This window comes from Adiantum capillus-veneris, chromosome 17 (genome assembly GCF_014529385.1).
Source record: "Adiantum capillus-veneris isolate H3 chromosome 17, ASM1452938v2, whole genome shotgun sequence".
In the NCBI taxonomy this organism is placed as follows: Eukaryota; Viridiplantae; Streptophyta; class Polypodiopsida; order Polypodiales; family Pteridaceae; genus Adiantum; species Adiantum capillus-veneris.
In genome coordinates, this window is record NC_140947.1 from 48,233,157 (window position 1) to 48,305,245 (window position 72,089).

At 42.2% G+C, this 72,089-nt stretch overlaps 1 protein-coding gene across 1 annotated transcript; it reads left to right on the plus strand.

The window, feature by feature from the left end:
- The first annotated feature begins 14,220 nt into the window (after positions 1 to 14,220).
- On the plus strand, positions 14,221 to 41,457 carry LOC147437208 (putative polygalacturonase). The gene is made up of 5 exons (XM_086486805.1): positions 14,221 to 14,890; positions 17,675 to 17,795; positions 19,479 to 19,653; positions 40,049 to 40,119; positions 40,239 to 41,457. Exons 1-5 carry the CDS (start codon positions 14,435 to 14,437, stop codon positions 40,901 to 40,903), a joined length of 1,488 nt encoding a protein of 495 aa, XP_086342931.1. The 5' UTR covers positions 14,221 to 14,434; the 3' UTR covers positions 40,904 to 41,457.
- The last annotated feature ends 30,632 nt before the right edge of the window (positions 41,458 to 72,089 follow it).

Genomic DNA, 72,089 nt, shown 5'->3' on the forward strand with positions numbered 1-72,089 from the left:
TTTCCCTCTTTAGGAGGTTTTTTCCCACGAGCATTGTATATACGCCCATCATTCTAGGGCTATCTATCTTTCCATTGCACACTAAGTAATACACTCTCTTCTGTGTGCCTCGAGCTTCCTTCGTCTTCTCCAAGCTGTGTGTGTTTCTCTACAACCCTAATTCCAACAATTGGTATCAGAGCAGGTTGCATCCTCCCAGGCTTAGTCGCCAGCTGCTCTAGCACACACCTGCTCACTTTCTCCAATTTCACTGAGGTTTGGCGAGCGTTCGCAAGTCGACAAATATTCGGGGAGAGCTCAAAGAGCACAATCTGCTCAGATTTCTGATTCGGGCTCATTTCGGCCTCCGTTTCCACTACAGGCAGGTCTGCACAGGCAATTTCGTCATTTTGTGTAGAATTTCTGTCAGTGCCGTTCTCTACATAACATGTGCCTTAGAGTCTACTACGGTTTGTGCTATATAGCACGTGTTGTTCCCACTCCGTTTCTCCTATTTTCGAGCAGTTTTCACATCAGGTGCAGCATTTACCATGGTTGACAACAACAACACAGATGTGTTCAAGATGTTTGTTGCTGAAGACAGGTTGGATGGGGACAACTACCCTATGTGGGCTTATATGATGCAACATGTGCTTGTGTCAAAGGGCATTTGGAACATTGTGCAGGGCATTGATGTACGTCCTAGTTCTGAGGATGTAGGCGATATTGAGGATGTTGCAGGTCTTGCTGCAAGGATTGCTGCTGTTAGAGTTGTTTTGCCTACGGCAGAACAAGCTCATTGGGATGTTAAGGATGCGTAGGTTCATGCATTGATTGCGTTGTCTGTGAAGCGCACCATTGTTCCTCACATCCGTTCAGCAAAATCTGCAAAACAGGCTTGGGATGTTTTAGCAGGTCTTTATGCAAGTCGCAATGAGGCTAAAATTGCTTTGCTGCGTAAAGAGCTGGAGTCGAAGATTATGCATGAGGAAGATGATATGGACACTTTCCTTGCTAGTGTCAAGGATATCAATGAGCAACTTATTTCTGCAGGTGAAGTCATTTCAGACAGTTCCCTTATGCAGACTGTTCTTGATGCCTTACCAAATTCCTACCAGACTTTTGCTAGTACTTGGAGACTGATGACCCAAGGAAATCCTGAAGTTGTCAAGTTTGATGCATTATGCACATTGCTGTTGCAAGAGTCACTTTCTAGAAAAAATAGGACTAGGCAGCGTGCAGTTGAACAGGCTTTTATTGCTTCTCAAAGAAAGGGTGGTAACAGTAATGCAGCCACTTCTTATGGTTCTGCTGTGAGTGGCAAAAATTTTGTTCCTAATGCTTCTGCTGGCAGCAATTCATCTGGAAATTTTGGTGATAAGGGCAAAAAGAAGATGCGTTGCCATTTTTGTAAAGCTAATGATCACTTGATCAAGACGTGTCCTAAGTTGAAGGCCAAAGAGGCTAAGAAGAAAGAGGGTGGTTCCACTGCAAATGATGGTTCCACTACAAATGCAACCATTGTTGAGTCTTCTGTGCAAGGAGACTATAATGCTGATGTTGATGCAGAATGGGATTTTAGCGCAGAATGCACTTACAATCCTGCTGTCCATGATGCATGCTTGTCAGTTGCTGCAGATTCACATGTGTGGTATTTCGACAGTGGTGCTACAAACCACATTACCTCACATCGTGAATTGTTTACCTCTCTCGAGTCTGTCCCTCATGGGAATTCAGTCACTTGTGCCAACAATGCCTCTTATCCAATTCAGGGAGTTGGAATATTGTGCTTACTGCTGCAAATGGCAGTTCTTTCACAGTTGTTGATGCACTTTATGTACCTGGGATCAAGAAGAATCTTTTGTCTGTATCTGCACTTGCTAGACTTGGACTTATAGTCAAATTTGTGGATGAAAGATGTACAGTTCATGATCTCAATTTTGGTGATGAAATTGTTGCATCTGACCTTTTGTGCCGTGGGCTGTATAAGCTCACTTTGTATGACAAGTGTGGACAAAATTTTGCAAATGCTATTGCAGATTCAAGTGCTATTTCAAATGCAAAACTTTGGCATGCACGTTTTGGTCATCTGAATTTTGCCAATCTGTTGCGTTTGCACAAATCTGATATGGTTGCTTCTTTGCCGCCTCTTGAAGCACCTGTCAAACATATTTGTGAAGGCTATATTTTGGGTAAGATGCAGCATTCTAAGTTTCCAAAGGATGGTTCAGTTCAGGCAACATGCAGGTTGCAGCTTGTGCATAGTGATGTTTGTGGGCCCATGCAAACTCCGTCCTTGGGCAATTACCTGTACTTCGTGACTTTCATTGATGATTACTCCATGCATGCATGCGTATTTCCGCTTAAAGCGAAGTCCGAAGTTTTTATGTGCTTCAAACAATTTCTGGCTATGGCTGAAAATGCCTCGAAATGTACTATGGGCACCCTCCGTTCCGATCGAGGGGGGTGTATATGTCTCATGAATTTAATGCATTTCTGGCTAGTCGTGGGATAAAACACCAATGTACAGTTGCCTTACACACCTCAGCAAAATGGTGTTGCTGGGAGGAAAAACAGGTCACTGACGGAAATGGCACGATGTATGGTCAAAAGTCAAGCTTTACCGCATTCTTTTTGCCTTGAGGCCATCATGTGTGCCACTTATGTACTTAACAGGTGTCCTACGAAAGCTTTGTAGTCTATTACTCCATATGAAGCATGGCATGATAGAAAGCCTTCTATTGAGCACATGCGTGTTTTTCGCTATTTGGCATATGCTTTGGTGCCACAAGTGCAACGCAGAAAATTGGATGATAAGGTTGTCAAATGTATTTTTGTTGGTTATAGTGCTAAAAGCAAAGGTTACAGGTTGTATCATCCGCAAACAAAACGTATTTTGGTTTCACGGGATGTAGTGTTTGTGGAAGATTCTGTTCAGCCCTTGCTATCATGTACTAGAGACAGTAATGTAAGCTCACAGGACATTTATGACACTCTGTTGCCTCTTTTCAGTGGTGGAAATACGAATGTAAGTTCCAATGAGGCAAATGTACAGCCTATGGGGGTTTCTGAAAATGTTTTAGATCAGCCTATTACTGATGCGGATGTACATGATGTACTTGATGAGGAAAGGGATGAAAATGAGCAGGCTAGAGGTATGCCAAAATGGCTGGTGCATACTTTGCGTGACAGTAAATTGGATGCACCTTTGTCTAGTCGTACTCGTTCAGGCTTTCGCCATGCATCTTATGCATCAGATTGTTATGCTTTGGTTGTGTCTAGTTTACATGATGTTGAGGAGCCTCTGTCTTTTCATGAAGCACAAAATTCAGAAAAGTGGATGGCTGCCATGCAATCAGAATATGATGCACTTATAGAAAATGACACATGGACTTTATGTGATTTGCCTCCTAGCAAAAAGGCCATTGGCACAAAGTGGGTTTACAAGTTGAAACGCAAGCCGGATGGTGAGATTGATCGCCATAAGGCTCGACTTGTTGCAAAGGGTTATGCACATAAAAAAGGCATAGATTATGAAGAGACTTTTTCTCCCACTTGTCGTATGACTACTATGCGTTTTCTATGTGCATTGGCAGCTCATTTTGGTTGGGATGTACATCAATCAGACATTGTTACTGCTTTCTTGAATGGTGACATATTTGAGGAAGTTTATGTAACGCATCCTTGCGGTTTTGTCATAAAAGGATAAGAGGACAAAGTGTGTAGATGTAAGAAGGCTTTGTATGGGTTGAAGCAATCTCCTCGTGCTTGGTATGATAAAGCTGACACTCATTTGGTTAAACGAGTCTTTCGTAACAGTCCAACAGAAAGCACATTGTATGTCAAGTGTGAGGGTGATGTACTTCCCATTGTGGTTCTTTATGTTGATGATTTGTTTATCATTGGACCAAATGAGAGACATATTGCTGAATTTAAGGCTGATTTGAATGCTACTTTCAAGATGAAAGATTTGGGGCCGGCATCATTACTTGGGTATACAGTTTAAGCAGTGTGATGGTGGTATTGCCTTGTGTCAAAAAAGTTACATAGAGACATTGCTATGTAAGTTTGGACTTGAGGATTGCAAACCTATTGCCACTCCCATGGAAACAGGTTTGAAGTTGAGTCTACATCATGCTGGCGATCCTGTTGATGTCACTCTTTACCAAACTGCTGTTGGCTGCCTCATTTATGTATGCAACACAAGGCCAGATATTCAGCTTGCTGTCTCACAGGTCAGCAGATTCATGCATAGCCCAAGGTCTAAGCATTGGCAGGCTGTCAAGAGGATTTTCCGCTACCTTAGTGGCACTTTACATCTTGGCTTGTTTTATCCCAAGGGGGGATCATTGCCGCCAGACTTACATGCTTTTTCGAACTATGATTGGGCTGGTTGTTTTGACACGAGAGTGTCCACAAGTGGTTTTTGTTTCATGCTTGGCAGTTCATGTATATCATGGTTGAGCAAGAAGCAACCTACTGTGGCCACTTCGAGTTGTGAGACTGAGTACAGGGCAGTCTTCACAGCTACGGTTGAGTGTGTATGGCTCAGATGCCTTATGGTTGATTTGGGTGTTGGACAGGACACTGCCAACATTATCTACACTGACAGTCATAGGGCATTGGCAGTTGCGAGGAACCCAGTTTTGCATGCTCGCACAAAGCACATTGATGTGCATTACCACTATGTCAGGGAGAGGCTCTCAACCGGAGAGATCAACTTGGCTTATGTGCCAACACAGGACAACCTTGCAAATCTTTTCACAAAGGCATTGTCTCGTGAGAAGCTTGAAGCTTTCCGCAAAGCTTTGGGCTTACTCCCCTTTGTGGACTGATCATGTCCTCAGGGCATGGCACTTCCCTTTACTCATGTGCCAGCTCTCGTTCACCACAGCACTCCAGGGGGGATTTGTTACCATATACATGTGGTAGTGATGTGTGTGAACACACTAGGACCACCGGGCCATTTTTTCCCTCTTTAGGAGGTTTTTTCCCCCAAGCATTTTATATACACCCATCATTCTAGGGCTATCTATCTTTCCATTGCACACTAAGTAATACACTCTCTACTATGTGCCTCGAGCTTCCTTCGTCTTCTCCAAGATATGTGTGTTTCTCTGCAACCCTAATTCCAACAAAACCCAAAGAGAAGCTTACCTCCCAACTAGTCCTCATGCTTCCGGATCTCTCAAAGCCATTTGAGGTTCAATGTGATGCTTGTGGTGATTGCCTTGGAGCAGTCTTGCTTCAAGAAGGGCATGCCATAACATATGAGAGCCGAAGGCTCAATACGGATGATTGGGTCTTAGGCATTTATGAGAAAGAGCTTTTAGCTATTCTACATGCCCTAGACACATGGAAACACTATTTATTGGGGACTTTATTTATTTTACGAAGCGACCACCAAAGTCTCAAGTACTTCATGACACAAACCACGCTTTCTGACAAACAACTGAGGTGGGAAAATTTTCTTTCGCAATTTAATTTTCATGTTGCTCACATTGTTGCTAAGCACAATCAAGTGGCCGATGCACTTTCACGATGACCAAAAGTTAATGCGGTGTCTATAGCAACTCACAATGATCTATCTTCTATGACAGATGAGTATGTTAGTGACCCTGACTTTAGAGACATAATGTCATTCCTTGCTTTGGGGAAGAAAGAGGAACCATTCACCTTGCAGGATGGTTATCTTCTCCACGACAATAGGCTATGTGTTACCCACTCCCTTCGTGAGAAATTCATGTATGAATTCCATGCTCCTCCCTATGCATGGCATAGAGGCATTCAACCTACTCTCCGAGGACTAGAAACGTACTTCTATTGGCCTACCATGAAAGTGGACATACAAGAGTATGTTTCAAAATGTGTAGTATGCCAAAAGACCAAGTATGATAGAGGGAAGAATTAAACCTGGATTACTTCAGCCATTGCCTATCCCAAATTCACCATGGGAGATTATATCCATGGATTTCATCTTTGGATTACCCAAGTGTATCCATGGGAATATGGACAATAGTCGACAGGTTTAGCAAGCAAGCACACTTTATTCCTATCAAAAAGACTATTAAGGCACACCAAATGGAAACTCTCTTCATATCACAGATTTTCAAACACCATGGATTGCCAACATCCTGTGCTTGCTGACTAGGGAGCTTGAGATGCTTGTGGGAACATTACCCAAGCTTGAGGTGCGTTTTCATGCTTTCTGACTAAGGTGATTGAGGGTAAGGTGTTCCACAAAGTCAACAACTATTCCTACAAGGAGGGGGCGAGCCCTACAAGAGGGGGCTAGAGAGAGAACACACACACCCTCACACAAGAGAAGCTTGGTACAAAGAAAGCATATAGGACACTTGTCAAGTTCCTCCTCATGTTGCCCTCATGGTGTGCCTAAAGCCTATTGGTTAGCCTCCCAAGGGGTCTAATAATAATTTAATAGATTTAATTAATTGTTTTTGCATTTATCAAGTCCTCTCTCTCAAAGAGAAAATGGGGACACTTGTCCCAAGACTACCCTTGTTGCTTGTAATGCATCTTGTATGTGATTGGCTAGTCTTGCAGGGGTCCAATGAGCTTCAAGCTTGAGCTACAAGGGGGGGTCGACCAAAGCAAGAAGGGGGCTAGCTTGGGGGGTATACTCTCCCACACACACTCACACACACTCTCATTGTGTGAAGTGCAAAGTGCAAGAGCTCCATCTCCTTCTCCAAGCTAGTAGAGAGGTTGAGAGCCTACACCAACACTCTTGGCTATTGAATGCAAATCCAACCAAGAGCGATGCTTCAATGCTTAAGCTTGTCATCTTCATTACTATGCTATTATGTATGCTAGCAAGAAGAGTGATGATAAGTGAGAAACTACTTCTTTCTCCTATGAAATGTTTCTTCTTCCTCTTCCCTACCTTCATTCCCCACTAGCTCTCTCCACCTTTGAAGGTGTTTGAGGTCTTGGTACTGAGGCTTGGGATAGTTATTGCTTTCTACAAAGCTTTCCATCTTCATTGCATCACCTAGGTCACAAGGAACACAAAGATTGTATTGTACCAAGTCTCTCTTAATGAGAGAATCTATAATACAAATTCCTATTGGAGGGGGGACCGGCTCCACATAAATCCAGTCCTCAATTGTTGTCATGTTCTCTAAACTCTCTCTCTTGCAAAAGTATTTTTCATGCCAAGTTAACTAAATACTATATTTATGTCGCTACCATCAATTAACTTCACCCTCTATGCTTGCAAAGTATTATCACAAAAGTGCTTTCTTTAATTTCTAATTCCGCTACTCTCAAAGTTCATAGGTCATTTCCATTATAGAGACTACTCAAGCTCTAATGGAGCCGGAGAAACAAAACATCCCTAAACAGGAAGTGTTAATTCATAAAAGGGACGGAAAATTTGAGTACAAAAGAAACAAAACAAATGATCAAATGAAGCATGCGATTGAGACACCATTGGACACAAGGGTAGTGGCGAACACCATTGATGATGCAAGATCACAATTTGTGGCACCGATCCCAGAAGTGGAAGAGCCATGGCAACAAGTCTTATGGGAGGCAATCAAGAGTGCAAAGAATGGTAGTGCAACTTTCAAGTCTTCACCTATTACTGAGATCATTATGGATCACGAGTTTCACGATATACAATCTATGAATGTTGATTAGGAACCAAAGCATATGGGGAGAGTAAACCTAAATTGCTAAAACCTCTGCCATCTTTTATAGGGGAACACAAAATGAAGTCTAAGGTTAGAGTGGTACCATCTTAGTGGAAAGCCACACCAAAAGTGATGGATACTAAAAGCCTACATGAACTCGTGTCTTCTCCTATAAAATGCAATTACTCTCTTAGAGTTTTTGAAAATCAAACTGCATCTATGGGGAGAAGTGGGCAAAAATCTAGAGAAGATGGGATTGAAAATTTGTCTTCAAGACATTCCCTTGAATGAACACATGGATAAATAGACACATGAAAAACCAAAGGCAAAACCAATACCTATAAACAAGGTGGGAGATTATTATGAAGGAGAAGAACGAAATATCACCTTACCACTACAGTACCAGGGAGTGAAAACCATTTCTATACTTGATAGCGGGGCTGGAGTGGCCATTGTGACAAAAGAAATATGGGAAAAATGGGAGGGACCAACTCTAAGAAAAACACGAATGAAATTGCAACTTGCAGATGGATTTGTAGAGAGACTTGGAAAAAGACAAAACTTTTGATATCATTTTGGGGTGACCATTTATGCGTCAACTTTAAGATGGTGCAAGATTGGGGCTATGACCACCTCTACTTGTGGCATAAGGGGGTTATGACAAGGATCAACATAAAAGACCACAGGTACAAAGATGTTAGTTGCACTCCTGTGTGGAGGAATTTGACTCGACAATGGTGAACAAAAAGGAAATACTGCTGCACAGTTGCACAACAAAGAACATATTTGGATGTGTGGAGTGTTCGAATATGGGATCCTGATGAAAGAAGATTGCATCCTAGAAAGATCAGTAGAGGATAAGGACTACGTTCGAGAGCCATTTCCAACATTCGTTTGAACCTTTTGGATGGAATCAGATACTGACTACTCTAGATGTGTGTGTAAATGAAATAATGCTTACAAAGTTTTATGATGAGGATGGCTATGACATAGCTCCCTATTTTATGATAAAGGTGTTGAAGGAAGCTAATAAAAATTGTGAGTATGAAGGGAGAATAGGTGAGACAAACAATGTCATGAACCATGGTGCAAAAGCACAAACAAAGGAAGAAAAGCAACCACGATAATATGTCATCATTGACAGACCTGAAGAGTTGGTAAAAGTTGTTTCAAAGAAGCCGAGTCCAAAAAATGCACCACTAAAACCAGAGGAAGAAGCAGTGTTTCCAAGTTCCACATCAGGCGTTCAACAAACTCAAGACCACAAAAAGAACAAGGATAAAACAGAAGATCGATTGTCTCCTATAATGAACAAATTCAGCGTATGTGGAGAAACAAGACTGAAAATAAAAAAATATGATGTCCGGCTACGGGGGCGTCTCTATGTTGAAATGACTAACTATTCGTCAAACATTCCCCCCTTCCTAGCTCGTGTCATCCCTTGACATGACCACACACAATCTGGTCATTAGTGTGATCTTTAGGTTTGTCTTCAAGACTGGTCTGTAGCTTTGAAATTTCTTTGTAGTTGATGACACTCCCCCCTTCCTTGAGTGACCTATATCTGTTGTGTTTTGGTTGAGATGTGAGTTGGGCTTCAATTGTTGAAGTAATTTTGCATTATGTTACACATTCTCCTTTCTGTTGCCACTTTTGGCAATGAGTTGTTGTTGCCTGATTTTGGGGAAACTGAGCCTCTTTGGGTAGTTGACTCTATGATGGATCTTGCCCTGGGGTTCCACAGCAATGTGAGTCCTTTGGAATATTTCACCAACTTGAAGCATTGTAAGAGCTCCTTATGATTGTCGTAGATAGATTTCTTGCTAAATTTGTCATTTCCTGTCCGTTGTTCTTATATGATGTTCGACGATTTGCCATTGTTTAATGGAGTTGTGTTGTTGTCCTTGAAGATAAGAGTTTTTCTTGAAAAGTATATTAGAGACTTGCAAGTTGTTGCTCTAATTCTTTGATGAATGATATGGATAGCAATTTCCTTATTGCTGATGTAGAAGGAATATATACAAGAAGATAGTGATGAGTGTTATTGGAGTTGAGCAATTGGAATTAAAGTACCTGTTCATGCAAGGTGAATGCTTGGGAGAAACAAAGGAGGAGTGTCTAATGCAAGTGCCAATTATGGGATACTCTATATGCATATGAGAAAGCTCAAACAAAAGCATGCATTGTGAAAGATGGAGTTGATGGGTGCTTTAAGGAACAAATGTAGCACATGTGATATCAAAGGATGTTGTAATAGCTTCCACGTTTCCAAGAAGGGTTTTTTATGTAGAAGTTTCTCCACTCATACCTCACAGTGCTCAGTGCATGAGTGTCTTTTGGGTTGTCTCCTTCACTTCACCAGACTTTAAATACATAGACTTCGACTCTTATGCTCACCTACACCAGCATGAGCGACACTACGTAAATATACTTAACTCTTCCAGGTTGAGAAATACCTAGAATAGCTAAGACTCTCATCACCTCACTCATTTAGTGGCTCAACTGTCCGACTCTAATTCTTATGACATGTATTTTTAATGGCGACTTGGACGTATCTATTCTAGACTAGAAACCCAATTCTATATGTTCTTAAGATTTAGGCCTCTTTCATTATATTTGGTCTGTGGATGCCACCATTTTGTCTAGTAGGTTGGCATACTTATGCTCCTCTTGATTTCATTGTCATGTGTCGGTACTGCTTTGTGAAACAAGCTCTACGGTTGTAGTAGGGCCTGATGGAGCCTTTGCTTTATCTCCCATGAGAAGCGGTTGTAAGTGATTGTGGGTTCTCTGTGATTGAGTTTCCAATAGTTTTGGAACCCACATTGTTTGTGGTCTTTGTGTGGCTGTCTCTTGTATTTTTCCCTTTTGCTCGATGAGCACTAGGCTTCGATATCCATATCTGATTATTTTTGTTGTAGAAGCATTGCTTTTGTAGTTGAAGTCGAGGTATCTATCTAGAGGTTCTATCACGCTAGGTTGTGATTGACGTCTGTCGGCTCTTGGTTGTGATTTCTTGTCTTTGGGTGGAGCCTTGTGCTATGTGACTGATCGTAGTCGTTTCGGTTTGAGCTACTACTTTTGGTAACCATATTTGAGTACTACCTTCATAAAATCCTTGTGCTTTGACTAGAATGATCCGCTACTTCACATGTCTTTGTTGGGTAGCTTGGTTGAAGTTTGAATTTGGTACCCATACTTGTCTATTGCTTGTTTCTTTGAAGGTCTTCTCTTTTGACTTTTGTTGTTGTTCTTTCTCCTGGTTGAAGTCTAAATTTGGTACCCATACTTGTCCTATTGCTTGTTTCTTTGAAGGTCTTCTCTTTTTCCTTTTGTTGTTTCTCTTTCTCGTGGTTGAGGTGTTTGTCTTCCATTGATAGCTCGACTTGCTTTTTGTAGAATTTTTTTTCTTGGGGCGAGTAGGTCCAGACTATTGCCTTAGGCTTTTTGGCCCAAACATTAGTGTTTCCTTGAAAGTAGCCTTAATAGCAATGGGTGACAGTGACGGAGTTGACGACATTGGAATCCCTCTTGAGCAGTGATCGACTCATTTCATGCTACCCACCCTATGATCTTTGGTTGTTGAGGTTGCATGTGTGATTGGTGTATCCAAACTGGGTCTTTGACTTTGATGTGCTCTTTGGATACTAACACTTGGTTGATTCCTTTTGGGTTCTTTCGGAGGCTCTGTTGTGATGGAAACTTTGGTTGATAAACTTTTTGCTTGGGTTGCCATTGCATTGTCGATGGTGTGGCTCTTGATGTAGAGGCTATGTAGGAAGTTTGGCGGAGACTCATTGAAGCTAGTGTAGCTACACTAGCTCCGATTTCAAAGTTTCAGGTCGATTCCCTGAGTTGTAATTCTGTCATGATATGTGTAAAGGCCCATGTGAGCCGGCCACACTGGCCATTTAGAAAGTCCTAGGTATAAAAGGAGTATAAAAGACAATAACTTTATTGTGAAAGAGAGGCTTATCTTTTGGGGAGAAAGAGCTCTAGTGTACATACGCTCAAGCGACTTCTCAGCTCGGATTTGCAAGCAACATATCTTTTGATTGGGTCATCCTTTTTCAATTTCAAAAAGTGCATTGTGTTCCTCTTTCAATCAAGTGTAAGCATTGCAAATTCCCTTGTGTTTGGTGACTACACGTCTACTAGCCTAATCTTCAACTTTGAGTGCTTAAATCACTAATTTTTGATGTTTTGACCATAGGAGAGTGTTATTAGACCTTAGGGTGACCAGTTTAGGCTATTCTATTGCAGTTTTTGTGACTTGGGTCATGATGGATCGTGATCCATGTATCTTGGCAGAATGTAACCAAAATTTGTAAACTTGTCCTTTAGGCCTAGTGAAGCTTCCCTTAAAGTTTGTGACAATCCGAGTCCGTTTAGTCGACGAAATGGCGTGATGACTAAGAGCGGTGAGAAAAGACATATGCAAATTTCTAGATCATTGAGTGGTGATTTGCTTGTTGAGTTTATGTGTTTGCTTGTTCACTTCAAGTTGAGGATTGAAAACCTCAAAGAGTCTCCGTGCCTCATCTGAGGCACTTCCCTGAGTATTGACATTAGGTTAGTGCGAGACAGCTATGCTACAGACGGCTGATGGCGGTGACCTGCTAACACCCACCCCCTACATGTGGCCATTTTGTATCCTTTATTGCATTGTTTATTAATATAAATTCCACTTTCCTAAAAAAAAAAAGACCTGTGGAACCGTGCACTCATGCTCGGGGATTTCACTATATAGAGATCGTGTATAACACGTGCATTCAAGAGGTATTTATAAAATCCCTATGCTAGATCTTTTGAGGTATATAGAGATCCCTTGTGTACCTCTTTTCTCAATAAGACCCTTTATGTACCCAAATTTTCACCTTTTGAATTTAAAACACCCTTTTGTAAAATTATTTTCTGTAAGTTCATGAGAGAAATTAACCCCTTCTATTGAACTCACATGCTATTCTAAATATTTTTGAGTGAAACCCACGAGCACTCGTGTTTCTCTCGCAATGAAAGGGAAACTACCTCTCTCTCTCTCTCTCTCTCTCTCTCTCTCTCTCTCTCTCTCTCTCTCTCTATATATATATATATATATATATATATATATATATATATATATATATATATATATATATATATATATATATATATATATATATATATCGCGTGTCGATGCCATCTATCCCTCTTCTTGCACAAGACATCACAAGCAATTATTTCATTCGTGTCAGTAATGCCACATTGGTCACACTTTGTAAGAGTCATAGATTCCTAATCGTCTTATGCAAGTAGCCTCGTGCCACCGAAGGCCATGGGTAGCTTCTCATTGAGAATCCGTTATGAAATTTCCAAGAATGTGGTAGATTTATACTGTTATATTAGCATGTCTAAGGCTCAGTTCCTTCGAAGTGGAGGCAAACAGTATGTAAGGAGCATAGAGTATTCGTGGCACTTAACCATTGGACTGGATCGACGTTCATAATTCTGAAGCCACCTTGAAGACAAGCGACCCCCCTTGGAAGAAGCAGACTATCGCTTGCGGACAACAATGAGAACTTCATGGATTCATTCTTAGCCTAGGCTATGCAAGTGTGAACCAATCACATAGTGTTCACATCGATCCTATTTTTTCTTGTTGCTGGCCTTTGTGAACAAGCACGAAGGGAACTAACTCTACTCATGTAATTAATATACATACCAAATTGGGTCTATTTTGGTAAAAGCCATTAATTAGCTATGGATAATCTTTTGAAATCTCCAATTAGAAGGAAAAACAAAACCCCCCTAGCGGGTTTGCTCCATGCACTGCCCCGCCATCGCGAGACCCTGCATGCACCCTCGTCATCTGCTTGCTCATCTCCATGACTACTGTGACCAACATCAAGCCGGGCAACTGCCCGAGTGAGGGAACAAGAGAAGTGAGAAAAAGCCCCCTCTCCAAGAAAGCACCACCCCCACTTGTGCTAGAGCCATAAAGAGACAGAGATGAAGGACAACAAGAGCACCTCTCTACATTCCTCCCACCTGCAGACCAAGGCAAAGGTGCTACCCCCCCTGCCCCCGTGCAGGCGTTCATTGGCTCAACACAATCCTACGCAACCTACAACCCCTTTTCGCAGAGGACTGTCGTTCCTACGTCCTATGAGAGAGAGAGAGAGAGAGAGAGAGAGAGAGAGAGAGAGAGAGAGAGAGAGAGAGAGAGAGAGAGTTGAAGGAAGAATTGTATTCTTCCTCTTCGTTTCGCCTTCCACCTGGAGCACTCCTTCCCTCTTACTCAAGCTTCCTCCACTCCTGATGTTCTGCCTCATGGAGACGGAAAGTTCGACACCATCTTTGATTCAATTCAAACGATTTTCTTAAACAGGGAGGATCACCCAAGATTCTTAGTGATTTCAAAATCGAAGGCACATACTAAGAGATGGAGTAGATATAATTAAATAAAAGAAAGTAATGTGGGAACGGCCGCTTGTTAATTAAATATAAGAAAGTCATGTGGGAATGGGAGTGGGCGGGCGAACAACGAGGTTTTTTTTTTTGTGGGATTCATCATCCTTCTCTCTCCCTCTCTCTCTCTCTCTCTGCGGGCGCATATACCACACCACAACAGTCAAAGGCGGTGGGCCTCGGATAAGCACGTTGCACCGAAACTACGGCTACAGGCCGATTCCTCTCCTCTCTCAGACACAATAGCGAACAGCCCGAGCAGTCTCTCTCTCTTCTGCTGCTTCTTCTTCTTCTTCCTCTCTCTCTCTCTCTCTCTGTGCACACACACACGCACAAAACACACACAACAGCAAATGCCTGACCACCCAATTGCTAATGGAAACCTGCACACCATCCGCTTGCAGATACTGGTAGTGGTGGGCGTATTAGGCGTCTTCTACGTTGTTGGCCACAGCCAGCTAGCACAAAATATTGTTTGGGGGTCACAGGCAGCAACGAAGGACAGAAGTCGGGAGAGGATAGAGCCAGAAACGACAGCCAATACAGAAGAATGGAATGGTGCGTGTGGGATTGATAAGCACGGCCCGCCAAAGAGAGCAGTACGGGCTTGTATCACAGAGTACGGGGGCGTGGGCGATGGGCGTACTCTCAATACAGCGGCCTTCCAGAAGGCCATTGCGGCCCTCGCCAACATTGAAGGGGGGGCTCAGCTCCACGTGCCTGCAGGCCATTGGCTCACCGGCTGCTTCAATCTCACCAGTCATTTGACTCTCTACTTGGAGCGAGGGGCTCTCATTCTTGGCTCCCAGGCAAGTTCTTTTTTTAAGTGCCCCATTTCTTACGTTTGATTGGTTCCTTTGCGAAAGAAGAAGAAAAGCCAGCGAGACCTTAAAAGTCTGTCCCTTGACATCAATTAAATAATTATCCCAAGTGTGAAGAAGAAGAAGAGAACGTTCACTCAAAATAGACCTGAAGGAACAGACCTTGAAAGTCTCTCCCTTCATTTTTGAACTCAAGACCCATTATCTTGGGCCCTCCATGCGCGCCTTGCTTATTGCCAGCCTAGACAGTTTGGCAACAACACCGCTTCCGCTCTATTACACACGATATGTGTAAAAGTTTCTCCCTACTACCTTCCCCGCACTGATGGTGAACGCCCCCCCCCCCCCCCCCCCCCCCCCCGCCTCCGCTCTATTACACACGCACCTCTATTGCTCACACGCCCATTGTTTCAGTGCCACTACCTCACTCTTCTCGCACCCTTTTGCATATATCCCTATTAGTCCCATGTTTCCCACACATATTACTCAATGCACAACCATTACTAGCCCTTATATGTTATAGCTTGTTTCGAGGAGAGCAATTTTTTGAGAATTTCCATCATTATAGATATGCTTCTCTGTTGGCAAGATCATTCATCATATGGGCATAGGAGGGCTTCAATCATTCGATAATGTGCCACAACCATGCTCTTGCGCATGTGGTCTCTATCATGAGCTTCAAATCAAGGTCAATGAAACTTAAGAAATCCAATCTTGGGCTAAAATGGATCACCCATTGTGGGGGATGTTGCAATGGTACATTAAGAGAGACACGTTTGCTACAGAAGTAGTGGCTTTTTAAATGTAGGTTTTGTGATCATCGTGTGTTGTGTGGCTAGAGGATCTTGCTTGCATGCATGAGATGACACAAGATAGTAACACTCAACTTTCAACCATGGATTCTTGTGACCTTACCACCTCTCATGTCCAAATTTGGTACAGTACCTTAACTTCAAGGATGGGCGTCTTGTACCACCGGCCCTTACACTAGCTTGGATATATAGGGTCTACATTCCGTGTGTGGTAATCATAGTTGCTTGCACAATGCAAACTCGTCTGGGAGCCGATGAAGGCGTTTGCATCTGTTTGTGCAAACTTGGAGTTTGCCTGCATGTTGCAAAGTGGCCTGTATCTTAGACCAACGTTTTGTGCTTGAACTTTGAGCACATAAGCTATAAACTTTAATTTCAAGTTTCAAGTCTTCAATAGTGTTGTCGTGTATTAACTTTCAAGATTATCAATAACACATCCCCCCTATCTTATTACCTCCTTATTATCAAGACACCTGCCACGAATGCAAGCACACCTGCCCTCGATGCACTGTTTCACAAACTCAACATTGTCGACACAAGATGATCATAAAGAAGCCCAAGGAACATTAACCCCCCTTTAGTCAAGGTGCATTCATGTGTAGTGCCAATTCACGCTTGATGGCCAATGCTAATGACACTAGGCACGCATCTTGATGTCTATGGATATATCACTATGTCCAAGTTTTTGAAATGCATTTGAGCAATCACGAATCATTATTGAACACTCATGGCACCAACGCCAATCAAGCCAATCACACACTTCTTTTCGTTACCCCACTACACCTACTAATACTTTCTGGTGTATCACTTGTGTTTATATATGGAGCTAAACAGTCCTCACATTTAACCAACCCCCCGTCCCTTTTTCCTTTTTTTTTTTAGCCTCCATTTTATATGATCCAAAATTTTCCCTTGTTTTTCTCTTTTAACTACATAAGACACCTTGTGTAGTAAGCACTCTAAACTTCATTTATTAATAAGGGTTGCTTCACATCCACTAAATTGCCTAGGCTAGTTCTAATGCTAAAGTCCTACAATGTGAACACTTGCCAATGCCTACACCTAGTAGACATTAACGGTGTTCTTGTGCAATCAAAGGGTATGCAACTAATGGAAGTGCCTAGACACGCACATCCTATGAACATGCTCACAAAGGTGCCATAATCATTTCTAAGCTGTCCTAAATTCTAGAAATAAGAGTTATAGCTTGTCCAAATGCACATAGGGCTCGATATGTAAGTAACGTCCGTAGTTTGGAAAATCTAACAAATAGATGTGCTGCATGGAAAATCTTAGTTTTAAGCATATCTCTCTCTCTCTCTCTCTCTCTCTCTCTCTCTCACACACACACACACACACACACACACACACACACACACACACACACACACACACACACACATGCATGCGCACGCACACACACAAAACATGTCTAGAATGAATACATTACTTAGGACTTGGTCACATGGGCATCAATTATCATGTAGATATAACCTACAATGCTGACATAGTCATATACAAACAAATAAGTGCTTAGTGGTGCATGTGTGACTGTGCATGAGGCACAATTGTTTGATAACGTAACAGATAACTATACTTTGCATGACCTCTTCTTTATTCAAAGTTCGATCAAAATATGCCATTTTGACCTTAAAATAATTGTTTGGATATGCTTGAATTGGGCCACAATGTCTGGACACAGACGCTCAAAGTCAACTTCTTTATTCACACCCAATTGCTTGACCTTGGAAGGACTGCATATATATTGCCAAACTTTGAGTTGTTTTTGAAACAAGGAGGTGATAATGGATTCACATGTTTGTTTGTGTAGGTGTTTTTCAATGCATGCCCTTTTGCTATTTGTAGGTGTGTCCATTCTAAATTTAAATGCCTCGTCATGTTTTGTCTTATTGTTTTCTCTGTGGTGTATAGAACTTATTGTTTTCTCTGTGGTATATAGAACACTCAAGATTGGCCACTTATAGAGCCATTACCATCGTATGGGAGCGGGAGAGAGCGTCCTGGAAAACGACACACAAGCCTTCTGCATGGGAAAGGTCTAGTAGATATATGGATTACTGGTAATGGTTCATCTTTCTTTTTGCATTATTTTGTTGTTTTACTTGACTATATTGAAAAATTGATTTTTATGAAAGGGAAGTGGCAACATGTGTAGACACCTCTTTCCAGCCTAGATCTCTCACCTTGTTACCTATTCATGTTGGAACAACCGGATTAATGATAATGGGGGTTGAAAGGTGTTGTGATTACCTCATGTCCCGTGCTTTTTAGCCAAAGGGGGTTTGTACCTCTTGCATAGACAACATATATGCATCATATAGGAAGGTTTTCCAGTCACCAAGGATTGTTCATGATTCTCGCTATGGTAAAATGGAAAAACTACACGTGTTGTGTGGCAAGGAAGGTTATGTTTGGAAGCATTATGCAAGTAGTGTGATGCGTGGATGTCTTGACTCTGTGAGCCTCACTACCTTTTACTTCTACACACAAGTACTTTTCCCTTACGGTATTAGATTTCCAAAGGGGGATTCCAAGCTTGCACTGAAAAGATTTGGATGTAGAGAAACACCTTGCATCCCCTTCCTAGCAGGCTCAAGGAGTCAAGCTTCCTTATTATAGTCTAGAGATCTTAAATTGAGCAATAGTCCACATGAAGTACAATATTTGACAGGTGATCCACCAACCATTAGGGGAATTTTAGAGGCTCAAATGGCCCCTATAAGAACTTTTGACTTTCTCTCTCTTATCCAAAACAGGCGCATGGTAAAATTTTTTACAGATGAAATCAAAACTTGTTGGACCTTTTACATTCAGAATGTACTCATCGAGATCTATCCATTGATATATAGCATGCCATTTTATTTATTATATTCTAGAAGATTCCATTTTTTGATGCGACAACTCCGTCTTATAAAAGGAATCTCTCCGCACATTTCAGCTTCAATGGAAACTAATGGGGAAGCCATAACTTCTACAAATCAACTCCAAATTTGTTGGAGTTTGGGGATTTAAAACCTACTTTCTAAGATCTTTCCAATGATATGTTGGTTGATAGGGTTTTGACAAAGCGTTTATGTACTTCACGAGGTCGCCCACTTTGGACAAGAGAGGCAAAGTCAAACCTCCTTACAGGGCCCCTTTGAGAGTCCAAATTTTCCCTAATGCTCCATTGAAAAAAATCTATTGATTCTAATAAGCTATCATAGTTTCTTCTCGAATCACATGGCTAAGAAGGAGTTGCTACGAATTAGTGTAATCTCTTGCAGTAATTAAGTTTTTGAATCTATGGGTGTGCTAGAGTATAAATGACACCTTAAGCCAAGGACTCTCTTCACACATGATGAGAGCAACCAAATGTGCTTTGGTGAGAGGTTAATTGAGAATGCAAAACACCACACAAATAAAGATGAATGGAGCTCAATGAATAATGCTTAAAATACAAAATGTTTTCGGGCAATCCCTAATTGAACATTAGGGATCAAATTGACCAATCCGGTCATCTTCTAGTCCTCAATCTGGTGTTGACTTTGCTCCTCTCTCTATTTTGGCTTTGTCCCCCCTTCTTTTGGTCCCAATCTAGGTAGTGTACTTCTTCTCTCTTTGCTTAGTTTTTGTAATTCAAGATTCGTGTTGAGAAGTTTATATGCCTTGAGATTCCTTAGGCTTTTGATTCTCTCTCTCTCTCTCTCTCTCTCTCTCTCTCTCGTACATTTCTAAAGACACATGTATATGTCTAATGATAGGAGACAATGGGACAATCGATGGGCAGGGAGGCATGTGGTGGGAAATGTGGAAGAATCGCACATTGGTGCATACACGGGGTCATCTTCTAGAGTTCATTAGCTCTCAAAACATCGTCCTCTCCAACGTGGTTCTTCGCAACTCCCCCTTCTGGACGGTGCATCCTGTTTACTGCAAGTAAGTATCCGACTACAATTATCCTGTGCTTATTAAGCCTCCATATTGTGTATGGGTGCACCTGTTCATGCGCATGTGTGTGTTGTATGTGACATTGTGTGTATGAGAGAGAGAGAGAGAGAGAGAGAGAGATTGAGATTTTTAACCTCTACTGAAGGCCGAAATCGAACTAAAATCACATTCTCAAATATCATGAGTCGTTTAGCCAAATCCATTGATCTCTGGAAGATGTCTAGATGCACTAAATTCATCATATCAATCATCAGTATCACCTTTGCTGGTGAGTAAAGACAAAATGCTATATAGCCATTTCACCTCTCGCACTCAAACAAACGTACGTTTGCAAGAATACATCGGTCGATAAGTTCTTCAGGAATTTCCATTTCAACGTACATCTTTTCATGAAGTCATTTTGCATAATATTGTTAGCCTATTAGTACCCCTAAAATCTCATGGAGAAATTAGGGACTTTATTCTATCTAGGTAAGCTGTGACAAAAAGTGGAGTGGCTTTCCTCTGGTGATTGCACTAGATTCAACATGCTCATTCGATGTGCACTTAAGGAAAGCAGATTCCTCCTCCTCCATCCACTTTGATCAAGAGCTGAATAGTTTCCGCTCATAAAAAAAAATCGGTGGACCAGCTTACCCTTCACTTTCTTTTCCTCGTGCCCTAGGACTTGGTGGTAGTTACACTGGCTCTCTGCCCTCTGGCACATGAGTTTTGAGTCTTCAAAACTCTTGATTTATCATGTTAGGTGCAGCGGAATGAATGTTGTTTTTTCTCAAGATTAGTGATCTTTATTGCTCAAGGTTCCTTTTAGTTCTTATGGAAAGAGAGAGCTTTCCGTCTTATGGAGAGTGCTATGATCACGACACAAAGTGAGTGGATATTGTGCGTGCAAGTGAATGAGACTGAGAGAAGGAGAGAGAAGAGATACGACACCGAGAGGTTGTAAAACCCTCCTCCGAAGGCCCTACTCTCGTCGGTGAGAGTGGCCTACTTGATTGCACAAAGGTGTACAATGCGAATGCAATGGACTGATGCAAGGGGACTATGCCGATGACGACGACGGTGATGACGACGACGACTTGATGGCTGAAATCTGAGATCTTCTAATCGCTGAATTTCGGGACTGTTTCGGTGGCTGAAAATGACTGTTTTGGTTGCATTTTTATGGCTGAAAATAGGGGAACATCTGCAACCAATCTGGGGGGAATCTGCTACTTTGCTAACTGCTGGAAACCTGTGGTCTGAAGTGGCTTAGGGCTGGAAACACAAAACGCTGGCTGATCTGGCTTTCACCAAAAACGCTAGGCTGATTTGTATCTGCAAACACAAAACGCTGATGGATCTGGTGCATGCAAGGCTGATCAGACTCTGCAAAGCAAAAACGTTGGAGTCTGCAAAGTGGCTGGCGTTTTTGTGAAGAAAACGCTGGGCTGGTTGTGTGGCGTTTTTGCAAGCAAAAGCGTTGGGCTTTCTACTGCTAGCACGGGGAGGAACTGCAATGCTGGGGGATCTAGGTGATGACGGCGATATTTGCAAATGAGAAAAACGCCAATAGTGGGGATCTGGCCCGGCGAGGATGAACTTCAAAACGCTGGGTGTGCTGGGGGGTACTGGTGAGAAGTTGCTTGTTGAGCGGGAAGCTCCTGCTGCCTCTTCTGCTGTGGAGTGCTAACTTGGGTTTGCTTAAATATTAACTTACCCAATTTGCCCTACTGACTATCCAACAAAAGTCACTTAATAATTAAGTGAAAAATGTCAAAAATAGGGAAAATAGGCTAAAGTCACTTGAAAAATCCCCTAACTGATTCTAATGGATTCTGAAGGGAATACTGATTATCATGCTGTGTGCAACCGGAGGATATGCATCTATTGCTAAGTGATTGGGCATGCACGGTCTATGAATAGACTCACAAAAGTGCCAGATCACTGCTAATCTAAATTGACTTGACTGACGGGAACCTTGCTATGGTGGAGCTTATCCACGGACACATAGGGTTGGGATGTGTCACGTGACATCCCCTCCTTTTCAAAGTGAGGTACTGGTGGCGTCGAGGGAGATCGCCAAGAGCATCCGGAATCCTGGAAGGGACTCTTCGCCGGCCCACTCTGATGTGTGGGTCGCGCGGTACTTGAATTTCATGAATGTCTGCAATGCCTTTTTCTTTGGGCCGCGCCGAAAGCGACACAAAGTCTTCTGAGTTTCCTTTCTTGCTTCAACTTCGTGTAGAGTCCTGCTTCTTTCGTCTTCAAGAATCTCCATGGCTGAAAATTCTCGAAACCATCTCCAACACAAAACCATGAACATACCCATTCCATGTAAAGTGAAGGAAAAAAATATTGTCTTCTCTAAAGACTGTGTATGCAATGTAGATGAACATAGAGACGGAGTGACAACCCGTTCATCAAACACATGCAAACAATGCGCTCGGATTTTTTTTTGTTTGATCGAAATCAATCAACTGTGGCAAATCACCATGGAAATGCCCATGCTTGGTGCTCATGCAATCATGCGCTCGTTCGGAAACTGTGTCATGCCAAGGAAGAGACATGGAATGCGACTTCCTTACATACAAACTTTTCAGCTTTTCATGAAAAATCCGCATACATTCGTGCTCATCCATGAAAGAAACGTGCTCAACATACAATATGTCATGCCTAAGAAAAGGGATCACATAACGATGCTGACTAAAATATAGGAAACCGTCACGAATGAAACACTCGAACAATGCGTGCGTATCAATCATGCGAACACATAATACTTCCTGTGATGGTTCTTGAGACCTAGGCGCAAGAGCCAAGATCTGTACTTCTTGAAGGGGTTCTTCTTGAGGGTTCTTTTGACCTAGGCTCGAGATCCAAGATCGATCCTTCGTGATTGATCGAATCTGCAACGAGGTTAGCTTCGCTAGAGAAAGCATCCACTAACACATCATCCTTTTGAACAATCACATCATCTTCATGCAACTCATCATGCTTGTGAGAAATCACAGCTTGATCCTGCAAATCATCATGCTTGTCATTGGCATCCAAATCATCATGCTTAGCAATATCATTCAAATCATCATGCTTATCTTTGTCATCCAAATCATCATGCTTGTCATTCAAATCATCATGCTTATCATGGTCAATCAAATCATCATTATGCTTCACACAATCATGCAAATCCTGTGTATCATGCTTTGGAGAAGAAGAGACTGGAAGAGTCTCTTTTTCCCGAATCTCTTGTATCTGTGCCTGCACTTGAGAAAAGAATCGGAACCAGGTGGCTTTCCTTTCTTTGTACTCATGCTTTATGGCTGCCATTCTTTCTTCGTGTTCACGCTCTCTTTCTGCTTTTCTTTCTGCATTTCTGGCTTCTCGTTCTAACTTCCTTTCCAGAAACATCTGCTCCAACTCCTCCATAGGAGTTAGTGCAATCCTTGTTGTAGATAAAAAAGGGGGAGGGTCGGAAAAACCTCCTGGTGGGGAAAATTCTTCTTCGCCTCTCTCATGCTCATCACTTCCAAGCGAAGTATCCATTCCGCTTCGAGTGATGATCATTCTGAAGTCGTGGGTTCTGAAGTTCACGAGTAACTTGGGTTCTTGGGGGTCTTGGGTTCTTAAGTTCACGAGGAACTTGGGTTCTTGGGGGTCTTGATTCTTGGGTTTCTTGAGGTTTTCTTTCGCTTGCAAATCGTGTTGAGAAGGATCTTCTCTTCACCCGAGTTCTACTCCTTTCTGCGGGCGCACCCCTTGGCGGCCTTGCGCTCACACCAAGGTTGCTTTTTCCCACCTCACGTCGATTGGCCGGCCGCTAAGTGCACGGTCCGCTCTTAATGAGTGAAAAGAGACACAAGGGGAGGCTGGACAAGCCCTTCTTTCTTGGGATTCCTGTCACTCTTCAACAAAACACGATTAGGAATCGCCACGCCCAAGTAAACTTGGGTTCGTACGACCGCAACAAGCAAAAAAAAAAATTCTTGTGGTTCTTTCCTTGAGTAATGCAGAACACTTCCAAAGCTCTGATACCAATGTTAGGTGCAGCGGAATGAATGTTGTTTTTTCTCAAGATTAGTGATCTTTATTGCTCAAGGTTCCTTTTAGTTCTTATGGAAATAGAGTGCTATGATCACGACACAAAGTGAGTGGATATTGTGCGTGCAAGTGAATGAGACTGAGAGAAGGAGAGAGAAGAGATACGACACCGAGAGGTTGTAAAACCCTCCTCCGAAGGCCCCACTCTCGTCCGCGAGAGTGGTCTACTTGATTGCACAAAGGTGTGCAATGCGAATGCAATGGACTGATGCAATGGGACTATGCCGATGACGACGACGGTGATGGCTGAAATTTGAGATCTCTAATCGCTGAATTTCGGGACTGTTTCAGTGGCTGAAAATGACTGTTTTGGCTGCGTTTTTATGGCTGAAAATGGGGGAACATCTGCAACCAATCTAGGGGGAATCTGCTACTTTGCTAATTGCTGGAAACGTGTGGTCTGAAGTGGCTTAGGGCTGAAAACACAAAACGCTGGCTGATTTGGCTTTCACCAAAAACGCTAGGCTGATTTGTATCTGCAAACACAAAACGCTGATGGATCTGGTGCATGCGAGGCTGATCCGACTCTGCAAAGCAAAAACGCTAGAGTCTGCAAAGTGGCTGGCGTTTTTGTAAAAAAAACGTTGGGCTGGTTGTGTGGCGTTTTTGCAAGCAAAAGCGTTGGGCTTTCTACTGCTAGCACGGGGAGGAACTGCAATGCTGGGGGATCTAGGTGATGGCGATATTTGCAAATGAGGAAAACGCCAATGGTGGGGATCTGGCCCGGCGAGGATGAACTCCAAAACGCTGGGTGTGCTGGGGGGTACTGGTGAGAAGTTGCTTGTTGAGCGGGAAGCTCCTGCTGCCTCTTCTGCTGTGGAGTGCCAACTTGGGTTTGCTTATATATTAACTTACCCAATTTGCCCTATTGGCTACCCAACAAAAGTCACTTAATAAATAAGTGAAAAATGTCAAAAATAGGGAAAATAGGCTAAAGTCACTTGAAAAATCCCCTAACTGATTCTAATGGATTCTGAAGGGAATACTGATGATCATGCTGTGTGCAACCGGAGGATATGCATCTATTGCTAAGTGATTGGGCATGCACGGTCTATGAATAGACTCACAAAAGTGCCAGATCACTGCTAATCTAAATTGACTTGACTGACGGGAACCTTGCTATGGTGGAGCTTATCCACGGACACATAGGGTTGGGATGTGTCATGTGACATATCATTAGCTGTTTCTTGTGATTCTTTCTTTGGACACTTAGCTAGAGTGTGCCAACCTCTCCACAACGATAGCATTTACCCTCTTTGAAGTAGTCTGCATGCTACTTTACTCTCAATCTTGTGTTGGAAATAGGATTGCATGGAGACGCACACAGCTTGGAGAAGAGGAAGGAAGCTCAAGGCACACAATAGAGAGTCTATTACTCCGTGTGCACTGGAAAGATAAGATAGCCCTAGAGTAATGGGCGTATATACAATGCACGGGGGAAAAACCTCTTGGTGAGGGAAAAAATGCCCGAGCGGTCCTAAGTGTGTTCACACACATCACTACCACATGTATATGGTAACAAATCCCCCCTAGGAGTGATGCGATGAACGAGAGCTCCATATACAAATCCCCCCTGGGAGTGATGCGATGAACGAGAGCTGGCACATAGAGTATAGGGAACTGCCTTGCCCTGAGGACATGATCAGTCCACAAAGGGGAGTAAACCCAAAGCTTTGCAGAAAGCTTCAAACTTCTCACGAGATAATGCCTTTGTGAGAAGATTTGCAACTTGTCTTGTGTTGGCACAAAAGCCAAGCTGATCTCTCTTGCTGAGAGCCTCTCCTTGACATAGTGGTAATGCACCTCAATGTGCTTTGTACAAGCATGAAAAACTGGGCTCCTCGCAATTGCTAATGCGCTTTGACTGTTAGTGTAGATAATGTTGGCAGTGTTCGGTTCAACACCCAAATCAACCATAAGGCGTCTGAGCCACACACACTTAACTGTAGCTGTGAAGACTACCTTGTACTCAGCTTCACAACTGGAAGTGGCTACAGTAGGTTGCTTCTTGCTCAACCATGATATGCATGAACTACCGAGTATGAAACAAAAACCACTCGTTGACACTTGTGTGTCAAAACAACCAGCCTAATATGAGTCCGAAAAAGCATGTAAATTTGACGGCGGCAATGATCCCCCTTGGGATAAAACAAGCCAAGATGTAAAGTGCCACTCAAGTAGCGAAAAATTCTTGCCTGCCAATGCTTAGACCTTGGGTTATGCATAAATTTGTTGACCTGTGAGATTGCAGACTGAATATCCGGCCTCGTGTTGCATACATAAATAAGACAACCAACAACTGTTTGGTAAAGAGTGACATTAGCAGGCTCACCAGCATCATGAAGACTCAATTGTAAACGTGTTTTTCATGGGAGTGGCAATAGGTTTGCAATCCTCAAGTCCAAACTTACATAGCAATGTCTCTATGAAACTTGTTTAACATAAAGCAATACCACCATCACACTGCTTAAACTGTATACACAAGTAATGATGCAACATCCCCAAATCTTTCATCTTGAAAGTAACATTCAAATCAGCCTTGAATTCAGCAATATGTCTCTCATTTGGTTCAATGATCAGCAAATCATCCACATAGAGAACGACAATGAGAAGTACATCACCCTCACGCTTTACATACAATGTGCTTTCTGTTGGACTGTTATGAAAGCCTCGTTTGACCAAATGAGTATCATCTTTCTCATACCAAGTAGGAGGAGATTGCTTCAACCATACAAAGCTTTCTTACATCTGCACACTTTATCCTCTTGTCCTTTCTTGACAAAACTGTGAGGTTGCGTTACATAAACTTCCTCAAACATGTCACCATTCAAGAAAGTAGTAACAATGTCTGACTGATGTACATCCCAACTTAAATGAGCTACCAATGCACAGTAGTTGTACGACAAGTGGGAACCAAAGTCTCTTCATAATCTATGATTTTTTGTTGTGCATAACCCTTTGCAACAAGTCGAGCCTTATAGCGATCAATCTCACCATTCGGTTTGCGTTTCAACTTGTAAACACACTTTGTACCAATCGCCTTGGCCTTTTTGTCAGATTGCAAATCACAAAGTCCATGTGTCATTTTCCATATTCAGATTGCATGGCAGCCATCCAATTTTCTGGATTCTGTGCTTCGTCAAAAGACAAAGGTTCCTCCACATCACAAAAGCTAGACATAGCCAAAAAATAACAATATGATGCATAAGATGCACGGCAAGAACGTGAATGAGTACGACAAGACAAATGTGTATCCAATTTACTGTCACGCAAAGTATGCACCAACCTTTTTGGCATACCTCTAGCCTGCTCATTCTCAGTTCTTTTCTCATCAAGTACATCTGCATCACTAATAGGCTGACTTGTAACATTTTCAAAAACCCCCATAGGCTGAACATTTGCCTCATTTGAATTTACATTGGAACTTCCACCATTGAAAAGAGGTAACAAACTATCAAGACTTCTCAGTCTGGCTTCACGGCTAGTGTTTCTCCGGGCTGGCACCCATGCTTGCATATGCATATAGGCTGACCGTCCGCTTCTGGGCCGCCCGCCCGCCTTGTATGGGCGCCCTACATTTATATTCCTCTTGCTGGGTTGTGGGGTTTTTTATGCATTGCTGTACCTCCCCCTTGGGCACCTATATAGGGAGCCAAGGGGGGTACCCACTTACATAGTCTGATACATCATGTGATCATTGTATGGGTCTTCTGCTCTGGTAGTCATTGGGGGGCTGATCGTTCCCTCTTCCCCACGTCTCTCTCTCTCTCTCTCTCTCTCTCTCTCTCTCTCTCTCTCTCTCTCTCTCTCTCTTCCGCGCACACGCACTCACAAGTGAGTGCGCATGTGCGGAAGAGACCTTTCCTCTCCGCTTCCGCACACGCGCACTCACAAGTGAGTGCGTGTGTGTGTGTGTGTGAGAGAGAGAGAGAGAGAGAGAGAGAGAGAGAGAGAGAGAGAGAGAGAGAGAGAGAGAGAGAGAGAGAGAGAGAGAGAGCGCACAAACACAAAACGCTGGTGTAGGGTAGAGAAGGCGATCAGTCCCCCCTAGATGATGCAAGTGGGTATTCCCTTTGCCCCATAAATAGGTGCCCAAGGGGAGGTAGGGCAATGCTTGGAAAAATCCCCCACGACCCAACAAGAAAATGATATATAGAAATATATGAGGGCGCCCGAAAAAAGGTGGGCAGTCCGTCCCACACTCGGGCGGCCCGGACCAAGTACAACCTAGACTATGGGTGGCCAGCTCGGAGACATACTAGCTGTACAAGTATGCCCTAGACATGTGAAGTAGCAGAGTGGTGTAAGTCTTAACACCCCCTCTCAACACCTGATGCTGAACAAACCGCGTGAAGCCGAAGATGTGAGGCAAATGATGAAGATGTCTGCTGCCATGTCCACTAAAGGAAAATACTCCGACGAACTCCGCTAGTGTAGCAGCATTCTGGGGTGTCCCGACCGCCAAGAGATCTCCATGGTAATCTGCCGTCACAAGCAGTGTAGTAAACTGCGGGCAGCCCGGACCAAGTACAACCTAGACTATGGGTGGCCAGCCCGGAGACATACTAGCCGTACAAGTATGCCCTAGACACGCGAAGTAGCAGAGTCGTGTAAGTCTAACACCCCCTCTCAACACCTTATGCTGAACAAACCGCGTGAAGCCGAAGATGTGAGGCAAATGATGAAGATGTCTGCTGCCATGTCCACTGAAGGAACGAACTCTGCTAGTGTAGCAGCAGTCTGGGGTGTCCCGACCGCCAAGAGATCTCCATGGTAAAATGCCGTCACAAGCAGTGTAGTAAACTGCTGTACTCCGTCGATACAGGGTGAAGATAGTGCGTGAAGGTCCCGTCGTATGCTCCGGCAGGGTCTGGAGCGATGCAGGGGGTCTGGGGAGGGTGGGGAATCAATGTCACAGCCCTAGATGGGCTGAAAACAGAGAAAACAGCAGGTATGTATGGCTAAAATCTATAGTAGATGAAGAGGAATCACGCCGGCAAGGCACTATATGCCAAACCGGATAGGAGGGAAAGATCTGTAGAGGGCCAAGGCTAGCGTAGCCCCCCTCTGCTGAAAACGCTGCTGTTTGCCAAAAACGTGGATTTGGCCAAAAAACGCAGGTAGAGGGAGGGGTTTTCCGGCGAGGAAACAACCTGAGAAGCATAAACACAAGGGATGCGTCCCGAGGAGTGGGGATGGGGGATGGGGGATGGGGTTTAAATGGATTTTCAGTGCAAAAAAGAGGGCGGGATGGCAAGTGGGGTTGGGAAGCCCAAAAATGGACGCCCAATGTGACTATGTTGAGAGAGAGAGAGAGAGAGAGAGAGAGAGAGAGAGAGAGAGAGAGAGAGAGAGAGAGAGAGAGAGAGAGAGAGAGAGAGAGAGAGAGAGAGAGAGAGAGAGAGAGAGAGAGCACAAACACAAAACGCTGGTGTAGTGAAGAGGGGGTGATCAGCCCCCTTGACTACCAGAGCATAAGACCGGTACAATGATCAGATGATGAAAGTGGGTACCCCCTGGCCCCATAAATAGGTGCCCAAGGGGAGGTAGGGCAATGCTTGGAAAAATCTCCCACGACCCAACAAGAAAACGATATATAGAAATATATGAGGGCCCCCAAAAAAAGGTGGGCGGCCGGCGGACCAAGTACAACCTAGACTATGGGTGGCGAGCCCGGAGACATACTAGCCGCACAAGTATGCCTTAGACGTGTGAAGCAGCAGAGTGGTGCAAGTCTAACACCCCCTCTCAACACCTGATGCTGAACAAACCGCGCGAAGCCGAAGATGTGAGGCAAATGATGAAGATTTCTGTTGCCATGTCCACTGAAGGACAATACTCCGACGAACTCTGCTAGTGTAGCAACAGTCTGGGGTGTCCCGTGTCATGAGTCTGTGGCAACTAACTTTACTTGTTGATTTCTTGTCACATGACACATCCAACCCTATGTGTCCGTGGACAAGCTACTTCGAAAGGGTTCCGTCAGTCCAGTCAGTCTAGATTAGAAGTGATCTGACACTTTTGTGAGTCTATTTGTAGACCGTGCATGCCCAGTCACTTAGTGTAGATGCAGATCCTCTGGTTGCACACAGCATGATCATAGGCATTCCCATCAGAATCCATTAGAATTAGTCAGGGGAATTTTCCAGTGATTTTAGTCTATTTTGCCTATTTTTGACATTTTTCACTTATTTATTAAGTGACTTTTGTTGGAAATTGAGTAGGGCAAATTGGGTAAGTGTAACAGACTTGGACACTCCAAGTCAAGAATCAATCGCGACAGCACCAAATAACCACTTCAAAACAATTCACAGATCACAATAGATTTACACTGGCCTGGTGGAGTTCCGTGCCTAGAGATATTGGCCCCAAAGACTGGCGCCCCTTTCGGTATTTCTTTTTGTATTAATCAATCTTCAAAGTACAAGAGAGCGGTTAGGGTTTCACTCTCAGACTCTGCGTCCAGATGCTCTGAGAAGTGAGACCCTCACCACTTATTTAAAGGTTACAAGGGATGCCCAAAAGCAGAGCCCCAAAAGCTTGAAAGCAAAAGGAGATTCTTTCTCTCTCTCTCTCTCTCTCTCTCTCTCTCTCTCTCTCTCTCTCTCTCTCTCTCTCTCTCTCTCTCTCTCTCTCTCTCAGAGCCAGTAAAAAGCAAGTTCTCTTTTTCCCAAATCATAGCAAAAAGCTAAGATTTGCGTCGCTCAAATTTTTTTTTTTCAAATCCACCTCCGCGATTTCCAAAAATTAGGGTTTTTTGGCAGAAATTAGGGTTTGCAAGAATTTTAGGGTTTCTGGCAAAAATTAGGGTTTTTGTTGTCCGTAGCCACGTCATCACTTTGTGACATACCCCCCTCTTGAAAGCATTGTAATCGACCGCGATTACGCTTGCAAAACCGACAAAAGCCATAAACCGTCTTAGTAGACACTGACTGTTAGTACCTACGTACTAGGAACACACATCTAGCACATGTACAAAATCGACAGTCACATCTCACGACATCACAGGACATCACATGACATTCAACATTCATTCTGATCTTAGACCATGATTTATCGGCAATGTAGCTAGCAATCACATCTAGGTCCAATCGGGACCTCATCGATGTCCGATTGACTAACCCCTATTGCAACCATGTCTGTTCGAGATCAATCAGACCAAAATGCTGCAGTCATTTCGGCTATCAGTTCCTGCACTCAAAAGAAGTCAAGAACAAATCAGTATCATTATCAGGAATTCCATTTCATAAAGTCATCCAGCAGAATACTGTCAGCTATCAGTATCCCTGAAGCTCAAAGAGACATCAGTGACTTTAGTATCAAAATTGAGGCATCTGTTGACAAAGGAGCGTAGTGACTCCCCTCTTGTGCATCCCACTACACCAGATCTCCGGCCAAGCTGAATTCTGGGTTCCGTTTGGAGTAGACTATGCTAAACCAAAACATCGAGGTAAAGTTTCACAATCTGAGGAGTATCTGCTAGGTCCTCCTCCATCCACTTCGCATCAAATGCAGGAAAGTTCTTGAAGTTAACCAAGAACCGCCTTCGGACTTTACCTTTCTTCGTATCGTTATGTGCCAAAATCTGTTCAGGAACAAGGATCTCCTTGTTTTCTTCCACTTCGGGTTGCTCATCAGGCTCCCCATCATCAGGCACATCACCCTTAAGAGGTTTCAAGAGACTCACATGCAATGCATTGTGAATCCTCCAAGTATCTGGCAGTTTCAATCGGAAGGAGACATCATTTATCTTTTCAGTGATCTGGAAAGGTCTGTAGTATCGCATACTAAGCTTTGGAAAAAGCCTCTCCTTTCCCTTTTTCTTTCTTAGGTGTGCCTTCTCAAAACGTAAGAGCACCCAATCATCCTCCTTCAATTTCAAATAGCGACGATGGCGATCCCGCTGCCTTGTTCTGTCGTTCTTGAGACTCCTGCAAAGTCTCGCGAACCTTGGCAAAAGCCGTATCCAAATCTCACGAATATTCATCCGCTTCAAATATCTAATCTTTCGTGCTCAGGAAGGATGGAACCTTCGCAGCACTTTCAACAATCTCACATGGCGTCTTCCCCGTCGAAGAGTGTATCGTGTTATTGTAGGCAAATTCCACCAAAGGTAAGTTCTTTTCCCATTGAGTCTTCTAATCCGAGATACAAGACTTCAATAAAACTAAAATCACTGAATTGGCAATCTCAGATTGCCCGTCAGTCTGCAAGTGGAACGATGACGAGAACTGCAACCGCGTGCCAATGTTCTCCCAAATTGCCTTCCAAAACAAACTCATAAATTTGGGGTCTCTGTCGGAGACAATCGTCTCAGACGTGCCATGTAATCGGAAAATCATCGTGATCATTCTGTGTTCTCGGGAGATCAAAAATGAAATCCATTTCAATACTTTCCCAGGGGCGGGTGGGTATGGGTAAAGGCTGTAACAATCCCTGTGCCTTATGCCTGTCAAACTTGACCTTCTGGCATACCAAGCAACTGCGCACAAACTCTTCCACATCTTTCTTGAGTCTCGGCCAAAAGAAATATCTCTCTACCTCTTTCATGGTGGTAGCAATGCCGCGGTGACCCGTAAAAGGTGGACAGTGGCATTCAATCATAACCTTTTCCCTCAACGGTTGTGTAACACACAACATAGTCTTTTTCATCAAGTAGCCTTCACGAAGGGAGTATCCAGCTACTGTCTCCCCATCCTGTATCCGTGTGAAAATATCTGCAAAATCTGTATCTGTGGCATACTGATCGACCATATCCTTGAAGCTCCTACGATGTATCGCGGAAATAGCCAGAACCAACGGCTTTCGAGACAAAGCATCTGCCACCACATTCTTCTGTCCCTGCACATGGACAATCTGGAAGTGAAACTGTGACAAGATGTTCGCCCACCGCATCTGCTTTTCCGAAAGCTGCTTCTGTGACAAAAGTAGCACAAACTCAGATGGTCTGTAAAGACCGTAAAATCCGCTCCGAGTAGGTAATGTCGCCACTGAGTAAGAGCATGGATCACTGTCAAAAGCTCTTTCTCATATATCTGTGCTGTCATCTCCGGCCTAGAGAACAATCGGCTCTCGTAAGCAATGACGTGGCCTTCTTGCATCAAGACCACACCCAGACTACGACCACAAACATCACAATATACTTCAAATGACTTCTGCAAGTTCGGCAAAGTCAAAACTGGTCCCGTAGTCAATTTCTCTTTCAATGTTTGAAAGGCAGTCACCTCTGTGGATCCCCACGAGAAAGGGACTCTGTATCAAGATATGCAAAGGGGAAGCAACCTCTGCAAACTTTCGTATGAACCGCCTGTAGTACGAACACAGTCCCAAGAAGCTTCCAACTTCATGGACATTCTTCAAATCAGGCCAATCACGTATAGTCTCTATCTTGGCTGAATCCACTTGCACTCCTGCTGATGAGACAAAGTGTCCCAAAAAGTGTATCTCTGAAGCGGATGATCTCTGTGTTCTGCCTCATTCTTGGATGATATCATCAAAGAAAGTGCCAACAAATAGCCTGTGCTCTCGAAAAATCCTGTCCATCATCCGGTTAAATGTCGCAGGAGCATTGGTTATACCAAAAGGCATCACCAAAAACTCAAATAACCAAAAAGTCGTCCGAAAAGCTGTCTTGTAGACGTCTTCCGGCGCGATTCGGATATGATGATATCCACTCTTCAGATCAATCCTGCTAAAGCACGAGGATTCGTGTAACCTGTCGAGTATATCATCGATCCTAGGAATCGGAAATCCGTTCTTGATGGTGATTTTGTTGAGAGCTCTATAATCGATGCACATTCTCCAAGATCCGTCTTTCTTCAAATCCAACAACAGTGGAGAGCAGTACGGTGAAGTACTAGACTGGACAAGACCCTTTTCCAAGAGGTCTTTCACTTGGTTCATGTACTCGGCTCACACGGTAAGGTGGCTGGTTCGGTGACGTGCTTTCAAGTATCAGGTCAATGGTCTGATCTTCAGGCCCTCTAAAAAGCAATCGGCATGAGTGTGGAGAAAAATCTTGGCGTTCTTTTGTTCAGGTCAAAACATATTCAACCTTTTTCCATCATTCAGCTCTCTCCCAAAAGAATGTGTAAAGAAATTGAAGTTCATCAAGTACAATCTCTGAGCCCTTCATTCATCAAAGTCGCTTTCTCGGCCCGGTAGTCAACCACGGCGTAGTTCTGGTAGTACCAAGGGATTTCGAGTAGAACGTCACTCGCATACCCTGAACACCCCTGTCATTGCAAAGGAAGTATGCCAATGCTCGGTGTAATGGCAACATCCCATCCGGGTGCCAGTCGAACTACCTCCACCTGTGGCGTCAGTCTGTCGGGTTTAATTCCAAATCGACCACCAATTTCAAGTGAAAAGAAGCTGGCCTTGGCTCCTTCAAAAGAGCTTCCTGATCCTTCACTTTGCCCCAAAAGCGGCAAAGTTTGTACTTTCATTCATTTAATTCGGTTAGGTCCCACGTCATGTGGTACCAGTTCTGCTTTTTATCTGCCTTTTCTGCCACGTTCCTCAGCTGCTCTTGAGCTCTCAGGCCTGTCGTCGTTCTTATCATTCTGTTCTTTCGGTGCCTGTTTAGGGCACTTCGCGGAGATATGTCCATGTTCCCCGCATCCACAACACTTCCCCTCTCTGATGAAGCGAGCTCTCTCCTCAAGAGTAAGCTTGGGTCGTGCATCCTTTTTCTCTGGTTTTGCTCTTTTTCTTTCTACTTTCATTCCCAGAAGTCTGTTCGGCTCGTTGTGTCATGGCCTCATCTGTGGGGTAGGTCAGACTGCCAGAGTGAATGGCAAAGCCCCGCTTCGCATGACTCATCAACTCCTGAATAGAAGCTGACTTCTGTTCCAAGCAGTGATCTCGGATCTCTGTAGGTAGACCCAAGGTAAACCGCTCAATCTGTTCTCTGAACGAGATCTTCTTGAATGAAGAGGCGGGTAGAAAAGAGCTCCAGAATCTTTCACAATAAGCATTGATTGTATCTTTCTTGGTCATCCAAAGATGGTTCCAAGCAGCTCGTATATCTCGTTCATACTCTTGCGTCAACCAAGAAGAAATAAAAAGCTTGTTAAATTTCAGCCATTTAACTGGCGCAGTCTTGTTTAAGAGAAGAGTGGACCACCAAGTGCGAGCATTCCCTTTAAAGCAAGAGGCAGCTCTCCGAATCTTGGAGTGCTCTGAGTAGCGTCCTCTGACCTCCTGATCCACTGTAGGGTGATATTAAACACCATAACCTTGGTTTTACCAAGGTTGACAGACAAACCACTTTCGTGGGCAAAGTATGCAAAGCATCCAATTGACGTTGCATTCCCTCTGGGGATTCGGAGATCAACACATATCATCAGCATATAACAAAAGTGGAATCCATGTCCCTGCCAACTGTGCACCTTTATCCCCATCGCCGTCAATGTAGTCAGAAACCTCATCCACATACATACCGAAAAGAGTAGGAGAGAGCGGGCAGCCCTGCTTCACCCCAATAGTGGAGTGAACCGGTGTAGAAAGTCCCTTCGGGGTGCGTACATGCCCTACTACTGATCTGTACAATGCCATGATCCCCCAAATGAGCTCTGAGAGAGAGAGAGAGAGAGAGAGAGAGAGAAGAGAGACCTGCACGAAGTGTGACGCGCACGCGCTGCCTGCAGCAATTCCTAGCGAGTGGCCTGGCCTGCGCATCCACCCTGCAGCAACCCTAATGTGCGCCATGCCAGCTGTGCAGCCAGCGCATGTCAAGCTCACAGCAGCACTGCAACGAGCACGTGCGAGCAAGAGTGCAATCTTGTTCATTGTGCTGATGAAATCTTATTTGTCACCGTTCAAATCCTATGGGGTTAATATTTTGGGTACTTTGAGTACTCACAATAGGAACTCAGCTTGTGTTTTGAGAGAGGGAGGGAGGGTATGCAACCTTGTTCATTGTGCTGATGAAACCTTGTTTGACACCATGTAAACCCTATCGGGTTGAGCTCTGTCCAATGACATCCGGCATTTTGGGTACTTCAAATACTCACAATAGAGGCTTCAACTTGTGTTTTCTGGCCTTGCATGTGTTGATAAGGGTGCGCTTGGTGCTCTTTGCAATACACTTTTGGAATTAATGCAAATTGGGCTTTTCACCATGAGCATTGCATTTGATTTTTACAACAACAAATCCTTGAAATCTTGATGCAGGATTATGAGGTGCTATATTTTTTCACTCTGGGAGTATGATATTACTGTACTTTCCATTGTTGTGGAATTGCAAGACACACTTTTGGGACCAAATTGTGATGTTTGTTGCTAGCTTCAAGTAAATAATTCACACCGCTACCACAACCCAGGAATGCATGATTGCATATGAGTACACATCGTACATGGCTTTGATGTGTATCCTTTTATTCAACTTTGGGTTTCTCTCTCTCTCTCTCTCTCTCTCTCTCTCTCTCTTTTGGTTAATACACACAGTTGAGGGCAATTGCTTTGATTTTGGAGGGTGTTATAACTTATGTGACAGGTTTTTAGAGTTGCGGTTTCTACATGTGGACTCAAGATGCAATTGATCATTGATTTGTCCAAAGTGACACACTCTCGTCTCCCTAGAAAGGTGGTCCACGCCAATGTCCAAGTTATGGTGAGAATCCTCCCAGTTGCGCATTGGCTTCGTTCTCTAGATTCTTCCTTCTCTCTAGAGGATGCTGATCTTCTCTCTAAAGGTGATTACTCTTTTATCTCTCTAGAAAAGTCCAATTTTCTCTTTCTAATAGCTAGAGACAGTTTTCTCTCTCCTGTTTCTAGAATTAGCTGTTGCTGAGTTACGGCAGAATTTTTCTCTCTGAAGTCGGAGCTGATTTTCGAGCCTGTTGAGGGAAGGGCCAAATAAGGCCTAATGGTGTGGGCACTTTAGGCACACAGACTTCGATCCTTGGTGTAGAAGGTTGAGGACCTACACACACAGAGGACTTGCAAATTTTTGCCATCCGCAAAAGTCAATAAACAAATATCCAACCAGGGCACCGATGGTGGCTCTTTAGGGACACTGACTCTCCTTGTGCCAGAGCACCGTGGGCCACTATCTTCTATCTCTCTTCACTTGTTCAGTTCGGTTGTTTTGGGGTAGGGAATGGTCGTTTAATGACCATTCCCATAATATTGACTCCCACCATGGCTCCCGGCGGAGCCGTGGGCCACTATCTTCTATCTCTCTTCACTTGTTCAGTTCGGTTGTTTTGGGGTAGGGAATGGTCGTTTAATGACCATTCCCCATAATATTGACGACCACATGGCGACCGGCGGAGGCCGGGAGCCATGGTGGGAGTCAATATTATGGGAATGGTCATTAAACGACCATTCTTGGCCGTCAAGGTCGTTGGGAGGGGGGCCAGGTACAGATTTTGCGATACAGTTGTTTATTGCAGAGATTGCGCAATGAGCAGGTCTACGTCAGTGGCTTAGTTGCAAAGATTGCGCAGTCAGCAGGTGCAGATGCTCAGATGCAGTGTTTAGCTGTAGAGATTACTCAGTCAGCAAGTCTACGTCATTCATCTGCTCATCGTCCAATGGTTAAAGCACATCAATTGCTAGTCACATTACCTGCGCTGACTTGGTGTGCATTCATTGGAGCACACAGCGATTAATTGTTCCGAGCGCTGAGCTGCCATGCAATCATTGGCAATGATGATTGGCAATGATTGGTGGAAACAGGCGATGATTCCGCATGCTGAGGTGGACACCGAATATTGGTCAGCTGTGCCTCTGAGATTATGAACGCTGAGATGTCGTGCATCCAACTGTCCTCCACTCTAATTCTGTCCAGTAATGGCAGCAGGATGGACGGCCCAGATTGCATGCCCCCTGACCAGCGACCTTGACGGAGTATTTAAGTCGATTCTACTCTTGCAGATTTGGTAGCTCACTGTCTTTCCATGCAACCACTCGCTGACAGTGGTTACAGAGAGATGAAATGAAATGAAACATTTACTTACTTTGCAAAAGGCCTAAAGTACCTATGAGACCAGAATTCGTCATATGATTCAAATGCCTAGTACAGAAAATACAAAAGACTAAGGTAACAAGTGCTAAAATGTAAACAAATAAGTGAACTATTAGAGCCAGAAGATTGCATATCTCCGAAAGCTTGATCTCCTCAGTGGGCTGCCACTGTGAGTACCATCACATAAACTCTCTCATGGACCGCTACATCATGATGCGGGGATTCCTCTTCCTAAAGAACCTTGCAGGAGCTGCTCTATGTTTTCTCAATAATGGCCTGGATGTAACAATGGTGAATATATACATTCTTTCTGAGAGGGACAAGGTCGTAGAGATCCATTAATCTTTGTAGCTCTATTTAGGAGAGTTCCATGAGCTGAAAAGTGACGTTTCCTGGGTCCTGCGGAGAGGTGTTGCCTTGAAAGAAACGTGCCTGTGAATGGGTCCTCTGTTAGAGCGTGTCGAACTCCGTTATGAAGCATGTTTGTGCCTACATTAACTCTAGCATGCATCTCTGTTTAGTTCATGAAGTTTACCTACGCTGTACAAATACCGATATCGTACAGTCGTATAATATACAGTTGTACGGCCGTACTTATACAAGTACTGTCTAGCCTTTTTAATTTTTTTTTTGTAGCCTATACCTTGAGTCTTGGTCTTTGTGCCCACTCCCTAGGTCATTTTTCATAAGTTGCTAGGCCCTTTACCCTTAGGCCTAGGTATCGTGTCCACGTGGCTCCAGTGCAATGCGTACGTATGTTCGGTGCAGCAGAAGGGTTTTGAGGATTTTAGCTCAGATCTAGTACTTCACACAAACACTAGGTTACTTTACTTCAATGGAGAAAAGTGAACACAATGCAAGAGAGAGGTAGAGAGAGAAAAGAGAGATGACACCGTATGTCAGGTGCCAACCACCCTCAAGGGTCCCCTTGCTTTGTTGCCAGAGCAAGTACTTGCTTTAATTACTTGCACAAATGCAGATACTGAATGCTGAATACTTCATGTTGATGCTTCATGCAAAAAAGCTAGGCTGGATCTCTTGCTGACGATGAGGATTTGCAAAACGCTAGGGCTGATCTGATGCTATGGGCTGAAAACGCTGATCTGGTGAAAAATTGCTGGGGCTGAATCTGATGCAAAAGGCTAGGGCTGATATGATGATGTAGGCTGAAAATGCTGGTGCTGAACTGCTGATGCTGAGGGTAGTGAAGATGATGAAGGTGCTGGCGATGGAAATGATGGTGGGTGCTTGTGTTGCGGGCACTGGTTTTGCAGGTACTTGTTCTGCAGGTACTTGTGCGTTGTCCTTAAACTGAAGGCCACATGACTCTTTATATGTCTTTTAGCCATTTGCCCTACCTACTTTTAATAAATGTCATGTCAAAGTCACTTATTAATAACTTACTCTAAGTGACTGTTCATATGCCTATATGCTGAAGTGACTGACTGTACTGTGCAAGCGAGGGTATGCAACTATGACCTGTCTGATCATGCACGTCTTTCTAGAGGCTCAGAAAGTGCCAGGTTAGGTCCTACGCTATACTAACTAAGACCGATGCTGACCTGTAGCAGTAGCTTGTCCACGTGGCTCTAATGCAATGCACACGTGACATATAGTCTAAGTCATGAGGTAATTTGCAGATGTTTTTTATGGTTTTAAAGAGTTTTTGAAAACACACCGTATTTATCCAACCGTATGATATACTTTGAAATACACCGTATTTTCCCGTATGAAACCGCACCGTACTTTACCGTACGATCGTACAGTGACAACCCGGGTTCAGTTTATCCCATCACCTATGAGAGGCTTTCTCTAAAGAGAGAATGAAATCGTCTGTGTATATATGATAGGCACCATCTAGGAAGGGAGGAGGTGCGAATCTGGCCTATAGACCGTGTGAGGTGTGAATCCATGGATTTCGGCCATAAAATAAAACCATTTGCAGTAATGTGAAGGAAATGCTCTTTGTAAAAAGCCATCTTGTGTGTGAGTGCTGGTAATGGTGCGTCCGAGTAGTGCTGGCAATCTGTTTATAGTAAAGCGATGTAACTGAACCGTAGTAGAAAGAGACAGAAAGAAATGACGTGTATTTACACCTACAAAAGTTTGAGCTTTGGACCCATCAAAGAGGGGTTCTTGTTGGCAAAAGCTTGATTTATTCTGATATTTTGAAGAAATATCCTAGGGCATTACACTGTGAGTTGTAGTGTTAGTAGGCATTGATGTAGGTCTTATATTTTTTTGGCAGGCTAGGCAAATCTGGGTGAGTGTAGAGTTGTTACCTGAAGCTGGAGAGTTCTCAGATAGAATGATCATTTAAATTGTTTTTGACAGCAATCTTATGGTGAAAAATGTTACAATTCTGGCTCCATGGGATGCACCCAATACAGACGGCATAGACCCAGGTAAATACGATTTGTGCTGATTGCAATCGTTATCTTCCAGGGAAAAGTTATATGCAGGGCTTTCACCTGATTGTTGCGTAGATTTTCTTTTACACTCCATATAATGCTTGTACATACAGATTCCAGCTCTAATGTATGCATAGAAGACTGCTATATCAGCAATGGTGATGATCTCGTATCAATCAAGAGCGGGTGGGATGAGTACGGATTGCAAGTGGCAAGGCCTAGTATAAACATAACGGTGCGAAGAGTAATAGGAACAACGGCGACATGCTCAGGGATTTCCATCGGAAGTGAGGTCTCAGGTGGGATAGAGAATGTTTTGGTGGAGGACTTGCTCGTGTTCAATGCTGCTGCAGGAATAAGGCTAAAGACGGCTCCGGGAAGAGGAGGCTATGTAAAGAATGTGACCATTAAGAATGTGAAATTTCAACGGGTGAAAAGGGCTATCGAGTTCAGTGGAGATGCAGGGGAGCATCCTAAAGATGTTGGAGGGGGTGGCGGCTTGGGGTCTTCACTTTCTGATTTTTCAAAGTATACTGCAGTAGCTGGAATTTTCATCCAGAATGTTGTCGGCACTAACATTGTTTACCCTGGGCGCTTCATTAGCACTCCCCAAGCTCCTTTTGTTGATATCTGCTTGTTCAATATCTCACTCGATGCTGTATCATCATGGTCTTGCTCTTTTGTTCATGGATCATCATCTTCCGTAATTCCACCGTTATGTCCTCCTCTTGCAAGCTTCATAAGCACCTCAGCATCTTGCAACCTCATGTACCCATAGCCAGCTCTTCAACAGTCCGTGTTTTTCAGGACTGTTGCTTCGGTTTCATGCTCACATCTCTCAGCTTGTGCTGGGTTCAGGAGTACCTTTCTTGTAAAGAAAAGCATTTGTTTTGCCTCTTTCCGATTGAAAGTGCTACCGAGTCCATGGTCAGCACCATGCTGCCAAGATCCAACAACGTTCAGGCTGCTATAATCCTGTGAATAGAGAGAATTCCTGCCTCACCAGGAACTTGCAATATGTAACGATGCTTTAGCTATGTCAAAACAAACAAGGGATTTGTCAGAATGAACTGGCAAATGCTCCTTTATGAAGATGAATCAAGGTTCCAATGTCTTTAAATGACCACGCAATTGGCACTCTTATTGTGCCATCCGATTCAAATATCTTATTGTAATGGCAGTGAACTCTCGCATTAAAGGTCAATGGAACATGCTCAGGCCCAGTTACTTACTGGTAAGGGGAGTACTCAAAAGGCCACTGTATGGCGGTCACTTGCGTACTGTCAGCTTGAGACCCTGCATTTCATAATTTGACAACAAAATGAGTTATGCTGGAATGAGTTGATTAAATGCATGGCTACACATGCTTGCCTTGGCTAGCAAACATGTAACATCACTAGACAGACTTCACTATGTCTCTTGCTGCATCAGTGCTGTTCTTGACAATTTTGGGTAACACCCAATAGCACTAGTTTGGTAATGTAACGGGACATAAAGCCTTTTAGGATTTTGAAAAAAAATCAATACTCCTTGTATATGTGAAGTTTCATACATCCTTACATGAGCTTGATACTAAGAACCCACTCTACATGGGAAAAATAACTAACATGTATATTTCTTAATTTCCTAGGTCATGACAAGCTCAATGTAGTGCTACATTTGACTGAAAACATATTTTCACTATTAATCCCATCATGGGTAAAGCAAGTTTGGGTAAAGAAGACCATCATGGAAACCAAGTAGCAACATACATGGATACTCAAAGCAATGCTTTCCAATCTGATTTTCGCATCGGCCAAGCAAAGCTTTCACGAAGTTAGAACCCCTCAAAACAAGCCTAAACGGAGGATGAAATCCAAAAAGCAACCAATGTTTCAAAAAACTCCCCAAAGTAAAAATGGATTCCCAAATTGCAACCGGCAAAGTCAACCATCGTCAAAGAACCATCTTGACAATGGCGACTTAAAAAATCCAATTGCTAACCATGCTCAAAATTTCCAAAACCAACCTTCAAGTGGGTACCCAAAGCCAAGCCCAACCAAATCATCAACCCGCCAATAGTACTCACTCAACCAACAATCAAAGAACTGACAATTCGTCTACAAAGACTTTTGTTTGGAAAATGCACTTTGGATGAAACCTCGCCAGTAGCAAACACTGAATAATTTGTTCAATACCTAACTCTTGGACAACATAGTGTTATCCAATGCATCTCTTCCATAAGCATGATAGGATCACATTTCATGGCCTTGCATAGACACATTGCTCGTGTCCATGCACACTGCACAAGCCTTTCGTCCGTGGACGACTCATAATGGGAAGGGAGAAGTAACATTAGCTCCGACAACATATTGCAAGATATTAAGTTACGAGATGAGGAAAAACCATGTGTATATTGTATAAAGTGTGTTTTGCCACTTTTTGTTTTTTTACTGTCTTTTTAGCAGAATTTTGCTCTTATAAGGCATAATAGTGAGCCATTTTGACAAATTTTGACGGGTGAGATGCTTAGAGTGAGAGTATGTACATATGAGTGAGGAATAATTTCGATTTTTTTTGGTTAAGTAATAATAAAATTTCTCATTTTTAATCTAAAAATGATAAAAAATCAATAAACAGAATTCAAAAATTTGGATTCGAGTTCTAAAAGCAAACGCCGAATCTACAAAGCAAGAGCTTTGAGCCTTGCAAATATGGAATGATTTCACACATGACAAAATTCGGGCCAATTTACAACGGATCAAAATTACAAAATCAAGAGCAATTAACGACCAGATGTCCAAATGACAAGCCGTCTGAGCCGCATGTGGTATGTCATGAGATATATAAGCAAGCAAGGTAAGCATGCACATTGCATTCGGGGTAAGCCGGACACATATAGTCAAGAAGGGTAAATAACCTCATTTGCATTCATTCAGTTCACACACACACACACACAGAGAGAGAGAGAGAGAGAGAGAGAGAGAGAGAGAGAGAGAGAGCTTTTGTGACCTAGAGCACTCCGTAGCGGTTTTGCCTGTTACAGGCACATCAGACATCCATACTTCAACGGATTGGACGTGTATGATCCTCTTCACCTCTACGACAACTACGGATTGCCAAAAACATCCATACTTCACCGAATTGGATGTATATGATCCTCTTCACCTCTAGGACAACTGCGGATTGCCAAAAACATCAAACAAATGCACAAGAAATAGAATCAATCAAAACAAAGTCGGGATTTATGGAAACTATCAGAAGATTTTCAATAGGGCAAACCAAGTCCAAATTCATTTATAAGTGCATAGGGATACTCCATTCACTGAGCAAAATCAAGCCATGCAAGTACAATTGCCAAAGGGGGTGGAACATGGATCGCAATCTATGTCCCTTGATAGTGACCAGTGAAATTAGCTACTACGAGTAGAAAATATAAATCTTCTACTAGAGCGTCTTTATATGATCAGCCCTAAGCGTTTTTACAAGCCAACTCCGAGCGATCGGCAAAGCAAACACCGCTTTCCCTAAGCGATATAATATGCATTGCCAACTACTAAAATGACCAAACCAAAAGCCGCTTTACCCTAAGCGATCTAACGTCGGATCATCAAATATTAGCGGCCAGACTTAACCAAAAGCTGCTAACCCTAATAATCTAACTTAAACATACTAAGACGACCAAAACCTAATAATCAAACCTACACCTAACACTATAACGTAAACCTAAACGTAAACCGCTAACCCTAATAATTTAACCTGAACGTTGTAAGATGGCCAAACGTATTAAGACGGTCAAATTTGATTAAAACCTAACACAAAAACCTAAAACATTCTAACACTAACATTCACAACACCTACGATATGCCACAATTTAAAAGTACAACGTAAATTTTAAATATAATTGCATAAAAATAAAAAAATCATTTATAAATTGATCTAAACCAAAATAACTTAATGATTTTTTTTTCAAAATTTTCTTGGTTTCTAAATTTCATCAAATTAAAATAACAAATTTAATATATTTTTTAAAATTTTTAAATTTTATTTGAAAATGTGTGTATGTGCGTAGTGTGTTTAAAAATGTGTAAATTTATGTGCATATTTATTTATTTACATGTTAATGTGCATGTGTGTGATTATGCTTGTGTGTGTGTGTGCAAGAAAAGAAAGGGATAGGGCACTCACAAACGGTCTATATGAGCACAAAACTCTTGAGGGAATGCTGCTAAATTTGAGAAACACACACACACAAACACACACACACACACACACACACACACTACATCACACACACACATTAAAAAAAAAAGTCATAAATCTAAAAAATAACCTTACCTTCTTGTTGGAGGGGAGTATATGAGTGGATATCTTAAGCCTGATAAGCACCACAACAGAAGATTTGAAGCAAGGGAGCAAGATGAGAGTAAGATAGAGTTCAAAAAATGGGGCAAAAATGGTAAAAAGAACTCATGGTTCTATTTTTGTAGGTGACGTTGGTACAGGTCAGTATCGGCGTCGGTATTTAAAAAATTGATTTTTAAAACAATTGGGTCTCCCAGCAGTTTTAACAATGCATATACCGACGTTCGCCAATGACATCGATAATTTGGTGTCGGTAATGAAGTGATCTCTTGTAGTGCACCAATGGAACTTTTGAAGTACACCCTGAAGCTATTTTTCAAAGTAGGATTAAACCTCTTTGTGTAACTGGACCATCACTGAACACCTTATCAAATGGTAAACATATCTTGAGGAGGATGCTACTTGGGAACATGACGATGTATTGAGGCTTAATTATTCAGATTTCATGTCGAGGTGAGGACACCTTGAGTTTTTCCAGTGTAAAAGGATGTATGATCCCCGATTTTTGAGTCTCTTTTAAAAATAAGAAAAATAAATTCCTATATCCACTTCTTAAACTTTTGGTTGAGAATGCTCGTTTGATAGTATTGTAAGGTTTTAAAACGAAAAGAAAGGTCGTTTTCATGTTCTAGTAGGTCAGATGAATGTTTCGATCAATTTTTTTTTTAAAAAAAGGTTTTTTCTTCTTTTTTGTGCTTTTTGGTGAAAAGCAATGCTAGATCCTTAATCTACAAGTACCGGAGATGCTATGGTTTAATTTTGTAAAGCTCTGTTTTGAGCGGTTTTCACGCTATTTTTAGTTTTTCATGATTTTCTGTGCTTTTCGATGAAAAGCGAATCTGCTTTCTTATTCGGGTGGACAAGAAATACCCGTGGTTCAATTTTTACTTTTTTGGTTTTTTAAACTATTTTTAGCTTTTCGTGCTTTTCGCCGTTTTCGAAAAGCAATGTTCTTTTTAGGATGACCCGAACCTAAAAATAACATTTATTATCATCATTGGAAATAAAAACGAAAATACGATTAATAAGCGAGATTGAACGAGATTTTTATGGATTTTTAAAATAGAAATCAGCATTGTAAATACATCGGGGCAGTATGAGAAAATCATAATTACACTAGGACATCAGGGTGCAACCTAGTTCAGTTAGAGTCTCATTAGTTGTTGTGATATTATTTTTATTACAGTAGAAATTGAAGGGTAAGACCAACGTTGACAACGAAAAGAAAAATCCTTGCTTTTAGAAAAGATTGGAGCCCGGGGGATTCACTCTATATATAGAATGGGACACCACGTGCGAGCGGACAACTTTGATAAAACCCCTATATACGACTCATATTAGGGAATATGATCCCCCTTTCTACGCTTATACGACAATCAATGCAGAAAATTATCATATCCCTATCTTACATATAAAATTTAGGTCTCACATGATCTAACTGAGTAGAACTAGTCAAAGAGCGTGTAGCATAGTGACTGACAACATACTAAGGAACCACTCATGTTGATATTTAGATGTACCCTCAATGTGTCTTAGTTTGACTTTCAAACTATGTACCTGTTCAACTTGCACTCTAGCTACTCATCCAATTCTTCCCCATCTAAATTTCTCGAAAAACATGGTCATATATTTGTGCTAGGTTCTTCGTGTAAATTTGCATCTATACAAACTCTTTATAGCTTTCATCCCTCAACAAATGAACTATAATCACAAAACAAGCAATTGATATAAAGCAGTGTTAGTTCTTGCATGGATTTGTGTAGCTATTGACTCAAAAGTTCAAGGGTAGAGTCTTTTGGGAAGCCATGATTTTGAAACACAAAAGCTTCCTCACATTTTTCCCTTTTGTCACTCCCCCCCCCCCCCCCCCAAACCAATAAATATGATACCCCTTCCCTTATTTTTAAGCTTGGGAGATAAACTATTGGGGGCTTGCCCCTAACTTATACACTTATGTAACTTGTAAAAAACCCCCCCTCCCTTGCACTTACGTGGTGTGGTAAGTTTTCCATGGTAAATCCCCCGGGGATTGGAGTCTTTCACCAAAATTTGGGAGCTAATCCAGGCTGAGAGGGGAAGCTATTTGTTGGGTTGGACAACACTCGAGCTTGGCAGAGTGCCTATAAAAAAAATCCTAATGCAAAGCTATACGTACGTGTTATACGGAGTGGTGCAAGCTCTCCATCACCATCTCCTTAATAGCTTCTCTCTTGTTCGGGAGAAGAAGTAGAAGAAGAAGAACAATCTCTCTCTATTTGCTTACTATATTCTCTTCTATTCGATGTACGCACTCTTTATCGACTTCATGGCAAAAATCTATACGTAGCTCTTACCACTTATCTCTTGCGGCAAAGCAAGAAGCCTTTCAACCACCGGTAATCATTTTCTTAGTACGATAAGAAGCTCTAAACTCCATAGCTATCATCTCTTTCTCTCCCTACTTTGTTTTTGAGTAACTACCCTCTCGGTGGTTGCTTTTTCATATACATAGATATGTATAGGCTTTCCAAATGTATATGAGGATATTTCATACTTGTTTCATCGTGTTTAGCACATTGATGTATACACACAATGTGTTTATAATCACGTAGGTGCATTATTTTATGTCATATAGATCGTAGGGACATTATTTTGATCGTATCTCCTAAACCACTACGAATAAGATGAAAAAATTTGAACCAGAGATTAAACATATCATTTAGAATATTTATTCTTTGTGTGTCACGTGAAAATTCCGCAGGAGTAAGGAATTATGGTCAAAATACAACTTTCTGGTCAGTGCTACTAGTCAAGATTTTGGACCCACCAGGCTACTTGAAGAGCCACTATATAGATACAAATAAAAAAATTGATTAAACTTATTGATAAATGTATTTGGATCACCGATATCACTTCGCTATTAATCGTTCCTTATGCAGTGTTACATACGCGTGTAGGGGTGCTACCAAAGGGGAGTACCATATGGAGTCGTGAGTTGGATGAGTGGTTCATATATGATTTATGGTTTGTTTTACTGAGTTGATTTCAAGTGTTTGATGTCCATAAACTTATATGGAGCTATATGATTAGTTAACCCGAAGCATATGGGCAAATATGGATAAGGTGGCTTTCTTTTGTGTCATGATTGTTTGCATAAGTCTTATATGGAAAAATTGATGTGAAGGTGTTAGCCTATGTTATGGGGATGATCTTGATGCATTGGGTTGAGGTTGAATACTTTCTTCTGCACGTCATGTATGCATACAAAAATAGCAAAAGACTATTTTCTGCGTATATGTGAAGTTATGGCATATGGTTGATCAAAGTGGTAGGGTTGTTGTGCATCATGATTGGATCGACGTGATGATGTCATTGATGTATGGAACCTCATAGATGGATATGGATGCTCATGTGCATGTATATACTAATTTCCACCTTTCTAGGTCACAACTAGCTTTGTGTGCTAGGAGGGTGAGGTGCGATCATAATGTGTCACTTATGCATGGTTAAACCACTACAACATGTCACACGGATATCGACGCCCACACCGATGGAAATAAACTACTTTTAAAATCTCAAAGCATTGGCATGGACATCAGTATCAACTTTGGAATGATAGCAAAACACGTGTTGGTATATTACACACTGGAAAATACAGATGCCAATTTTGACGTGTATTGATTCGAGCATACTAGTGCCTATGTAGACACATATATTGATGCCAAAACCTACAAAATTGTTTTGAGTAGAGAGGTGTTGCATGTACTGTAAGACCAAAAACCAGCCCTCTCTGCTCAAAAGGAAGAGTGCAAAAGCAACCACACTCCACCTCCATTTTTCTTGAAAATAAGCAGATGTGTGAGTATATATTAACAATGTAACCATTATCATAATAAGATTTCATAACTATGTGTGAATATATATTAACAATGTAACCATTACCATAACAAGATTTCACAAATATAATCATGACCAGATTCAAAAACCATAACCATAACAAGATTCACAAACCATAACCATCACAAAATTGCAAACCATAACCATATCTAGATTCCAAATTCATAGCCAGATTCTTAACCATAACCATAACCATAACCATAACCATAACCATAACCATAACCATAACCATAACCATAACCATAACCATAACCATAACCATAACATGATTCCAAAACCATAACCATAACCGTCATAAGCTTTCGAAACCATAAGCATAACCATATCATGATTCCAAAACCATAATTAAAGAGCAATTTCATATCCACGACCATAACATGATTCCAAAATCATAACCTAAGAGCAATTCCATAACCATGTTCATAACATGACTGCAAAACCATAACCATAACTTTAAACGGATTTCAAAATCATAACTATAATATGATTCCAAAACCATAACCATAACACGATTTCAAAACCATAACCAAAGAGAAATTTCATAACTATGACCATAACATGACTCCAAAATCATAATCATAACCTTAAGCGGATTCCAAAGTCATAACCATAGCCAGATTCTAGTCTCAAACCATAACCATAACATGATTTCAAACCGTAACCATAACCATCACAAGATTCTGAAACCATAACCATAACAAATTTCCAAAACCATAACCAAAAAACAATTCCATAACCATGGCCTCAATTAAAACCATAACAATGTTCATAATCATAACTAAAACCAAAATTGAGCATGTATGAATATAACTAGAACCATAGTCGACGTCTAAGTATACATGAACCAAAATCATAACCATAACTAGATATACATAAACTATACTCGATGAAAACATATACATAAACTATACTCATCGAGGTAATGCCTCCCAGTCAATGACCTCTTCCTCACCCTAAGCCTGTCACAGAAGAGCCGACAATCCATGCTTGAATCTTCTCGACAAGTCGGAGGACGCTTCATTACAAGTTCTTGTAATATGAACACTTAACCATAAAATAAGCATTAGAATATATACATATGCTATTTAAATAGTGTATGACACTTAGAAACTCATGTCAAATAGTCTGATAGCCTCCACTCACAAGATGAAATGATCCTACAAACTCCAGGGCGTACTTTGGCTGCATCTCACTTTTGTTGAAACCTATCGGGATGCTCCTGCACCTCTCGTACACTCCCTACCCACTCCTTTGCATCCAACCATGCGGATTTGGCTCATTATTCATGTATATATCTCGTGCCTCTGATCCATGATGTGATAGCCATGCCCAAGATCCAACCATTGGTCTTCTGGCCTGTACTCTTTGTGAATGGAATCAATGATATAATTCTTTCTCTCCTAATCTTGAGCATCCCAACTGTAAGGACATGGGTCCTATGGGCAAGGCCACCGGCACGACCCGATAGTGTGTACGCTAGGGGGAGGCTATAAGATAACACAGTTGGGTGGAGACTAGCACACGCATTACCACCGCCCTTTCGCTGGTATTCGAGCTATTTTTGGGAGACAACTAAAAGAGACTTGCATGTGCGTGCGATGCTTTGCTTCTCTCCCACGTTCTGCAGAGACAGCGACGCCCCCGCTGTGCAGCAAAAAGAAGACAGACATAGTTTCCTGTGCGAGCACCGCGTGGATAGATAGAGACAACCGACCGTGACCGACCCACCTACTCATTGCAAATGTTACCAATCTTACAGAGTTACTTGTGAAATTTATGAATTCACAGACAGCTCAAGGAGCCACAAGTGGCATGGTTCAAGGGAACCAAGCTCGTATGACTCAAGGAGTCCAAGAGACAAGTGCTGCAGAAGATGCAAAAGGTAGCAATGCATTACTCAAGAATATCACCATTCTTGAGTTTCACGGGGAAGAGCGTGATCGCAACAAGGATGCAGTCAATACGTTCTTACACAAATGGAGTGATATTCATAGATTGAGACACACCCCAGATATAAAGACAACTGTGGAAACAAGTCTATCTCTTAAAGGCAAGGCCTATAAGTGGTGGATGACATTTCCAATAGATGCTCGTCCTCTGTCTTGGGCTGCGTTTCAAGCTTCTTTCTCCAAAGAGTTTTTGGACTCCAATGAAGAAGATAAGAATTGGCTAGCATGGGATGCATGCCACATGTCTGGCCTCTCTCTCACACAGTACCTTTCAAAGTATCGGGAAATCATATTGAAACTAGAAGGTCTAGATGAATTCCAAAAGATATGGGGTTTTAATAGGGGTCTTGACAAAGACTATCGTCTTATGTAAAGACCCAACATACAAAAACTTTGGAAGAAGCCATTAATCATGCACAAAGATATGATGATGACCAAGAGAGGAAAGGAAATGTTCCCTACTATAAGAATACTTTTGCTAAGAGCAATGTGGCTAAGAGCCAATGGCGAGGTAGATCTCCCACACGTTTTAAGAGGAATAAGAGACAATCTACCTCTCCACGCCCACAAGAGGCTAAGAAGCCTAAGCAATCACGAAATACTCTGCGTGGTCTCTCAGCACTGCTGATTTTGAGCGTGCAAAGAAACACAATTTGTGTTTTAGATGTCTTTCGGACCAACATAACAAGAAACATTGTCCTCTTTTGCAAGGCAAAGAAAAGGCCATGCACATGGTGCAATGCCTCACATTAGATTCATCTCCTAAATATTGTGCTGTAGAGGTTCTTCATATGGAAGAAAAGCACAAGTGTTGTGTGCCTGCTTCAATGTGGTAGCCCAACTTTGGCCCCCATGATTTGATTCGCATGCATGGAACTATTAACGGACAATGTAATTTTAGTGGATGATGGTGCAACTCATAAATTCTTGAACTATAAGCTGGTCAAGAAATTGAAGCTTACACAAACTCCCTGCTCTCACAAGTATGTGGTGGAGCAGATGTCTGGGAATGATAAAGAAGTATGGGACACGGTAGTTCAAGGGGTTGAGCTTATTGTTCAAGAACATATGATGACCCTTGACTTCCAAGTTATGAACATGGACCGTGTTGATGTAGTTTTAGGACGGGAGTGGATGCATGGTTTAGGAAACACATTGCACACTAGTTATGAACACAACTCCTTATCCTTTATGGCCAATGCTAAACATGTGCTTTTTATTGGTGAGAAAAATATACCATCTACACCTCTTATATGTACAGCCGAGCTTTCTATTTTGCAGAAAGAAAATTTAATAGATGAAGTCTTTTTGTGTTACTACTTGTCTCCAACTCTTGTAAATTCTCAAGAGCAAAGTGCAGTGAATTCTAGTAATGGTATGCAAAGTGCAATGAACTCTAATGGTATGCAAAGTACAATGAATTCTATTGATAAACAAAGTGCTAACAAATCTAACAAGCAAAGTGCTCTGAATTTTAATTCTATAGAGCAACGTGCAACTGTTGTAAAACAAACATTACAGGAATTACAAGATTCTCCATCCCAGCATAACTCTACTTTACTTTCTTCTTTTGCACGGAAAAATCTGACTCACTTACTCGCGGAGTATAGTGATGTGTTCTCAAGTGATTTACCATTGGGTTTACCTCCTACACGTGATGTGCATCATGGCATAGATGTCTTGCCAGGCACTAAACCGGTGAGTAAACCACCTTATCGTATGAGTGCTAAAGAAGCCAAGGAGGTTGAGAGTCAGTTGGCTGAATACCTCACTTGTGGTTTCATTAGACCTAGCACTTCGCCTTGGGCATCACCAATTCTATTGGTAAAAAAGAAAGATGGTACTATGCGCATGTGTGTAGATTATCGCGAATTAAAGGCGATAACCATCAAGAACAAGTATCCTCTGCCTCGAGTGGATGAGCTGTTTGATCAACTCCACGAGGCAAGATACTATACAAAGATAGATCTTCGTTCAGGATACCACCAGGTACGTATCCTATTGCAAGGTATCTCCAAAACTGCCTTTAGAACAAGGTTCGGGTATTTTGAATTTTTGGTTATGTCTTTTGGTCTAACCAATGCTCCAGCTACATTTATGACACTCATGGATAGTGTCTTATGTCCCTATCTTGGAAAATTTGTTGTGGTTTTCCTTGATGATATTCTCATTTACAGTAAGACTGAAGATGAACACATAGAACACTTACGATTAATGTTTGAACATCTACGAGCTCACGCGCTATATGCTAAGCAACGCAAGTGCACTTTCTTTAAAACAGAGATACATTACCTCGGTCATGTGATCTCTTATTCTGGCATCAAGATGGACACTGACAAGGTCGCTGCCATTCTTTGATGGCCACATCCCAACATGGTTGAGGAGCTTCAAATATTTTTAGGCATGGCTGGATTTTATCGACAGTATATCCGTGACTATGCCAAAATCACTATTCTTCCTATGACGGATCAACTTAAAGCAAAAGGTAATACCTTTTCTTAGGAAGAAGCCCAAAAACGCAGTTTCGAATAGCTCAAGGTAGCTATAGCCACTACTCCCATCCTAGCAATCGTCGACCCACTTAAGCCGTTTGTGGTAGAGACTGATGCTAGGGATAAATCCATCAGTGCGATACTTCTCCAGGAGGGAAGACCTATAGCCTTTGAAAGTAAAAAGTTAGATAGATCTCAACATAATTATTCTTTCTATGAGAGAGAGCTCTATTCCATAATTCACGCTTTATGAAAGTGGAGACACTATTTATATGGTGCCGAGTTTGAAGTAGTTTTTGACCATGAGAGTATCAAATGGTTTACTACTCAAACAGACTTGAAGGTCCGTAAAGCTAGATGGGCAGAAATCCTTCAAGATTATGATTGTAAGCTACGATATCGCAAGGGGCGATATAATGTAGTAGTGGATGCACTAAGTCGGATGCTTCAAATTAATTCACTTGCTTTCACGGGACTAAAGAGTGGATTTTTGGAGTCATTACATGGCAAGTGTGCACAAGATCAATCATATGCTAAAGTGTGGAGTGCAGTTTTAAAAAGGGATCCCTCACACTCACATGTCTCTGAACAGCCAGATCAACATGTCTCTGCACGCGCACATAGAAACTCCAACACACAGAGGTCCACCTCTACTTAGGAAGAGCTTAAGCGATGGAATAATTTTTCCATTGATGACGGCTACTTACTCCACAAAGGTAGAGTATGTGTGCCAAAGGACTCAAACACTAAGCGCCAAATATTATTTGAGTGTCACGATAGTCCAAGTGCTAGTCATCCAGGTATCCATAAGACGTATGCATTAGTTCGACGGAAATTTTATTGGCCGGGATTACATCATGATGTTCAAGAGTACGTACTAAACTGCCAACAATGCCAAGTTAATAAGGCAGAGCGCCTCATGGTAGGTGGCCTTTTACATCCTTTAGAGATTCCACAAGGTAAGTGGGAGAGTATATCTATGGATTTTGTAGTAGGACTACCTACTACAAATCGTGGCCATGATGCCATTTGGGTAATTGTAGACCGTCTCACAAAGATGGGTCAATTCATTCCCACTAAAACTACAGTTAAGACACCAAAATTAGCACGGGTATTTGTAGAGCATATATATAAACTCTACGGTCTTCCAGCTAGTATCATTAGTGATAGATCAAAAGTGATAGAGATCAAAAGTTCGATAATCACTTCTAGAGAGCCGTGTTCTAAAAGTTGGAAACTAAAATTAATCTAAGTACGGCTGATCATCTAGAAATGGATGGTCAAATAGAAAGAGTTAATCAAGTGCTAGAGGATATGCTACGAGCATACATTAGCAAGAAGCAAACCAATTGGGAAGACTACTTACCTATATTGGAATTTTCTTATAATAGTTCAAAGCATGTGACTACAAGGTTTAGTCTATTTATGCTTTTGTATGGATTTCAACCTAGATCACCCGTTATGGTGGGGTTGGCTAAGGAGAAGATACAACAAGCAAAGGATTTTCTCCAAGACCATTTTGACATGCTTCGAGTTGCTTGACAGAATGTTAAGCAAGCTCAAGATCGATATAAGAAGTACGCAGATGAGCATCGATGTCTTGCTACTTTCAAAGAAGGAGACAAGTTTTTCCTCAAAGTTCCAGAGAATTCAAAAAGTCTAAAGACGGGAAAAGTTGCTAAACTTTCACCACGCTATTGTAGACCGTTTACCATTCTCAAACGTATAGGTCAAGTGGCCTATAAGTTAGCTCTTCCAGAGCACTCACAAGTTCATCCTGTTTTTCATGTTAGCTGTTTACGAAAACAGCTAGGACAAAATGATAATGTCATTGACACAGGTATGTTGGTTGACCTTATCACACCGCCAAACATTCCTCATGAGCCCGAAAACATTTTGGATTCTCATGAGCTTCGAACCAGACATCATGTCAGACGACAGTTGTTGGTAAAATGGCTAGATAGACCTGAAGAAGGTTCTACATGGGGGAATGTCTCTACACTTAAGAAACGTTTTCCTACATTCGTTTTTGAAGACGAAAACGATTCTCCAAGGGGGGGGGGGGGTAATGTAAGGACATGGGTCCTATGGGCAAGGCCACCGGCACGGCCGAATAGTGTGTATGCTAGGGGGAGGCTATAAGATAGCACGGTTGGGTAGAGACTAGCACACGCATTACCACCGCCCTTTCACCAATGCTCCATCACACAGTGCCCGAAATGCATCATATAGAGCTAGAAAACCCTCTATCACATGGCCTTTCCAACCCTATCCATAACCACTCCCCCATCCTTGGTTTGTACACCTTGCTAGGATCAAACTCATGTGATCCCCAAGGTGTACGTGGTGTTCTAAGCGGTGTACTATCTACTAAAGAGAGAGGTGGACACTCTCTTGGTGGTGTGAATGCATCGGTAGCGCACCACTACCAAAACAACCACTGCCACTTGAATGACGAGACCTACGTTGTCTCAAAGAAGAATGAGAGACTGTAGTCTTTGGTGTAGCTTGACTCGTCGGTGTAATTGGGACACTCGTCGTAGGTGTGGCACACTAATCTGTGTGAGTGGAACATTGGTCACATAAATCAGGGTAGCTATATCTAGTTTGGAAGGACCAGCTTCCAAAATTGCTATGCGTATGTACACTTCTCATCGGGGGACAACTATGAGAAAAATGCATCCTTCTGCTCAGGTGACATGCCGGTTGGAGTAACTGGAAACTTGAAGCTCAAAGCCATGGATGTAAAAAATACTTTTAAAACATATATACAATATGTTAGTTCACTTAATTATAAATAACCAACTTAAGCAACACAAATCATTAGTAATTAAAATCCATGAATCATAAGTAGACATTGTAAGAGAGAGTTCTTATAAAAAATCATTGGTTAATCTCAGATCTTCTAAGAGATCTAATGCACCAAAGACATCTATCTCTATCTGAACTTTTGCATCTTTGTCATCAAATTCCACGGCTCAATCCATGTCTGCCTCTGTCTCACTATCTATTGGAATTAGGGTTGCAGGAAAGCACACACAACTTGGAGAAGACGAAGGAAGCTCAAGGCACACAACAGAGAGTATATTACTTAGTGTGCAATGGAAAGATAAGTTAGCCCTAGAGTGACGGGCACATATACAATGCATGAGGGGGAAAACCTCCTAGTGAGGAAAAAAATGTCCAGATGGTCCTAAGTGTGTTCACACACATCACTACCACATGTATATGGTAACAAATCCCCTTGGAGTGATGCGATGAACGTAAGAAAAAAGATTCGGACTTCTCAAGAGACAATGCCTTTGTGAAAAGATCTGCAAGGTTGTCCTGTGCTGACACATAGCCAAGAAAATCTCTCTTGTTGAGAGCCTCTCTTTGACATAGTGGTAATACACCTCAATGTGCTTTGTGCAAGCATGAAAAACTGGGTTCCTCGCAACTGCCAATGCGCTCTGACTGTCAGTGTAGATAGTGTTGGTAGTGTCCTGTCCAACACCCAAATCAGCCATACACGGTGTCTGAGCCATACACACTCAACCGTAGCTGCTGTGAAGACTACCCTGTACTCAGCCTCACAACTCAAAGTGGCCACAGTAGGTTTCTTCTTACTCAACCATGATATACATGAACTACCAAGCATGAAACAAAAACCACTTGTGGACACTCACGTGTCAAAACAACCAACCCAATCTAAGTCTGAAAAAGCATGTAGGAACTCAAGTAGCGGAAAATCCTCTTGACAGCCTGCCAATGCTTAGACCCTAGGCTATGCATAGATCTGATGACCTGTAGACTGCAAAATCAATATTTGGCCTCGTGTTGCATACATAAATGAGGCATCTAACAACAATTTGGTAAAGAATGACATATGCAGGATCACCAACATCATGAAGACTCAATTTCAAACCTGTTTCCATGGGAGTGGCAATAGGTTTGCAATCCTCAAGTTACATAGCAATGTCTCTATGTAACCTTTCTGACACAAGGCAATACAACCATTACACTATTTAAACTATATACCCAAGTAATGATGAAACAACCCCAAATCTTTCATCTTGAAAGTAGCATTCAAATCAGCCTTAAATTTAGCAATATGTCTCTCATTTGGTCTAGTGATCAACAAATCATCCACATAAAGAACCACAATGAGAAGTACATCACCCTCATGCTTTACATACAATGTGCTTTCTGTTGGACTATTACGAAAGCCTCATTTGACCAAATGAGTGCCAGCCTTCTCATACCAAGCACAAGGAGACTGCTTCAACCCATACAAAGTTTTGTTACATTTTCACACCTTATCCTCTTATCCTTTCTTGAAAAAACCTTGAGGTTGCGTTACATAAACTTCCTCAAATATGTCACCATTCAAGAAAGCAGTAACAATGTCTCACTAATGTACATCCCAACCAAAATGAGCTGGCAATGCACAATAGTCATACAACAAGTGGGAGAAAATGTCTCCTCATAATCTATGTTGTTCTGTTGCGCATAACCCTTTGCAACAAGTTAAGCCTTATAGCAATCAATCTCACCATCCGGCTTGCGTTTCAACTTGTAAACCCACTTCGTACCAATGGCCTTTTCGCCAAGGGGCAAATCACATAAAGTCCATGTGTCATTTTCTATAAGTGCATCATATTCTGATTGCATGGCAACCATCCAATTTTTTGAATTCTGTGATTCATCAAAAGACAGAGGTTCCTCAACATCATGTAAGCTAGACATAGCCAAAGCATAACAATCTGATGCATAAGATAGATCTGGAACGAGTGCAACTAGAGAAAGGTGCATCCAATTTATTATCACGTAATGTATGCACCAGCCATTTTGGCGTACCTCTAGCTTGCTCATTTTCAACCCTTTCCTCATCAAGTACGTCATGTACATCTTCAACACTAATAGGCCACAGTAATAGGCCGATCCGTAACATTTTCAGAAACCCCCATAGGCTTTACATTTGCCTCATTGGAATTTACATTCAAATTTCAACACTGAAAAGAGGCAACAAAGTGTCATAAATATCTTGTGAGATTACATTACTGTCTCTAGTACATGACAACAAGGACTGAACATAATCTTCCAAAAACACAACATCCTGCGAAACCAGAATACTCTTTGTTTGTGGATGATACAACCTGTAACCTTTGCTTTCAACACTATAACCAACAAAATTATATTTGACAGCCTTATCATCCAATTTTTTGCACTGTGTTCAAGGCACCAAAGCATATGCCAAACAACCAAAAACATGCATGTGATCAATAAAAGGATTTAGATCATGCCATGCTTCATATGGAGTCATAGACTGCAAAGCTTTTATAGGACACCTGTTAAGTACATACATGGCACACATGATGGACTCAAGCCAAAACGAATGTGGTAAAGCTTGACTTTTGGCCATACATCGTGCCATTTTCATAAGTGACCTATTTTTCCTCTTAGTAACACCATTTTGTTGAGGCGTATAAGGCACTGTACATTGGTGTTTTATCCCACGACTAGCTAGAAATGCATTAAATTCATGATACATATACTCCCCCCCTCGATCGGAATGGGGGTGCCCATAGTACATTTTGAGACATTTTTAGCCATAGCCAAAAAAAAATTGAAGCACACAAACACTTTGGAATTTGGCTTAAGAGGAGACGCCCATGCATACCTAGAGTTATCATCAATAAAAGTCACAAAGTAAAGGTAATTGTTGCCCAAGAATGGAGTTTGCATGGGACCACAAATATCACTTTGCACAAGATGCAACCTGCATGTGGACCTAACTGAACCATCCTTTGGAAACTTAAAACGTTGTATCTTACCCAAAATATAGCCTTCACGTACATGTTTCACAGGTGCTTCAAGAGGCGGCAAAGAAGAAACCATATCATATTTTTGCAAATGTAGAAAACTGGCAAAATTCAAATGACCAAAACGTGCATGCCAAAGTTTTGCATCTGAAATAGTCTTAGAATCCACAACTGCATTTGCAAAATTCTGCCCATACTTGTCATACAAAGTGATATTATACATCCCATGAAATAAAATGCTAGATGCAACAATTTCATCACCAAAACTAAGATCATGTACTGTACATCTGTCATCCACAAATTTGACTACAAGACCAAGTCTAGCAAGTGTAGATATAGGCAAAAGATTCTTCTTGATCCTAGGTATATAAAGTGCGTCAACAAGTGTGGAAGAACTACCATTTGCAGTAGTAAGCACAATCTTTCCAACTCCTTGAATCGGATAAGAGGCATTGTTGGCACAAGTGATTGAATTCCCATGAGGGACAGACTCAAGAGAGGTGAACAAATCATGATGTGAGGTAATGTGCTTTGTAGCACCATTGTCAAAATACCACACATGTAAATCTCCAGCAACAACTGATGTGCATGCATCATGGACAACAAGATTATAAGTGCACTCTGCATTAAAAGCCCATTCTGCATCAACATGAGCATCACAATCTCCTTTCATAGAAGACTCGACAATAGCTACATCTGTAGTGAAACCACCATTAGTAGTGGAACTAGCCTCTTTCTTCTTAGCCTCTTTGGCCTTCAACTTAGGACAATGCTTGATAAAGTGATCATTAGCTTTATTGTAATGGCAACGCATCTTCTTTTTGCCCTTATCATCAGAATTTCCAAGCGAATTGCTGCCAACAAAAGCATTAGGAACATGTGATTTTCCACTCGCAAAAGAACCATGAAACATTAGGGCCAATTTGGATGAAAAAAGGACTGTGTAAGGATCTAAAAAGGGGAAACCTAAAAAAGACCATGAAGATATTACCAAAACTATTTAACATGGGTACTCATTGGATAGAGCTCTTCAAGCGCCACCCATGGACCATTTGAGCACTAAATTTGGAGTTTATATGCAAAAGTTATGGCTAAAATAGTGCAAAATATTCCAAAAGCAAGTGACGGAGATCTTGACACGTGTACAAAAGTGCCATACTTTTGGAAATGTGGCTCCTCCTTGACCTTTAGATCAAGAATAGAGAAACCCTAAACATCCCTTATTTCATCCAAATTGGCTCTAATGAGTGGCTCCATTATTGTTACCATCTTTTCTTTGAGAAGCAATAATGGCCTGTTCAACTGCATCCTGTCTAGTCCCGTTTTTTCTAGAAAGCGACTCTTGCAACAACAATGTGAATAATGCATCAAACTTGACGACTTCAGGATTTCCTTGGGTCATAAGTCTCCAAGTACAAGAAAAAGTTTGGTAAGAAGCAGGCAAGGCATCAAGAACAGTCTGCACAAGGGAACTATTTGAAATGACTTCAACTGCACAAATAAGTCCAAAAAGCTCTTGCTGACTTCCCATTGGTTCTTGCAAAGCTTAGCCAATAGGAATTAGGAAGCATAATTGATAGCCTTGTGACATGTGTCCCCCTTTCCCCTTTTGTGAGAGATTAAGGTAATTAAATAATTTATTTAAACTCTCATTGAACCTTTTAGTCTTTTGGCCAATAGAAATCAAGAAAGCCATAGGGCTGCTGGATGCTCATTGGACCCCTTGGTACACTGTCCAATAGTCTTCTAGGGAGCTTAATTTCTATTGGTTCTTTTATCAATATTTTTTAAATTGATTAGACTAATTTTATTCTAGCCTAATTCTCATTGGTCCACCTATATGGCCATCAAATAGGATTTGAGGGGAGATTGGGGGCAACTGGCTTAGCAGGAGCCTGTCATGTGTCCATTCTTCCCTTTGGGGAGAGCTTGGGAGTGTGTGTGCATGTTTCTCTCTCTTCCCCTACCATTAGGGTTTGCCCCCTCCTTCCTAGGGAGGTGGGAAGACTTTTTTAGTCTTCCCATAACCATCCAATATTTTCCACCTTTGGCCATTGGACTTTTTAGTTAATTTTTGGAACCTTAGCCTATGGAAGTCTTTAAGGAGCTGAACCTTAAGTCTTTTAAGCTCCATTGATGCACATTGCTCTTTTTCAGACTAGCCCCCTTTGGATCCCTGTTGAGACTGATCTAGCAGCCTTACCGATATTCTACCTTTTACTCCCCTAGTACCTCCCCATATTAAATGATTAGTTTAACATGAGAAAATCATTTGGGAGAATTAGATATTAGTTTTTATCTCTCTCTCTCTCTCTCTCTCACACACACACACACACACACACACACACACACACACACACACACACACACACACACACACACACACACACACACACACACACACACACACACACACACACACACACACACACACACACACACACACACACACACACACACACACACACACACACACACACACACACACACACACACACACAGAGGAGAAAACCATACACTGAGCGTGGAATTTTTTCGAGCGAAAGCAAGGATAATTATAACACAAAAAATCTCTACCATAATGTCAAGTGCAACCAGTCCAACAAAATGGTGAATCCATAGAAGGTGATTGTTGCAACAATATAAACGCCAAATTGATTAAGTAACACAAGCTATCAAAACAATGTAAGTATAATAGGCGCTCATCCTACAATGGCAATTGCAGGGAATCCAAAAAAATGGCCAATCCATAGGAACTGCAAACCTTAGCTCAATAAGTCGATGCTATGCTGGCACTCTGGCCCCACACAATCCCTGGAACAACTCTACTTTTGTCAGTGCTGCCTGATGCACAAACTCATGAGCTGCAGAATCCAAACCAAGGAATCAAAAATACACAATGTACATGTGTTTGCACGGCACGTACGTGAGACGCCTGCTGTCTCTTTTTGGAAATCCTCACAAGTACATCGAGGAAAGTCTGCAATGGTCACCGCATAAGTAACCCCCTTTTGAACTGAGCCTGGAGTGCTAACATGAAAAACATGCGATGCATTTGTTACCAATATAACCTCTCTCACTAGATGTGCTTCCATGTTTTGGCCCAATGCTATCCTGTCATTGAAGTCTTTGGTTTATTTTGTCCTCCACCTTACATGCTTTCCATCTCTAAATCTAGCACGGAAAGAGCTTGGTTGTGTTCCACATTGCCCACCAATATGGATGTTCTATTGTGCTGTCGTATTATCTCCGGCCTGAAGCACAAATCCATTTTTGTGCAGCATCTTAACCTCCCATGGAAGCAGACACGTTCCCTCTTCCACAACCCACATCCTCGGAGCTGGGCCAGGAGGTCCAATAATCATCCCATCAATACTCCATGCATGAGTGGTACTGTCATTGCAAAACCATACAAACCCCTCAATAATTCCTTCTGGTTTGGCACCCACAGCGAGATATTTTCTCCTTCCCCAAAAGCAAGGGCCATGCACACCATTTTGCACATTATCTAAATTGTTGTTTATGAACCTACCACAATGTACTTTCTCTCTGGGGAGAACACCAAAACACGTCATTTTTCTGCGAGACTCAGTGCGCCTAATCGCCCAAACAGTCCGAGGCACCTTTTTCTCTGGACAAAGACTAGGAGTAGCGGAAGTATTTTGCTGGCTATGTGGTACATTGTAAATTGGAGTAGTGACAGTAACAAACTCTGGCCTATGAGAGTCTTCTTCAAGAGTTTCATCGGCATCAAGAAAGATTGAGCGTGATTTTTGCACACTCTTTTCCCTTACTGGAGCTCTATTCATCTCTGGACTTGGTATTTGCATTTCTAGAACTGCTGACTGAGCTACATCAAGAAGTTTTATTTTCGATGTTGATGCTGAATGATTGCTCATAAATCTGGCTGCCAAGTCTACCATCATTGGTCCTGTGGATGAATGCATGCCCTTCAAGTAGGCATTGTAGCGCACACTTTGAAGAACTGCTAGTGACATATCTGCATAAGTGACTTCATACAGACCAATGTTATTCTTATAACCAATTGAAGCACGCATACTTGCATGTTTTGCCTCAGAAAGATTTGTTCTAGGGACAAAAGCACCTGTCTCATCTTGAGCAACAAATCTGTCTCCCCAATGTGGCACTCTAACATCCCACCATGACAACCATGTTTCCAATGCTGGAATCTCATCCAAAATAGCATGGCCCATTTTCCAAAACTGTTTGATTTCATCCTTGCATACTTGTGCTGCATGTTCTGAAGGTGCATGTAACCATTTTCGACACAATATTTTATGCTCCTCTTGATAAGAGGAACGTATACACTTGACAATGTGCTTAACCATGCTTTGCTCCCAATGAAAAACACATGATCTCTCTTTCTCAGGCATCTTTTTTTTGGCTCCACCAAAATAGACAGTACGAACTGCAATCCAATTTGCATTTGCCTCATCTGCCATTGTTAAGGCGGTTACGCCGCTAGCGGAAGCTAAATAGCGAGAACTCAACCAACAACAGAATTTGTCAGACGAGGACGGAGCTTGACCCGCAGGCGCATGGAAACAACTAGGTGGGTGTCAAATCGCCTACTCGACCTTCTAATGACAATCACTACTAAGGAAATCAAATCTAAGTTCTAAAATACGCAAGTGACTGAAATCCGTACTACGAACGAATGCTATACGAAACAGGATCTAGAATCATTGAATCGATCTCAAACTCAAGGGGAAGTCTATACACTAGGTAAGAACAACACCCTAAAGACTTGAACTGCAAAATCAACCTATAACCACTCCGTGCGGCAAACGCGTATGAAGACAGGCCGAAAAATACAGGTGACCGAAACTTGACCCCGATGGTACTAATGCGTAGCTCTACTCGTTGTGGTTCTATAGATATGCTGCACGCTCTATTCCGACACACGAGTTGGAAGAAAACTCACACCGAAGCTCGTAGGAACTTACCACACGTAGAAGCCGATAGCGCGCACTCTTGGTATCTGTGCGTAGCTCTCACCGTTGCTAACACAATGGCGGTGTCGCTTCTCCAATGGCGGCCCCGTAGCTCGCGCAGCAAGAAGATAAGACTCTCTCTCTCTCTCTCTCTCTCAGACACACTCACGGCGCTCAAAAACTCACTTTGATTAATAATTGAATCCTCTTAGGTTACAAAACTTTGGCTTATATACCTCAGCCTTGGAGGTGAGAACATCTCTAGTTATTTACATCAACAGGTGAAATTACTTCGGGATTACAAGCTGGAAACTCAATTGAGTCCCGTTACTTAATGAATGGCTCAAATCAAAATTAATGTCGGAAAGACATTTATTACAATCAATGGTTACAAAATGATGGGTGTGGGCAAAAATGTGGGTGTGATCCTCTGCTGGCTCAACACTCCCCCCCTCCGCGTTCATGTCGTCCCTGACATGACTTTTAGGCTTGGTCAATAGAGTCCTGTCGTCTTGAGCATCTACAAATGTGATTCGTAGCGTAGGTTGCCGATGGTCAAGGTTGGGCCGAATATTTTGCTTTCGTGAGTGAAAAAGCCGGTGTAGAAAGCTTCTTCGAATGTTTGCATGTGGAAGCTAGGCAAAAACATAATTCTTTGGTATAAGAGATGTAACACCTTTGGTGATGGCTGCAATGAAAGATCATACATCATATCCGTCACTGTGTCGGCCGTCGATAGTAGACTCGAGGTCATGGATTTATCTAGCGCGAACACTTCAATGCATGCTAAGAGAGTCCTGCAGATTTTCTTTAGCATCTGACATGAAAGGTTAGGAGAGCCAGTAAAGAGTTTGATGGTGCCCGTTAGGGTTTTCACCATGTAGGCTTTACCTATTCTCTCTCCTGCTTTGGTCCTGGCATCCTTGGGTAATTAAGCCAATTTGGCTTCTTTTCTGCAATCCTGCCATGCTCTTTCCAGCTTCTGACTCTTGGCACCGGGCAGAAGGTTGCATCCTCCCGAATCTCCTTTGGAGCCTCTACCAAGTAGATGAGGTAGGCTGGGTATTTGTTCAACCAACCTTTCCTCCATCTAGGTTGAGAATCTACAATCTTCTTTGATTGTTCATCTTTTGTGATGTCGCCTTCGTAAAGAGCGACATACTGCTCCTCCTCTATTCTCTTTTTCGTCTTTATCACTTCAAATTTCATCAGAGGGAAAGGCAGGTTGGGTTGCATCCACTCTTCATGGAGCACTTTTGTGTCTAAACCTTGAAGTATAATGGAGATGAGGAGTCTTCTTTCCCATTCCATTTCCGCCTTGGCACTTTCCTCTGTTGACTTTTCTATTTGGTCCTGGAGCCTTTGTTCTTCTTCTTCAGAGATTCCTGAAGTCGAGGCCACTTCTTGAACTGGGGCTGGATCTTCAATTGTGGTTGCCTCTCCAGTTTCTGGTAGCTCTATGGCTGCTCCCCCTGCTTCTTCTTGTGGTGTCTCTGTTTCTCTTCTTTGTTGCTCTTGGAGGTCTTGGAGCTGTTTGCGGAGGGCCTCATTTTCTGCCCTTAGTGTTTGGTTTTCTGATGTGAGCCTCTCCTTTGCAGCCAATGATCCCTCCGCCATGTGCAATCTTTGCACTTGCTCTAACCTTAGCTCTCTTTGCAAACTTCTGACCTGATCTTCCAGAGCTGGTACGAGGGCTCCCTCTTGTTCTGTTCCTGCTCTGCTAGCTCTAGGGGTGGTCCTGAGTCTCGTGATTGTTCTTTCTTGAAGTTCGACTCTTTCCCTTAGCTCAATGAGCTCATCCTTGGCTGCCTCTAGCTCATCTTCTATTCGCTCCTTTGCTTCCTGTGAACTTGTTACCTATCTTGAAGCTTCGGCTAGTTGGAGTATCAAGCCGTCTCTCTCGTTTTCTGCGTCGTAGAGTGATGCTTTATGACTTTCAGATTCAGTCATAGCATTCTCTAACTTCGTCTGCAACTCTACTTCCTTTTGTTTTGCTGTCTCAATTGCTACCTCCTTTGCTCTGGATCTTTCTTTAATCTTGCTGAGCAGTTCATGCACCATGTGCATGTCTTTTTCATCTTCATCTGTCAACTTGACAGCTCTTTCTGCCACCACCTCCAACGGCTTCGGCTCTTCTAGTATGTTCTGTTCGTCCATTTTCTCTTCACTCTCCATTGTATCCTTTGTCTTTTCCTTCGTCCCTTTCCGATCATCTTGTTTTCGTAGGGATATCCCATAAACTGCCTCCAGGGCCTCTTCTTCACTGTACCCGATCGCTACCAGATCCTCATAATCATCTTTCTTTTGCTGAACTGGATCTATCTCCTTTTCCTTGGTCCCGGCCTCTGGCTTTTCCATAACTTCTGTTTCTATTTCTATTGTGGTCTCCTCCACAATAATTTCCGTCTTCTTCGGGCTTGGTACATCAGTAAAGGAGGGCTGATTGTCCTCAGTCATCTTGGCTTTCCCTTTGTTTGCTTGCCCGTCTTTCTCTCGAAGTTCAGTAGACTCATCTACTTCCTTCTTCTCCTTGTCGTCCTTTTTCAGCTCAGCTTTTAAAAGCTGTACTTCCTCTTCAGTATAAGGCTCGACAGGTTGCTGCTCCAGTATGGCCTCCGACTCCTCATAAGCTCTAATATATTGATCATATTGATCAACATGTGGCCTGGCTGAGCTGGTTCCGACTTTAGTGGGGTCTGGCACCCACATTTCTTCAAAGTCCCCCTTTAGAGCTCTTTCCGCTCTAAACTGCTCCACCAGCCTTTCCATTCTTGCGGCTTTTTGACTTTTGGTTTGCTTGGGATCAGCCTTCTTCTTCGCTTTCTTCTTGAGCGGCTCGTCCACAGCCTCTTCAGGTTCTGAAACTATTTCTAGTTTTCGACGTGCTCTTGTGGACGCCCTCTTGGATACTTCTTGCTGTTCTTCCTCCTCATCGGCTTCTCTAAGCCACTCATTCTGGGAGGGAACCCGTGGCCCTTAATCTCTGGCTCCAATAGCTTCATAAGCTATTCTTGTCAGAACTTCAGCTCCTCCTATATATTTTGGCTTCTCGTTGTGCATGGCGATTACTTGCTCGTGGATGTATTGAGCGTAATTCACCTCTTTTGGCATATTGCTCTTCAATGCCCATGTGATGGTAGTTGCAATGGCATGGGGCGGTGTCGTATACTTTTGCGGTCTTTTACTGCAAATATGGAGAAACTGGTTGTATAATCGGCAAAGGGTTGCCACTTGTTGATCTGCCATATCTCCGTAGGTTGTATTTTGTTTCTTTGATCCATAGACCTCTATGCCCTCCCTTCTTTCTCTGACATAACTCCCTTTGTTGTGCAGCTTCAATGCATCTGCAATGAGCTGTGGAGTGATCTGTACTTCAACTGTTTCTCCATCCATGGCTGTCAACGTGGCTTTCCCATCCTTCTGAATGGATGTTGCCAACTCATACACTCTTCTTGTGTCTACACCTGATGGTCTCGAGGTGAAGAACCTGTGTAAGTCAGCCTTTTCCAGGTATCTGCTGATGTTCTCTGATCTGCTATAATCCACTAATTCTCGTGGGATCATAGGTACATCGACCGATTGCCCTTGAGGATCTCTGAAAGTCCCCTGGTAGATCTTTATTCCCTCTTTTTCTAGTACTGCTTCCTCCACCCAAGTCTTGGTTGGCTTGAGGGTTTCTGTTGGAATATCAAAAGGTTCTGCTTCTGCAAGAGCATCCTTGATGGTTGGTCTTTTTCTCTTAGTTGCCGATGACTTAGCGGAATCCATGGATCCTGTAACTCCAATCACAGAAGTTAGCGTCTTTTTGGTACTGAAAGCCGAAATGAAGCTTTTAACTATTCAAATGACTTGAAAATTGAAACATGAGCTATTCAGGGCCTAAGGATGCAATGTAGGTGAAAAAATATGCAAACTGGGCTCAAAATCATGCTGGAGACATCATACGCGTATGATGTCTTTTGTGTCAGAATGACTTCATATTGGTTGTGCTTGTAGCTGATAGTGTATACATGAGTATCATATGCTTGGATTTGAGTTTGGATACCATTTGGTCAAGTTTTGGCCAGTTTAGTCCGGTTCAGGCTCTTGGAAAAATTTTGAAAGGGAATTGGATTTTATGATCCAAATTGGGTAAAACTTGGTGGATTACTTTCAAATGGCATGTAGAACACTTCTGTTTGGTGGTTCAAGCCCTGAGGTGCCAAAATCACATAGTGAGACATCATACGCGTATGATGTCTTTTAGTGCATTTTTAGACCAATTTTCTCTATAAGCTTGGTTTTGGCTTTAGATAGGCTTATTCAGTGGATTTATCAAGTTTGGATAGAATTTGGACTAAAAATGGCTCTGGAGACATCATACGCGTATGATGTCTTTTTCATCAATTTTTCATGGGATTGGTTCTGTGGACTCTCCATGTGCTAGTGAAGGACTGTTTATACTCAAATCTTGGTTTGGACTTGAATATGTTGGATTTGGGACAAAAATAGGCTTTGTATGAAGGATTTTCTCTTAATTGGGCTAATGGGGTGATCCACTTGACCAAATGGTTCCAAACTTCATATGTAGCATGTATTAGATATATATAATGGATGTATGATGACAAATGAGCATTTTTGGCTCTATAAGTGCAAATAGACATCATACGCGTATGATGTCTTTTGTGTCAAAATGGTGCTTTTTGGTTCCAGATAGCTTGTAGATGTGTTAATCAACAATCCTACAAAGTTTCAATGAGTTTGGAGTTATTTTGACAAAATTAGGACCAAAAATCAATTTTATGGCCTACTTTGCGTCTTTTTGGTTTTCCTTGGGTTTTCTAACTCCAATTCTCATGATACTTGGTTCATAGGATGTGATTAACATGTGGAATGAGGCTATGCACTCAAATGTTGAAATGGATGTGAAAATCATGCTGTGAGACATCATACGCGTATGATGTCTTTTCTTGAAATGTTGGTCTTTTTGTGCAAAGAATGCTTTGTGCTAGTGCCCTAAGCCCTGCTAAGTAGTTTTCAACTTAAGAAGTCATCAGTTTAGCTAAAAAGCCCCCTTATAGGCATTTCAGTCTCCGAAGTCATCTTTTTGCCTTGGAGTTGAATTTCTTCAACTTTTCTTCTTGAGAGTTGCATTTCCAGCTCATTGGATATGTTGTGAAGCCATCCAGTTGGTTGGACTTGACTTTGGCTCCCCGTTCTCCATCTTTCTCCATTTGGTTGCCCGAAAGCGTCTTTTTCACCATCGGTAAGTGAATCAGCTTTCTACATAAGTCATCCATGTATAGTTGAAACTGCTCGTGAAGTTTCATCTCATTCGGTCGTCAATTTCAGCCGTTATGCCAAAATGACGCTTTGTGTGTCCGCAGCCGAATCGGTTGTTCCGACCTACTTTTGGTGGTCCAAACCTGGAGATACTCCATGGTTGCATTGCCCTCGATGTTGTTAAGCTTCCTGAGAGGTTTGTGTCGTTCCGACAACTTTTTTCTGTTTGCCTCTTGCAGGCTCTGTTGACCTAGGGTTTTTCCAGTCGTTCTTTCTCGAGCTTTGAGTGCTAGAAACTCATCTCCTATACTAGGGTAACCCACCTCTAAGTTCTTGCAAGGTTTGGTTAGGCGGTTGTGCCCCTACCTAGCGTTCCTCCCCATTCCCCGTCTGCTCTTGTTTCTTGGTTTTGGTGAGTTTTCGCGACAAAAGTTAACGATAAGCATCAAAAGCTTATGGCAACGAGTCTACCTCTCATGTCTGGTGTCCTTTGAGCTCTCGTAGCAGTCGTAGAAGGCGGTAGAAGGTCGGATGCTCCTGTGTGCTCTTTGCTCTCTCCAAGAAGGTAATAGTGGAAATGAGCTTGATAGTGAAGTGAAAAATACTTAACTTCGGGCTTCCCGGATCACTTGTTACCAAATTTGACATGTGCTCCTATCTCGTCGTGAAATGCACTTTAGGATTTGAAATTTCTCAATTTGGACTCCGTTTGACCTGTTTCTGAGAAATCTGTCCACTTTGCCAAAATTCTGTCATTTCGGGCTTTCCGCAACTTTTTCAGAATTGTACCCCATTTTTACCATGGGTTGCCCTTGTCATTAGGATCATCACCGTCTATTCTTTTCTTTTTTCCGATCTCATTTCACCTGCTTTTTTATTTTTCTTTTATTTTTATTAAGAAAATCATAAAAAATAAAGAAAAATAGCAAATTGAAGCCAAAAAATTCCAAACATACACGATAAATAGCTGGTAACCCTGTGTATATGAATATACACTTCTTTGTGATTTCTGGACTTGGATTACCACTTTTTTCCACTTTTTAGCTCCAAAAACACTCTTATTTAGTGATATTTACACATCTAGAGACCCAAATTCATCATTTGATCTCTTCTTGTTGCAAAACAAGGTATATAAGGGCATAAATATTATCAATATCTGCAATCAAACATAAAAAATTGCAAAATCATGTAAGACACTGCCCTTGTAATATAATTTTTGTTTTTCTTTGTTTTTGTCGCTTGTAGCTGCTTTGTAACTCCTGTATACCTGTATACCTCCCCCCCTCCTAGTCTGAGTCCTCCCGGACGACTATGAAGTGTCTGTGGGCGAAGCATTGTAGTTGTTTTGGTCATAAGTTCCCAATGCAATTGCAGAGCGATGATACAACAGCCTTTCCAATAAAGCTGCTCTTTGTTTGATTGAAGGATTGGTGGTCGGGTTTTGGTTTTGGTTTTGGCACTTCGGTAGTAGAATCAGTAGATGGATTCTTCTTCACTTTGTTGTTCTTTTTTACAATCCAAATCTGCTTCCGCTTCACTTGTGCTTGCCACAAACTCTTTGCGACCCAAACCTGCTTTGTCCTTTGTGGTGATTTCCTCGCCTTGAAATACCTAGGAGTTTTCGTTGATTGTACTGAAGGGAGTTCCTGTTTACAAATCTTTGGGATCCAAATTTTCTTGCTATAGCTTTGTGCCGTCATGAACTTCTTTGGAATCCAGATTTGTTTCACTGTCCTTGATTGTCTGGAATCACTCTGTTGTCTGGTATTGAAGACTCTATTTTCCACCTTTGTGTTCTCTCGCACAACCTTTTTTGGTCTCCATACCAACTTTGACTCCGTTTTTTCCCAAGGTTGAGCTGTTATATTATTGCTTGTCTTCCTTATCCACTGTTGGGAATTCCTCGTCGAAGAGTAATCCGGTTGTATAGAAACTTTTGGTTGCCATTGCTTCTTCTTTTTCTCTGGTTGTTGTTTACCTTTGTCCTTGGATTCGTCCTTTGGAGTTGGCTCTTCTCCTTTGGTGAACTTAACTGATTGACTTTCACCTTCGTATTTGATAAGCACTGATTTAGAACTCCAGTCAATCATTGCATTGTATTGCTTCTGCCATGGTTGTCCTAGCAATAATGGTTGTTGTGTAGCTTGGTCTTCAACCACGTAAAACATATGAGGATACACATATTGGTTAATCTGTATATGTAAAACTGTGCATCCGACAGTTTTGATTGAATTCTCAGAGTAACTCTTTAACTCTTGCTTGGCAGTTTGTAGTTTAGTGTCATTTGTCAATTGTCTATACAAACTGAGTGAAAGTAGGTTAGCTTGAGCTCCTGAATCCAATAGTGCTATGGCTTTGATTTGGTTGGTTCCTACTTTGCATTCAATGATGGGTTCTTCTTTGTCATTATCCATTTCTGTTATACTGACTGCGTTTATTCGTATTGCTCCTTCATTGCGCTATTTCTGACGCAATAGTCTTCTTTTCTCCATTTTTTCCTTCGCCTCGGCTTGCGCTTCCTCCATAATCATTTTCTTTTTCTGGACACGCAACTTTTCTTGATGTATTTTGAGAAGCATGTCTTGGGTTAGCGGCAAAAGATACTTTTTCACTCTGCATCCACTAATCCAATTGGGCATTTCTTCTCTGTCTAATGTAGCAAGCTTGACGGCTCCACTTGGTGATAGATCTTTAATCACCAGAGGTCCCATCCCTCGCTTTTTAGCTTCTTAGCATGCTGTTTCAGAGTGTAAACTAGGACATAGTCCCCAACTTAAACTCTTTAGTCCGCACATGCTTATCAAAAATTCCTTTTGTCGCCTTTTTGAGCGTAGATAGAAGCTACTGCTTTTAGGCGAAGCTCATCTAGCTTTTCCAGGTCATCTATTCTATCAGAAAGCTCGTGCCCTGTCCACTCTAGTCCTTAGCCACCCTTAAGGTTGAAATCAAGAATCTATTGGTAAGATAGCATTTAGCCCAAAAACCATGTTATATGGGGTGTTCCTATTGATGTTTTATATGCACCCTATAGCCATAATGTTGAATGCAACTTTGGTCCCAGTCAGTTCTCGACTCAGATACAATCTTCGTAAGGACCGTGCATATGGTTTTGTTGTGCTTCAGCTTGTCGTTTGCTTGTGGATGATACGGGGCTGATTTCCTATGGATTACCATGAATTCATCTAGAAGGATCTCTATCACTTCATTTATAAAATGTGTGCCTCGATCACTCACAATTTCTATTGGCAATCCATATCGTACAAAGACGTATTCATATAGAAA

Excerpts from the sequence above, each read along its gene's own strand:
- LOC147437208 (XM_086486805.1), top strand. The coding sequence starts at position 14,435 with ATGCCTGACCACCCAATTGCTAATGGAAACCTGCACACCATCCGCTTG. Across the intron at positions 17,796-19,478 it reads AGTAGATATATGGATTACTG|GAGACAATGGGACAATCGAT; the intron begins GTAATGGTTCAT and ends GTCTAATGATAG. Across the intron at positions 40,120-40,238 it reads TACAGACGGCATAGACCCAG|ATTCCAGCTCTAATGTATGC; the intron begins GTAAATACGATT and ends TTGTACATACAG.